The following is a 67,202-nucleotide window of genomic DNA, read 5'->3' as shown; positions in this document are numbered from 1 at the left end:
CATGTCAGTGCAGAGACTTCCTGGACATTATCGGGCGTACCGAACACACGTGAGTGAGAAATGGGGTAAAATACTGACAAGCCTGGGTGGACCTGTGTGCTAGACAGAATAACGCTCAGCCAAAGATGCTGAGAGTTACAACCCCAGAGCCCGTGATTGTGTCAAAGTAATGGTTGTCTAAGATGCTCATTAAATTAAGATTTTCTTCCAATTACCCATGAGGTAAGAAACTGCAGAACAATCAGTGTCAGGTAGCACAATGTGAGGACGATTCCACAGACCATCATCCTCCATCGATCGCTTTGTGTGTGGAAGGAGAGGAGAGGCAAAGGGATACGGGTTGTTACTAGAAGCTGGACAAAGTAAGAATACTGATTTTCCCTGGGAGTCTCCAGGAAGGACTGCAGAACTAGAGTACTTTGGTTTCAGCCCAGTGAGAGGCTTGGAGGACTTCTGACCTCTGGAACTGTAAGATAATAAATTTGTGTTGTTTTAAGCCACTGAGTTTGTGGTCCTTTGTTTTAGCAACTACAGGAATCAACTGTTTGTCAGTGCTGGGAATTGAACTCAGGGCCTCCTCATTCTGCCCTTGAGTTATGCTCCCAGGCCAAATGTGTCTTTATGGTCATGACTTTTCCCCAACTTTTCTGCTTCAAGACATCAGACTGACACCTTCTCAGACATCCCTTCCTGCTCTCAGTGTGACCACTCTTCCCCAGGAACAGATCATAGCCAGTCTTTTCCTCTCCAGCTCTGTCTGGGAACTATAAGCCCCGTGTTTTGACTCCTGTTGCCCTGTGGCTACAGAAAACAAATAGCCAAGCTGGCCCAACCTGTCTGTTAGCAGCAGAAACTTGACAGTAGCTTCAGCACGTTGGGGTTCATTTTTCTCTTGGATAAAAGATTTTAAGAGATAAATCTATGATCACTGTCTTACTCATCGTTCTAGTGCTGTGAAGAGACACTGTGACAACTCTTCTGAAAGAATGCATTTTAGTTAAGGGGCTTGCTCACAGTCTCTGGGGCTTGGTCCATTATCACTCATTACTGTCTCAGACCTGGGGGGAAAGCTGGGCCATCTTGATACCATCTCTTGAAAAGTCACAGTTTGGAGCCATGTTGTCTTTTGACCTGAATAAAGCCACATGGCTGTGGCTGTTTTTGCCTGGAGCCTGAGTTTCTTCTCCCTTGTCATCCATGTTTGAAATCATCGGTGCTAAACTGAATGTGGTGGTATATTGTCTGTAACGCCATTACTCTGAAGGCTGAGGCTGGAAGATTGGGCATTTGTGGCCAGTCTGAACTACATAACAAGACCCTGTGAAAGAGGGGAGTTGGGGAAGACAGGAACGGGGGTACTCAGAGAATAAAAAATATAGAGAGAGACCTGGAGGGACAGAATATCAACAAGGGTTCGGTGTATATCACCAGATGAGATGAGGAGCATTAGCTGGTCGCTCTAGAATCCATTAAGAACAAAGGCAGATACCAAACGCGCATGGAATTGCGGTGGGTAGGAGGCAGTTGTGAAATCTCTGGTTTCCAGGAGAGCCTGGGTTCCTGATCCAGACAGAGGAAAAACTTCAAGGGTTGCTTGAAAATGCTGCTGTCTTGGCTGTTCAGCAGAGTGAGATGGAGCCGCTGGCGTGCAAGCACAGGATGGCACCAGTCCCAGAATGTGTACATTCTGAAGATAAAGAGTATTTCACTGGACAGCGAGTAGCACGCGAGGTGGGGGAACTAATAAAGGTCCACAGGGACAGCTGGCCTGAAGACATACCTAGGGACTGAAGGGAAACACTACCCCCCTGCCTCAAATGTCAAATGAGTCTGGGGTGAATTTCCCTTAGGCCAGGGTTATTATCATAATCCTCTCCTCCTCTAAGCCCAGAAGGAGTTTGGTGTGGAAGAAAACGGGACCATCTGTTTATATTAAGAGCCTCGGGAGCTGGAGAGATGCTTCATAGGTTAAGGGCACTGACTGCTCTTACAGAGCAGCAGCGTTTGATCCCAGACACTCACATGATGGCTCACAATCTGTACCTCCACTCTCGGGGGTTCCAACACCCTCTTATGACCTCCCAGGGCACCAAGCACCGCGGTGTACAAATACACGTGCAGGCAAAACACCCACACAGAAAATAATGAAATAAAATAACAATATTAAAAGTAAATAAATGAAAAGAGCTCCTAACAAACTAGAAAGAAGGTAAGAGTAGAGAGGAGGAAGCAGCACTAATGACGAATCAGCGGCTGCCTCTGGACGGCGGGCGAGTCACGTGGGAGAGTCGTCACATGGGTAACTTACTACACAGGGGTCCAGGAAGCTGTAAAAACCTCTAACTCCAAAACGGAAGTCCTCCAACTTGAAAGACAAATGCCTGCTTTCGTGGTTACTGAACACAGAGAAAAGAGGCAATCCCAGGGAAAGCCCTTGGGATTAGTAAAAGGCTTGAAGCCTGGCAAAAAGTATCAGGAAACATTGTAGAAAGGTCCTCCTGCACATCACCCCAAGCCTGCAGCAGTTATTCAAAATGCCCTCATTCTCTTCTCTTTGAATGTTCCCTTCTCCGTGACTGCTAGCAGTGTTCACATTATACACGGAGTTTGTTGAACGGCTGGTACTGCCTCTGTCTTGGGTTTTGTTTTGCTTCTTGTTTTTAATTTCAGGACAGGGTCTCATGTAGCCCAGGCTGGCCACAAACTCACTATATAGTTAAGATGACCTTGACCTTAAACTCTTCTTGGCCCTTATCCTTTTGCCTTCCAAGTGCTAGGATCACAGGTGTGCACCATTGTACCTGACAGGTACTGTTGTTTTGTTTTTGTTTTTTGTTTTTTGTTTTTTTTTTTGTCTGTCTGTCTGTCTGTTTGTTTTTGTTTTGTTGTTTTGTTTTTAGAATGATCTAAATATTTAGAAAAATGAATAAGTCTAGAAAGTTATGTCTAGCACCAGCAAATCACAGTGTCTGGGATTCCTATTAAGTGAATTTATTTTGGCTGCTGTTGCTAAAAAAGAATAGATAGATAGATAGATAGATAGATAGATAGATAGATAGATAGATAGACAGACAGACAGACAAATTTACACCTGGATGAAATACTGTTTAAGAGGTAGAACTTGTAAGAGGTACTTAGGGCTGGGCTGGCTGTGGCAGTACACACTTTTAATCCCAACACTCTGGGGCAGAAGTGGGTGGATCTCTGTGAGTTCAAGGCCAGCTTGGTCTAGATTGTAAGCTCTAGGCCTGCACAAACAGGTAAACCAGTTCTCAGTGAGCACATGAGTGCTGTTACCTTGGAAGTAAGCCAGGTTCCTGCCAAACTGGTGAGTTGGCCTAATCTCTCTCCCCTCCCGCCCCCACTCCACCCTCCCTGTTCATTCGTACACACATGCAAGCACAGACATACTCCCTTATCTGAGCTCTCATCTCCCACTTCGGGATGACTGAGTAAGAAAGCCCTCCCCAGGTATGGGCCCTTTGACTCAGGACTCTTCAGGCTCCAGAACTGTAGGAAATAAATCTCAATCCTTTTAATCGCCCAGTCCCCAGTATTATGTTACCGTAGCACAAAACAGATTAAGACAGCCTTATGTTCATTTGATTCATTCTAATGCCCATTTTACTAGCGATATTCATCCTATAGTGTCATACTGCAAACTGGGTACAGACACAACAGAATTTCTATAAAAATAAAAAGAATTTAAAGGAGACATGTAGCTGAATTTTAAAAAGATGCACACATTGTTAAAGGTGAGAATCACTCTATTTGGGCAGTCATCCCTGGCCCCCTAAAGCTTTTCTGTACTCTGAATGGTGAGTGGTCTATGAAATCCTTTGCTGTATTTATTCGTGGACACATTAACTGTTTACATTGGTGGAGACTCTAGAGTAAGATCCCAAGAAGTACAATAACAGTCTTTCTTTGCCTCAGTTTCCAATGTGAATCAGATACAACACCTCCTACTAAATTTGCAAACTATGGATATGTACCAAATAAAGTAATTGGTGTAAAATTATTTGTATATATAGGCCCTAAGTTCAATGCTTAACACTGAAAAAAAAATAGTGACAGTTGAACTTTCCAAGGCAGTTGAAAGGCCAGAAAGACATCTCTGTGTTTAGAAGATCTTGCTGCTTCCCTAGGGACAGAGTTCAGTTCCTAGCATCCATACTGAGTAGCTCATAATTGCCTGTAACTCCAGATATAGGGGATTCCATGCCCCTCTTCTGGCCTCCTTGGGCACCAACATCTCTCTCTCTCTCTCTCTCTCTCTCTCTCTCTCTCTCTCTCTCTCTCTCTCTCTCTCTCACACACACACACACACACACACACACACATACACACACACACATTTTAAAACATAACAAATGTTAAAAGTAAATTAAGGACAGGTATGTTATCGCATGCCTATGATCCCAGCATTCAGGAGGGAGGCAGATAATCATCAGAACTACAGAGGGAAGTCCCTGTCTCAGAAAAGAAAGGGAAAAAGAAAAAAAAATGAAAGAAAAATATCACCTTCGGGGTTGAGGATTTAGCTCAGTGGTAGAGCGCTTGCCTAGCAAGCGCAAGGCCCTGGGTTCGATCCTCAGCTCTGAGAAAAAAAAAGAAAGAAAAAAGAAAGATATCACCTTCAAGCATATGTATAAAATACAGATACGTATTAAACCCTCAAGGTTTACTTTTAAATACTCGGCAAGTATGGATTCTCAGTGGATTCTTCTACCGGGTTTCCCGACTGGAAACAACAGCACTCACTCTGCTCTGCTTACTCAGAAAGGCACTCATTCCAAGGCAATGGGACACACTTTATGTTTTAAGCCAGGGATTCAGGCTTGGATGGGGCCCAACCAGGAGCAATCTGTACTTTCTCCTCTCAGGGTTGTTAGGTAAAAGCTACCTACTCCACCTTCTCAGCATCCAGGACCCAGAACCTGCCCTGTAGCTGTCAGTCAGTCACAGGCAGGCCTGAAGCTCACAGTCTGCCTGGAAATGGAGTGTTGGCTTCTGAGACTTCTCACAAAGGCCATGCTGAATAGGCCAAGCCTCACCTGGCAAGTCAAACCACATCTTTTAAGATCAAACATAAATGAAACCCATACTTTCTTGATGGGAAAGCGGGACAAAGTATGACTCCCTTTCATGTCAACAGACGTGATGATCAGATGACCCTGACAAGGAGACAGAGATGAGTTTGGCCAGGAGGAGCAATTTGCTGACAGATAAGACAGAGCAGGCAGGCAGAGTTCCACAGAGAGTGTGGGGTCTGGCAGGGGTCTGGCAGGGGTCTGGCAGGGGTCTGTTACAGCCCATTAGTAGTGGCTTTCGAGTGCTGTGTGTTCGTGTACGTGCATCTTCACATGCGTGGCTGTATCTGTTGTATGGAAACAGTACACGGTCTTTTAACAGTGATTGTGTCTGTGTCTTAGAATTGTGGGTGATCTCATTTTCTTTTTTCTAAATTTAATTTAATCTTTTACTTATTCACTTTACATTTCATTCACTGCCCCTCCCTTCTGGTCATCCCCTCCCACAACCCTTCCTTCATTCCCCACCCTCTTCTCCTCTGAGTAGGGGGGAACCCTCTGGGTATCCCCCCACCCTGGTACATCAAGACTCTGCAAGGCTAGGCAGTTTCTCCTTACTAAGGCCAGACAAGGCAGCCCAGCTAGAAAAATATATCTCACAGACAGGCAGCAGCTTGTTTTGGACCCACATGAAAATCAAACTGCACATCTGCTACATATATGTCAGGGAGTGGGGGCAGGGGGCTAGGTCCAGCCTGTGTATGCTGAGTTTTAGTTTCTTTCCATAAAGAGAAAACAAAGATGGGTTCCCTGCCCTCCCACCCAGACACACACACACACACAAAGCTGGAGGTGTCAGTGTGTTTACCCATCACTCATAAGCTTTGGGTTAGAGCCTAAAGCACCACAAAATAAATAAAGATAATGACAAAACAAAAAACAAACAAAAAAACAAAACAAAAACCAAGCAAACAACTCTCTAGAAGGGTGGGTTTATTATAAAATAGGAAGAAATCTGTCGCCAGGGTTATTAGATATGATGCTGGGGTTTTCCTTTGCTCGTTGTTGTTGTTGTTTTTTATTAAGAAATAAATTCAAAATTACAGGAAGTTGGAAAAGTAAAAGCAATGCATAAAACTCCTCGCTGCTCTCCCCCCCCAAAGTCACTCAGCATTGAGATCAGTTTTACCCCACTTACTCTATACTTGTGTCACGGTCATTTAACAGTGCGTGAAAAGCGTGCACACACAGGAACTGACGATCTCTGAGCTCTCTTTAAAACACTCCATCGAGGGGCTGGAAAGAGGACTCTCCAGCAGGCAGGAGTGTTGCTGCTTCTGCAGAGGACCTAAGTGGGAAGGTAGAGGACCTTCCCACTACCCACCTGGCACGGCTGGCTCACTACTACCTATAACTCCAGCTCCAGGAGATGCACTACCCTCTTTTGGTCCCCAAGGACATTCACAGGCACATACCCACAAACATACAAAAATACATACATACATACATACATACATACATACATACATACATACATACAACTAAATACAATACGACCAGCTGAGTCTTGTGCTCGAGCCTGTGTGTGTGTGTGTGTGTGTGTGTGTGTGTACCTTGTGGGGATAGATGTGTAGTAAAAGGAAATAGCCACGGACAGTCATGGTTGTTAAAGCTCATCAAAGACAGGGCTGAAGAGATGGCTCAGAGGTTAAGAGCGCTGGCTGTTCTTCCACAGGTCCTGAGTTCAAGTCACAGCAACCACATGGTGGCTCACAACCATCTATAATAAGATTTGGTGCCCTCTTCTAGCCTGTAGGCATACATGCAGACATAACACTGTTATAACAATAAATGAATAGATCTTTAAAAAAGAAAAACTCATCCAGGATGTTTGTCTCCTTGCTTCTTCGAGGTTTAAATTCTTTTCTGTAATAAAAATTATCACAAAGCAGCCAAAGAACTTTTAAAAAATTTAACAGCTTAAAAGTCACATGGAAGAATTCCCCTGACTTGACTGGAGATTAATCACTGGAGAGATTAGTCAGTCAAATGATCTCACTGCAAAAAGAACCTGAAAGTCTGCTGTGGAGTCAACATTTTAATTAAGTAAAAATGTTCAGATGGCATTTGCAGTGTGCATAGCTTTGTAGTTGAGTGCAAAATATGCCCAAGTCCTGGGTTCAATCTCCAAAACCAAAAAGAAATTAATTATCTGAAGATCTTTACCACCAAATCCAAGGTGTCTCTGGAGCATATCAGGACATTCTTCCTGGAGCCTGATAAATCCAGTTATGACCTTTGACCCTTTTTCACCTTATCCTCATGAACCAACTATTAGATGGTTCATGAACTATTAAAAAGAAAAACTATTAGTTCTTTTTTCTTTTCCTTTTTTCTTTTTCCCTTGACTATCCTCCCACAAAATGCAAAAACAAGACAAAAAAGAAAGGAAAACAAAACAAAAAAAAAATCAATGAAAACCACAAGGTGACTCTGGTTCTTTTTACATGTCCTAGAGTAAGCTTTGCTCATGGAACACTAAATGCCCAGCCCAGAGGCAGTCCCTATTTTTTTGGAGCACGTGATATATGACGTCAAACTGAGCATGCTCAGCAGCATGTGCACCGCTGTACATGATGGAGAGTCTTTCCTGGGTATGTGTGCGTTCTCCCAATGCAAGCCACTTGCCGTCCTTGTTTGAGGGGGCACCGCTTGAAGAATTCTCTCCTTACTAGCTATCCTGAGCCCTTCTTCATTCTTTGAGATCCTGGCTTTGCCTGTGGGGTTTGTGCTCACCAAGAGGGCGAGCCTGCTGTGCTCAGATATGAAAGCTCTGAGCCTTCCTTCTTTACTACTCTCAAAAGCAAAATTGCAGGCCAGTAAGATGGTTCAGAGTGTGAAGTCGACTCACTGCCAAATTGAGGACTCAAATAGATTCCCAGGCCTCAGGCGGTGGAGGGAGAGAGCTGACGCCTATGGATTGTCTTCTGATCTCCACATGTTCCCTATGGCATGTACATGCATGTGCATGTGTGTACAAGTGATAGGATAAATGACCTAATATGGGTACACAACAAGGACACTCAGTGTACTTCCCCTGATGCAACCACTTCAATGGGAGACTCAACACATCTCAAGTGCCCAAGCTGCCCTTGCTTTCACAGACTTGGAGAATCACTATGAAAAAGACTGTACTTTGACCCAAATGTTGTCAAGTTCCTCCTCTTGACGTCAGCATCAACTTCCATCCTTGCTGGATGAGATCACTCTAGGGAAGTCTTCCACCCTTGCTACTGTGAACAAAAGTCCTCTGAATGACTTCCACATACTTGTTGAAGACCCTGAAGATGGGCTGACTAGAACTTTGTGACTGTGGGGAGATGAGCTGTTGCAGATTAAAGGCCGTAATTCTCATGAGTTGCAGTCCCTTCCTTTAACAGCCAACTATTATCACTCTCAACCCCTGAAGCTGACCTGATATCCTTGAGGCAACTTTTGGTACGTGTTGCTGAACTTAGCTAGCTCACTACCAGGTTCCACTCCAACCCTAAAACTAAGACATTTGAGATCCCGTTCTACTGTGTCCTCTTTCATGACACTCCTAATGTGTTGTTATCAAGGGAACAGCTTTGAAAATTTTGTACTATAAAATTTAATGTAAACTGTCCCACGGCAGAATGTGTCATTCAGAGTCATCTGAACCTGTGTTCCCAGGCCATAATCACTCATGTGGCTCAGAGAAAGCCATCCCCTATTCCCTTTGAAACAGGAGCTCTTTTGTGTGAACAACATATAACCATCCTCAAATGATGACCACCTTGATCTGCCCTCAGCAATGACCCCAACAACTCAGTTTAACCTTAACTTTGATATTCCTTTTTAGAAATTTTCTACTGATACCACACTCAATGATTCAAAACCTCTACTGCTCTTTGTTGGAGTTGAGTCCAACTGGCAAAGTTCCCTTGAGACTGTCCCTCTACCTATCACTGTGCCCCCAGTACATTCAATCTCCAAGATGAGACCCCTTATGTCCATAGATGTTAACCAGAGAGAAAAGACTACATAATAGTTTGGTTTGAATTTTCTGAGCCTATCATACATGTATGATGTAATGTGAACACATTCACCCCCAACCCCCACCAACTATCCCTGGAATCCCACCAACGTGTTCTCATCACAGCACCATGCCCTCTCCTTCCTCTTCCTCTTATGAAAATGTCCTGCTGGCTAGTTTTATGTCAGCTTGACACAAGCTAGAATCATTAGGAAGTATGGAGCTTCAGTTGAGAGAAATGCCTCTATTAAGATGCAGTTGTGGGCAAGATGGAGGTCATTTTCTTTACTAGCACTTGATGGGGGATTCTCTAGCCCATTATAGGTGGTGCCATGCCTGGACTGCTGGTCCTGGGTTCTATAAAGAAAGCAGATGAGAAAGCTATGAGGAACAAGGCAGTAAGCAGCGTCCCTCCATCTCCTTTGCATCAGCTCCTGCATCCAGGTTCCTGTCCTGCTTGAGTTCCTGTCCTGATTTCTTTAGCTGATGAACAGCAATGTGGAAGTGTAATCTGAACAAACCCTTTGCTCTCCAAGTTGGTCAAGGTGTTTTGTTACAGCAATAGAAACCCTAACTAAAACAGCTGTCATGCCTGAGTACTATATTTCCATGTTTTCATCCCTTCCTTCCCTCCCTACCTCCGTGTGTGTGTGTGTGTGTGTGTGTGTGTGTGTGTGTGTGTGTGTGTGTGTACATTGAAAAAAACTAATGGACTCACAGTATCTGTGGTTAACTGCATAAGACCTGCACAGAATCAAATAAATCCAGCCAAGATTCCAGCATGGATAAGGAACTTGAGACCTCACCTGTAACTAAGGAGCAATTGATAGTTGATGCCTGCTGTGGAGTGACAGTCCTTTGTCTTAGGGCATGTGGACACTTGTAGGTTGTCTATGTTCCAGTGGATGGCTCCACATTCCCACACACAGCTGCATCACTTTGTATTCGTTGTGAAAACATCTAATGGATTGAAAGGATGGAGTAGAAACTGAAGGTGCTAGTCTAGTTGGAAGTGTGCCGTGCCTTGGAGGTGTGAGTCCAGTTGGAAGTGTGCCTTGGAGGTGTGAGTCCAGTTGGAAGTGTGCCTTGGAGGTGTGAGTCCAGTTGGAAGTGTGTCTTGGAGGTGTGAGTCCGGTTGGAAGTGTGCCTTGGAGGTGTGAGTCCGGTTGGAAGTGTGCCTTGGAGGTGTGAGTCCGGTTGGAAGTGTGCCTTGGAGGTATGAGTCCAGTTGGAAGTGTGCCTTGGAGGTGTGAGTCCAGTTGGGAGTGTGCCTTGGAGGTGTGAGTCCAGTTGGGAGTGTGCCTGGAGGTGTGAGTCCAGTTGGAAGTGTGCCTTGAGGTGTGAGTCCAGTTGGAAGTGTGCCTGGAGGTGTGAGTCAAGTTGAAAGTGTGCCTTCTTACCTTGTACAAGAGCTGAGGTCTAACTCCAGGTCAGCAAAAGAGGAAAGAAAAACAAAAGCTTTATCATGAACCTTTGAAACAAGAAGGCATGAGGTGTTTACGTCAAACCTACTTTGTAAGCAGGATTATGACACGGGAAGCTTTGGGATTAATGTCAGCCCAGAGGACAATAATCCAGCACTGAGAGGACTGAAAGAGGAGGATACAACTTCGAGACCAGTGGGGGCTACAGGGTGAAGCCCTGTCTCAAAACAAGTAGACTGGGAAGATAGCTGCTCTACCAGGGGACCCTGGTTCAATTCCCAGCACCCATATGATGCTCAAAACCATCTGTAACTCCACTTCCAGAGGACCTGACTCCCTTCTAGTCTCTACAAGCCCTACACACATGGTACACAGACATACGTGCAGGCAAATACTCACACACATCAAATAAAAATAAATATATTTTAAAAATCCAACTGTCTTCAGGTGTACAGATTACTGCTATTCTTCAGATTTCTCCACCTAGATGTCTGAATGTAAAGTTATAATCCTTGCAATGCCTCTTTCACCAGGCTCTTGGACAGAGCTCAGTTCCTCACACCCTTTGCTGGATTCCAGGACAAAACAAACACCCGAGATTATCGGGTGCTGTGCAAAAGAAGTGGTTCTCACCCTTCCTAATGCTATGAACCTTTGAAACAGTCTGTCAGTCTGTCATGTGCTGACCCCCAGCCATAACAGCATTTTCATTGCTACTTCATAACCGTAGCTTTGCTGTTACAAATGGTAATGTAAGTAAATACCTGTGTTTTCTGATGATCTGAGACAACGCTTTAAACAGGTCAGTGAACCCCCAAAGGTTGAGAGAACCACTGTGTTAAAGTCCTGGTGAGAATCTCCTAATTATTGGGTGGCTTGCATAATGGCTCCCAACAATGTCTATGTCGTGGCCCACAGAGCCTGTGGACTGTTACATTAATGGCCAGGAGTAATGAGGTTGCATGTGGAATTTTAGGTTCCTAATCAGACAAGCCTGAGAAGAGTGTCCTAGATTCTTCAGGTGGGCCCAGTGTAATCTCCAGAGTCCTTTCATGTAAAAGAGGGAGGCAGGAAAGACAAAGCCAGAATTAGAGAGACTTTTTAGGTGAAAGTAGCCATAAACCAAGGAAAGCAGAAGCTGGGAGCAAGGCTGGTTTGCCTGTTTCCAGCCTGGCAGCACTGTGATGTAATCCAGCCGACCTCCAGATGTGGGAAATGATGCCTCTGGGTCATGTGAAGTCTGGGTCTCTGGGTCTGTGGTGACACAGTACAGCAACAACAGGAAACCATTACACTTACCCTTTCAGGGTCTCGGCTTCCTAATGTGTGGGAGGAGGTTCCCCGATCTGACAGTCGACGGTCACAAGTCTTCCTGAGCCATGAAAGAATTGTTCAAACCAAAAGACAGTGGGTTCAAACCACGGCCACTTCTGTAAAACCTCACATGCTGCTGGGAACTGGCAGTCATGAAACTAAACACTGCAAAGGTAAATCAGATAAAATCAAGGGGCCAACACTTTAAAGGGGCCACTGGCAGGCTTCCTTTAAGAGAGATACATACCCACATACCACACAGACCTACACAATCGCCTGTCCTCTGAGTGCTGGGTTATAGGAATGGACCACCATGCTCCTCATGTGTGTGTGTGTGTGTGTGTGTGTGTGTGTGTGTGTGTGTGTGCCTTTCTTGGGGCTGGAGAGATGGCTCAGCAATTGAGATCCATTACTGTTTCTGCAGAGGACCCATGTTTAATTCCTAGTCCCCGCATCTATAACTTTAGGCACAGGGAATCTGATTCCTTTTTCTGACCTCCTCAGGTTCCTACACGTGTGTGGTACACATCATGCACTCAGGTGCACACACACACACATAAAATAAATTATTTCTTAAAAATTACATATTAAGGCTGTGACTATTTTGTTGTGGTTGCACACTTGGCAATCATGTGATATGCCTTGGTTTAATCTCTAGCACAGCCAAAAAACATTTTTTAAAGTAAATAAAATAAAACATATTTCTAGATTACATGAATCTAAAGGGACTCAGCATCACCAAAGGTGACTTGTTGTCCTTGAATTGGAGAAATGCAAATGTGGTCTTAAAGGGTTTTTTTATTTTATTTTATTTTATTTTATTTTATATGTAGGAGTGTTTTGCCTGTATGTATGTCTGTGTGTATACAGTGCCCTCAGAGACCACAAGAAGGTTACAGATCCCCTGTTAGAGAGTTAGAGAGTCGTGAACCACCATGAGGGTGCTGGGAATTGAACTTGGGTCCTCTGGAAGAGCAACCAGTGTGCTTAATGGCTGAGCCAATACTCCAGCCCATAAACATGGTTTTCTAAGACGGTTAGGGGGTGTTGTGAATTTTCTCATGGTTTCAGAACCTGATTGCATGGAAGAATGTGCCTGTCCTTAAGAGCTGCATGGCGAACAGTTTCAGCACGAGCTGTATAAATACTGAAATATATATCACAAGTATTAATCATTGTTTGATCTGCATGGTGATTCAGAGGTCTTTGTTGTGCTGTTTGCCTGGGTGTTTGGAAATTCCACAATAAAAACTAGAGAGAAGGGAATGGAGGAGTGGCTCAGAGGCTAGGAGGTCAGAGCTTAGGAGGTCAGAGCTTAGGAGGTCAGAGGTTTGGAGGTCAGAGGTTAGGAGGTCAGAGCTCAGGAGGTCGGTGGCTCTTGCAGAGGACCAGGTTTTAGTTGCCATCATGAGTGTCTGGCAACTCACAACCACCTGTAACTCAACCTCCAGGGCAGCTGACACCCTCTCCTGGCCTTTTCAGGTACCCATGCGCGCACACACACACACACACATGCATGCGTGAGCACACACACACACACACGAAAATAAAATAAATCTTAAGAAAAAACTGTGGAATGTGAAACATATAAAATATACTTATATGAAAACTTAAAAAATTAAATTTTAAAAAAGCTAAGGGAATTTGTTTCTAAAACTATTCATAGGTACTTACCCAACTCTTATTCAAAACTTTACATTTTAGTTTAAAATTCCTTCTATAGAGTTTTCTTTCTAAAATTAATTGTATCCCCAACAGTGTAAAAAGTTAGTAAATAAAATTAATAATAGTGTTGGTAATATTGTTCACTGGCAGAGTGTTTGCCTAGTACATCTAAGCCCCAAGTTCAAATGCCAGCCCTTCCCCCACCAAAAAAAGAAAAACACTAATTGCACAGCTCAAATGTTGTCAAATGTTCTCACATGTAAAATAGCTTTAGTGCATTTCCAGTTAGAAAGCTTATGACATAGGATGATATCATTCTGTGAACCAAGGGAAACTGCTTCCCTCGAGATGAAGCCCAGTTTGGTAGAGGGGGGATTTTTGGTCTCAGCAACTCACAGATTTCATTTCTTGATTTTGCCAACAAAACAGATAAAAATGAAACTCTAAAAATAAAAATGGAAACTTAAGGACAAGCGAGAAAGGCAATCAGGACCACTACTACCTATACCTCAGCATCCCATGTACCACAGGATTCAGACGCCGCAAGAAGTTAGTCATCAACTCTAAAGGCCCAGGGCTAGGCCACTTTTTTCTTACTAACATATGTCCAGAAGAAACTATAACAGAGAATAAAAGAACAACATCCTAATTAGTCTAAGGATAAGAACCAGTTAAAACTAGAATAAAAGACAGATTTACACAAGTTTCTTTCTAAGCTTTTCCAAATATATGATTTCTATTTGTATTGCAACAACATCCAGGTGTGGTGGCACACAGGGCTGGAGAGTTGGTTCAGCATTTAAGGACATGTATTGCCCTTGAGAACACCCCAGTCCCAACACCTCATCTGTAACTCCAGTTTCAGGAATTCCAACACCCTCTTCTGAACTCTGCAGAGCTGAGTGCATATGTAGAAGGCATGTATATGTACCTACAGGCAAAACACATATACACATAAAATAATAAAATAAATACATCTAAAAAACAAGTTCAAGATCCCATGCCTGGGTTCAAATAACAATTAATAGTTTAATGTTTAAAATTTTCAAACAAAGGATGACCTTATTGGACATATGTGGGAGGAAAGGCCCTTGGGCCAGAGGGGGGTTCGATGTCCCAGTGTAGGGAAATGCCAGGATGGAAAGGCGGGAGTGGGTGGGTGGGTGGTGGAGAAGCAGGGGGAGGGGGGATGGGATAGGGTGTTCGGAGGGGAGACCTAGAAAGGGGATAACATTAAAAATGTAAAATCTTCAAACAGTGCTTTAAATTAATATACAGTTAAAATCTTCACTGTCGCCCCCTAGGAGTGGACAGACACCTTGTGTCTTTTGTGGTGTGGTGTGGTGTTCTTTTGTCAGTCAGGGGCAGAGCAGATGGCAGTCCATTGTTCATCCTAGCTGGATGGCCGGCTTGGTGGCCAAAGATGTCTAATGCCTAGGACTCATAAAAATCAAATCAAATCAAATCCAGGCAGCCCAGCGTGGGAGGAGAAAGACAGACAGAAATTCCATGCCACCGATGGACCTGCCCTTCAGCACTCAGCAAGGGGGGCCATAGACACCCACTTGTTGCTCTGCAGAGGAAGCCATCACAATGTGAGAGTGTGTGGTGGTCAGACAGGAGAGAAAGAGAAATGGAGCAGCTTGAGCATTCTGAAGAGATGGAACTGGAGACTCAAGGGTGGAGAGGAGGAGCCTGTTGTGAGTGGCCAGTCCTGCCACCTAAGACCACAGTGAGGCCCCAGCTGGGGCTGCTGCTGAGGACCGTGTCTGAGTCCATGGCCATACAGCAGCAGGGGTCTGTGTCGATGTCTGCGTGTCTATGGCTCATATTAACCACTAGAGAACATGGAGATGTTCCTAGTAGCAGCAGCTGCCAGGACACACATGGATGTCTCGGGGCTGTGCATGATTGCCCCCCTCCCGGATGTGGCACTCTGGGGAGCTTGTCTTATCTCTAACTGGTGGCAGCACTCAGGAGAGCAGACCCTGCGCTTCACCCAGGCAGCACAGTGGAGCTGTCCCTGGAAGCGTGACTGAGGGTGGGCTGAGGGCAGGAGAGTTAACCCTGCCTCCTGCCGAGGGAGGCATTCGGCGTTTAGCCTCCCGCAGGGCTGGGGAACTCGCCCTGGTGGTTCAGTAAGGGAGAGCTGGTGTGCTGACCAGCTACCGCCCAGGTCCAGATTCAGGGCTCTGAGTTGGCACACACACCCCCCCAAAATCTATATTTTCTGAGAACAGTTGGCCCACATGAAAGGCCCAGTCCTGCTGAGCCAGAGCTTCTGGATGTCCATGACCCAAGGCAACAACAGAATAACCAGGAGGAGGCAGGTGAGGGTTCAATATTGATGGTGCCACAGAAGCCACTGATCTGGAACCAGACCAATGACTCATTGCAATGAGCATGTGTGAAGGTGTGTGGACAGAGGGACAAACTGTGGGACACAGTGACATACTACAGGGTCCACCATGAGATGTTTTCTGTGCTTTGTTTTTTGTTTTAGGGTGTGTGTGTGTTTTATTTTGGGGGGATTTGCAAGGCTGAAGGGCAGATATGGGGAGATGGGGAGATGGGAAAGACTAGGGTGCATGATGTGAAACAAAGAATCAGTAAAAATGTTTGAAAAATCTGTACTGTCATTGATACAGAAATTTTAAATGGGCGGTAGAAACCATAGACAGGCGCTCTGCTGCCACCTAGTGAAACATATCTGAATTGCAGGAGAAGCCTGTGGAGAGTGGAGAAATTCCTTCCAAGTTTTCCTTTCAAAAATTTTATTTTGTATTAATACATACAAATTTTATTTTTCTTGTTAGGATGAGGATGAAGGCATAAGGAGAGGAAGGGAGTAGTAAAAATGGGAATAAAAAGAAACAAAGAACCAAAACCTAATAAAAGTACACAAAAGACATGAACAAATAATTGCCGTTCCGAGAGAGAAGAAACGTCTGTGTAGTGAGCAGGTTCCCGTCCCGATGAGCTTCAAGAAGACTCCTGTGATCACTGCTATGATTATTTTTTTCCGAGACAGTGTCTCTTTATGTAGCCCTGGCTGTCCTGGAACTTAATGTGTAGAAGAGGCTAGCCTGGAACTCAGAGATCATCCTGTCTCTGCCTCCCAAACACTGGAATTAGAGGTGTGCGCCAGCACTGCCTGACTTCACTATACTACTTTTAGCAAAAAAAGATTTAAAATGGTAGGTAGATGGTTCAGTTCAGTAGGTAAAGCGGTTTCTGCGCAAGCGTGAAGACCTGCTTTTTAATCTCCAAAACTTTCGTAAAGAGTGGGAATCTCGATGTTTCTACAGGGAGGTGGGAGCTCCTGGGGCAGCTGGATCCCCATGCTCAAAGATAAAACAACAGAGACGTGACTCAGAACAAGGTGGAACTCAAGGACTGAGTCAGGGTTTTCCTCTGACCTCCACACCCACGCTGCAGAGTCTGGGAGTGAAAAGATAATAGCTTCAAGACTTTCTGCTGTGGACTGTTTAAAAACATCCCGGTGGTGTACCTGGTAAAATTGGAACAGGTAAGAAGGTTGTAACACGTAATATGTAACAAAGTCAGACTACAGCTTTCTAAGATAAACAGCAGTTGAAACTGAGGAGAGCCCTCCTCCTCCCGCTGCATTTTTTCCAGCTTGCCCTCCTTTATATCTGGCTTCGTACAGAATAGAGTAAGCATTTGGGCTTATCTTTGAAGAGGAAAGATTCTACTTTTGGATTTTGCAATCCCTTGATAATTCAATAGCTCAGCTTGGCAAGGATATGCCATGTGCCAACTGCCACTTGACGACATGCTGTCTATCCAAGCTCTGTGGAAGATACTCCAGTGGTAAAAGCAGCCTATTAATAGATTTGGACACTAATTTATGATGACATTTCATGAAGATTGCAAGATGCTTTTTTGGACAGCTCAGAAAATGACTGAAAGGCTGTTGGTCTGCACTCGTCCACTGCTCAGAACGAAGAGAGTTTAATTGAGTTGATCTCATGTTGCCGCCAAGATCCAGGGGTGGGAAAGCATCATCTGAGATGTGGGAAATCCAGAACTGGTTTGGGGGTCCCTGGTCCTGTGACGAGGCTGGGGCCATGGGGTTCTCTGACTCTTGGACATCCAGGTGCCACTGGGAGTCACAGAAGAGCCAAGAACAGAGTCGAGGGCTTGTGGTCTGGGGACAGCATCTAGCCTGAGGCTGGGGGAAAGAGAAGCTCAGGCTTGTCCCATGGGTGATTGTCCTTAGTTTGTGCACTTCAATGGCTCTGACCCACAATGGTGTGTATGTATGTGGGTGGGTGGTGGTGGTAATTATTTGCTGAAAGCAGCCAGCAGGTCGAAAACAATCTTAAAGAAAACAAATATTTACCATAATGTTAGAAGCAACATGTAAATACAAGAGGATCACAGGTGATTTGGGGGATCGTTCTGGGTCTCTTGGGGTCAGTAACTTCCTCTCTTACAAAATTCTGTTAACGTTTTTTTCTGTAGAAAATTCTTCATTTCTTCCCCACACCACATTTTCAGTGCTGTTCAAGAAATACAAAACAAAAACCCCTCTGTTGGGGGCAGACATCATCAGACATACACACAGATGGCCACAGATGGTAGACAGACAGAAGACAGAGGGAAAGTAATAGACAGTTTAAATTTAGGCTTGCTCCTGATCTAAACAACTCTAAAAGGACGAGCTGATTTTATTTCTATTGTGGCATCAGAGCAAAATAGTTGTACTCGGAGGGATTTTCTTTGTCTGAACTTCGAGCTACATGGAGATAAGTAATTTTTTTCTAGGAAGAACCAGATAATAAATATATTAAGCTTTACAAGTCATACACTGCTCCAACTACTCAACTTGGCCCAAGAGTACAAAGGCGGTGACTGCCTATAATACATAAGCAAACTGCGCGGCTGCTTCCATGAAACTTTATTTGTGGACACTGAAATTGAAAATTTACATCTTTTTCATGTTTACTGTTCTTCTTTGGATTCCCTCCCCCCCCCCCACCATTTAAAAATGCCAAAACTGGGGACTGGAGAAACTGTTTTGTGGATAAGCTCTTGCAGAGGACCCAAGATCAACTGCCAAAACCCTACCAAGCCGCTCACAACTGCCTAACTCCATCTCCAAGGAATCCAAACGCCCTCTTCTGGACTCCTCAACATGCACTGCACACACACACACACACACACACACACACACACACACACACACAGAGAGAGAGAGAGAGAGAGAGAGAGAGAGAGAGAGAGAGAGAGAGAGAGAGAGTCAGTCCTAGGCAGCGGAGGCACATGTCTTTAATCCAAGCACTCAGGAGGCAAAAGTAGGTGGGTCTGTGAGATTGAAGCTAGCCTGGTCTACAGACTGATTGCCAGGGCAGTCAGGGTTACACAGGGAAAACTTGTCTCAAAAAATTAAATTAAATTAAAAATTAAATTAAATTAAACCATCTTTAAAATACAAAGCCTATTCTTAGCTCAAGGGGTATTATAAGAGTTGGACTAGGTTTAGCTTTTGATGCAGAAGTTAAGCCCCAGGGCTGGCAGGTCTCTAAACTGCTCCATCTTGCTGTCTCTGTGACTTAACTGCTATAGTTTTCACTGTTTAAGAACGTGGGGATTGGACTCCCTTTACTGCATCTTGTGCCTTCTTTTCCATCTCGTTTTAAAGTACTTATTAGACAAGAATTAAAAAGCCATCACATCCCATACATGGCTGCTATTATTCTTAGAGGGGGTTATCTTAGTGCCCCCCAGGGCTGTCCTCCCTCACACATCTGAGAGTCTGAATATCTCAAAGGTGTTTAGGATTGAAATTTTCCAGTGGTAAAACCCTTCTTTGTACCATTGAAGAATATGAGCTTTCTAGAAACTCTGCAGATGAGAATAACTAATTAACAGACTTCTCAGAACAACAAATTCCAGGTAAGACCTCTGGTTGACTTCCCCTCGGGTCTGTCTTTCTATGTCAGTGGTTCTCAACCTGTGGTTTGCAACTGCTCTGGGGGGTCGAGTGACCCTTTCACAGAGTCGCCTGAGGCCATCTACATATCAGATATGGACCGTAATGTAATGTGATTTGTACCAGTAGCAAAAATACAGTTATGAAGTAGCAACAAAAATAATTTTATGATGGGGGGTTCACCACAACATGAGGAAGTGTAGTGAAGGGTTGCAGCATTAGGAAAGTTGAGAACCACAGTTCTGTATGATCAATATTCACAGTACAAAAAGGATCGTGGTCCACATCTTGCTCTTCCCTCCTGTTTGCCAGAGACAGCAAGAGCCCCACCTTTCAACAGATAGCTGAGCTGCCATACAGTACAGGTGGTTAGAACAGACACAACAAGAAGATGGCGGGAACTTACACTTTCCATGACAATCGTGTGCAAAATGTCTAAATGATAGGCAGGTGGAAGCTAGCAGTGACCAGAGACCTAGCACAACTCTATGCTAAGAGGGCAGAGGGACTGCAAATGTCCCATCTTCCTGGTACATCTTTCACAGTTAAGGACCCCTCATTAGAAAAGGAGTCCTGGAGTTGTGAGCACTGACAAGATGGGGCCTTGGCGCTTCTGGCCACAATGCCTCTCCCCTGGACCCAGACAACAAAGATTCTCTGGTTTTGCTAGAACCTTTGTTCCCTCCAGCCCTCAGAGATTTTTGTACATTTGGCCATTTCCTTCCCTAAGCTGAGGGAAATATTTTCAAATTCCACTGCCATTTCAAGCAGACCCCCTGAATGTGGCTTCCTCTCCATTCTAGATTTAATCTCTCACTTTGTTAATATTTTTCTTTTAATGTGCATTGGTGTTTTATCTGCATGTATGTCTTTGTAAGGATGTTTTATCTTGGAGTTACAAGCATTTGTGATCTGCCATGTGGTGCTGGGAATTGAACCCGGGCCCTCTGGAAGAGCAGTCAGTGCTCTTAGCCATTGAGCCAGCTCTCCGGCCTCTAGATTCTTAAGTGGAATCTCTTAAGCAGAAATCAGAACATCTGTCCAACTGTCGTCTGATATACACATCCCTCTCCTCAAACAATGAGGACAAGCTGATTACAGGTGTGAAAAGAGGGAAGGCCACAGAGAAGTCAAAGGATAAAACATAGAGTTGTGAAAGAATATGTTAAGAACACTGGCAACCACAACACTAAAGACAATATGAGCCATGCAGTCATAATTTTGTGCTAGCCAGACACCAGTCCCTCAGTGTCTAGAGGGGATCAACCCCAAGCATTCCAGTCTTTGGCTGCTCAAGACATTTATATGAAATGACATAGTATTTGTATATAACTTACACACATCCTTCCGTAGACATTTTATTTTGGTTTTTCGAGACAGGGTTTCTCTGTGTAGTCCTGGCTGTCCTGGAACTCACTCTGTAGACCAGGCTGGCCTTGAACTCAGAAATCCGCCTGCCTCTGACTTCAGTAGACATTTAATCATCTCCAGATTATGTTAATATCTAATACAGTATAAATGTTATTTAAATCATCCTTATATTATTTGCAGAAACATAATTTTAAGAAGCCTCTGCATGCTCAGTACAGAGATACTTTCCCAAATATTTAATTTTATTTTTATTTATGTATATGTGAGCATGCATCAAATTCATGCAATACCCAAAGAGGCCAGAAGAGGGTGTCACATCTCCTCAATTTGCCGTGACAGATTTTTGTGTGATATCCAGTGTGGGTTCTGGAATCCAAACCCAGATCCTCTGCAAGAGCAGCAAGTACTCTTAACCACGGAGCCCTCTCTCCAGCCCCATTTCCAAAATCTTTTTGATCTAAAGTTTGTTGAATCTACATATGTAGAACCTGAAGACAGCAAGGGTCAGTGGTACTTGGATGCATAAAAAAAAAAAAAAAAAAAAAAAAGAAAAGAAAAGAAAAAAAAAGAAAGCTGGAAATCTTCCACTAGAATTTAGAAGGTATAGTTCTTTATTTATAAATATATATTTGCAATGTTTATGATATCTTTAAAATCTTTATAGTCTGAGAAATAAAATACTTGGGGGGAATTGTTGTTGCTGTTGTTTGAGTTTCAAGACATTTCATGTAGCCCAGGCTGACCTTCAATTCACTCTGTAGTGATCGTGAACTTTTGGTCCTCCTGACTATCTCCCAAGCAATGGGATTACATGTCCACCACACTTGGTTTTGTGCTGGGCTGGAGATCAGACCTATGACTTTCTGCATGCCAAGCAAGCACTCTGCCAACTGGGCCACAGCACTAGCCCTTAAACAATTGCTATTTCCTATTTTAATTTTATTTCCTGGGGGAAGGCATTCCAGTATCATGACACCAGTATAGAGCGGAGCAAGCAAGCTCTTTCACGTGCTAAACCATGGCTCGGACCCAAAAGTACTGTCATTCAAAGAGCTGACATGACTCAGCAGAGAAAGGCACTTGCAGCCAAGCCTGATGACCTTAGTGACCTGGACTCACAAGGTGGAAAGGGAGAACCAGACCGTTCAAGGTGTCCTTTTCCCTCTACACGTGTGTTAGCGTGTGCACACTTCCTTGCACATACACACAAATACACACAGATAAATAAGTATACATTTAAAAATAAATAAACCCAAAGCTAAACATAGTTGGTCAAGGTGGCTTATGCTTACAATTCCAGCCTTGGGAAGCTGAAAGAGAAGAATCATGAGTTTGAGACTAGGCTATGTAGCAAATTCAGAGTAGTCTTTGCTATATAGCCATGATTCTGTCTCAAAACAATGGGGGTTTTGAGGTGTGTCAGCAGATAAAAGCTCTTGTAGAAGACCCAGGGTTCAGTTCCCAGAACCCACCTGGAGGCTCATAACGGTAACTCCAATTCCAAGAAATCTGGTGCCCTCCTGTGGCCTCCACAGGTATCACACATGCAGGCGAAACATGTATAAAATATAAATGAAATCGTTTAAAAATAACTAAGCAAATAACTAACTAGCTGAAAGCACTGACTGAGGTTTCAATTTGTGCACTGTGTGTGCTCTATAATCTAATCAAGAGGTTCTAAAGCACAGACGAAGATTCCACACAACCACCATTAGGAACAGCAACCATGTTGGAGGTTGGAGACCATCTCAGACTGGCTGGACATCCTTGTTCATCAAATAAACCTCCATCATAATTGAATTTCCTGGCTGTCCCTTGGAAAATTAACTTATGTTGTAAGTCACTGACACATGCATTTCAGACCCAAAGGACCCAAAAGACTAACTCATAATCTATGTTTGGCTGGGTTGGGGGTGGGGGTGTTGGTTTGATGTTTGGGTTTGTTGTTTCTTTGTTTTTACTTGGTTTGTGTTGTTTAGTTTTAAGACAGGCTCTTAATACACAGCCCAGGCTAATCTCGCTGCATGCCCCAGCAGGCTGGCCTCAAACTCAAGTGCTAGCATTACAGAATGTGCCACCATGCCTAGCTCTGAATTTGTCCTGCAGGCTGTAAGCATCCTGGCTTACTGATTGTCAGTCATCTGCCTGGAACTCTGTTGTGACAACAACAGAGTTGTGATTTTTGTACCGCCTGGCTCCACCCCACACCTCCAGGCTTTGCTTCCACTCCCCACCCCGAACTCCTGGGAAAGTCAACAGATGCCCTGTTTTGCTCAGGCTTGCAGATAAGATAAAGTGGCATCACTGTGTCCACGGAGAAACACGGCAACTGATTCCCAACAGAGCCAGAAAGGGGTTATAAGAACTCTCCTGTCATTGAGGAAGCTGGCCTTCGGCAGCTTGTTAATTATCTGCGAATGTCAGCATTTTCCACTGGCCCTGGAGTTAAAGTATATTCTTCACTCCTAGATGGTTGCTCTGTGATTCAACCAAGAACTGTAACCTGGCTGAGGTTCTTTTGGACAGACCCCCCTCCTACTCTGAATCATCCCCAAATCTTCAATGGGGGCTCTAGCTAAGGTTTGGTTAACCTTAACTTAACCTCCCAGATTTTAACCACCGTGTCTTATCCCACGTCTTATCCATTCACTCAACTATTGACTGTCTGCAATATGTGAGATGGTTTCTGAACCCTGGGTACGAAATATGAACAAAACAGATGCATTCTATCTGTGGATTAGACAAAAGGAAAGCCGGGGGGGGGGGGGGGTTGGCAAAGAGCTATTCCAGTAGACTATGGAAAGAATTGCTAAATACAGGTAATCACAGGAGTTTACTTCAGAGATGGAGGAGACACAGACGGTGGAGGAAAGGGGATGTGACCTGGGGAAAGTGGCATTTCAGCCTCAATGAGAGCCGCCAGGACAAAGAGCCACAGTCCAGTGCCTAAGCCACCAAGGCGCGCCACCTGGAAGTTCTGGAATCTGAAGTCAGGGTGGCTCCTCTCTGGCGGCTTTCCTCTTAAGTTTGTCTCATCTATTTCCTGATATCTTCATGTGGTTTTCCCTTCCTTGTATATGTGAAGGTGCTGGTTATATTGGATTAGGACTCACCCTAATGACTTCACCTTAATTTAATTGCTTCTTCTCCAAATACAGCCACCTTCAGAGATTCTGGTGGTCCTTTGCAAGGACTCAATTCAGGCTATAGTGGACCAGAAAGATAAAAAGGTATTAGCCAGGTATACAGAAGTACAGGCACGGGTGTCCAACATAAGCAGGGGGTAAGAAAAAAAGGCCCCTAGGAAGCTGCACAGATGTCCATGCAGCTTTAACTGATTGCCACTCTGGATCATTAGATGAGATCGCTTCCCAGGCCAGCGCCAGCTGCTCAGCTATGGATGCACCATCTGCTCTTAGCTTGCCTGGTGCTATGTCCCCAGCAGCCAGTCACCTGTGTGACTGTGAACTCCAAGGAGAGTCACACCCTGGGTCACTCTATCACTAGGAGCTTCAGCAGAGCTCAGAATTCTCCACACCACTTCACAGGAGACATAGGGAGCCCAGTTGGTGGAGAAGCCTGCTGACAGGCCTGTCTTTCTTGAGATCAAAGTGTTTCTGGGGTGTGTCCTGAACTGGGGTGGTGTTACGTTCTTTGGGGGTTTCAGTGAGTTGCTGAAGTGGTACAGACTCAGAAATGGAGTAACCTCATAGGGAAATCAGCTGTGACAGATGGGTTAGTCTAGCATAAAATCATAACTGACCACATGAGAATCCTCAGTAAAACCCTTATGTTAGCAGCTGTACATCAGTGCCCAGAGAAGAGCCTGTTCTCACTGGGTAGTTTAGAGATGTGCCGAGTTGAGGTTTCATCAGTGTTTATTTAGTCTCCTTAAACTGGCTGCATGATGCTTTCATTTGTGAGTGATTTTATTCTTTAGAGGGCGGGGGTAAAATTTGCCAGGAGAATTGTCTTGACTACGAGTCTAGCCTAGATTGCTTAGTGACTCAGTGAGCCCCTGAGCTAAAATGAGACCTTGTTGCAAAGAAAGATGAGGATTTCATCTTAAGAGTAATGGAAGTCTATTGTAGTATGTTAGTGTGGAAAATGATATGACAAGATTTGATTTCTCTTATGTGTTTACTCCAATGATGGGGACCAAACCCTGGGCTTCATTGGCACCAGGCAAATGCTCTGTCAACAGTACTATCTTGCCAGTTCCAGAATTGCCTTTAAGAAGAAAACCTTGGCTGTTGTAAGAAGAATGCACCAAAGAGAGGAGAAAAAGAAAGGTTGAGGAGGGAGCAGGGTACCACTGTCCTTCAGGGTAGAGAGGGGGCAGAGTCAGTGTAACTGGAAAGGAGCAAAGGATGCAGGAGAGCACGCACCACCAAGGACCACGGCATGCTCCATGAGAGGAGAAGGACTGGGCACACAGAAGACAAGCAGGTCTTGCCACAGAGCGAGCAGTCACATCATCTAAGGAGCACCATCTCTAAGGACCACATCTTACAACTGGGGAAGAAAGGAAGAAAAATGTTGGGAGCTCAGCCTGCACCCGTTACATTTTACAACACACACTTCAAATATTTTAAAATCATTAAAAAGACCTCAAAAAGCACCAGGGCATCCTCCTGTCCTGACTTACTTTCTTCATTTCTCCTTGCTCTCCAGGCTTTTCAAGAAGCAGTGAGCATGCAGGATGCAAGACTGACTGCTGTTGTCTGAAGATGTCCTGAAGACAGCCAGGCCTGGTGGTGCACAAGTGATGCTAACACGAGAGGTAAATGCTGCGAGGATCAAGAGTTCAATGCCAGCCCCAGCTACATAGCAAGTCTGATGCCAACCTGGGCTACATGAGAGTCTGCCAAAGCTGTATCTGGAAATAAAAACACGCTACTTTCCATGTATGTAATGGTGTCTGTATGATTGGTAGACACCAAAATCACTACTCTACATAAAATTTCCATGAAATTCTTACACATTGTAAGGTAGTTATCATTATCTCTATTTTACAGATATAAAAATGTAGGACCACTAGATAACGATGTTTCCTAAGGGTTGCAAAGCTGCACAGACCATGAACTAAGCTATTCTTGTTTTGAACTCATGGCACTGACTACAATGCTAGCCACCCTCCAGCAAGCCTTCCCTTTGAGAACAGAAATAAAGTTAAATCCATGAAACATAAATCTTCTTACCCCTTCTCATATTTTTAACTAAAAAAATTAAGTATGCATAATTTTTAAAATCTGATAAGCTTAGGCTCCATGTTTGAAAACTATTTTGATCCCAATAATTCTATTAGAGTATCAACTTGAACCAAACCAAACCCTTGGCTTAAGTGAGACCTTGTACACAGATGTTGGAGACACAAATGTTCTTGCACCCACAGAAACCCATAGAACCAGGAATGTTAAATACACAGGGTGTCTCCTCTGTGAAGGAGACAAAATTCCTGTTATTTCTGCCCAGAAAGCTGAGAGTGGATTTTGATTAAGCTATCTGTGGAAGACCTCACCCACCTTTGCTATAGAGGCAGACCTCACCCAAATCCCCCAGAATGATTATTCCAGACTTTTCCCTCCCTAGGCCATTACCCATCCTTAGAGGAGATCACATGTACTCTATGGCCTGTTGACCTCTCTGCTGTCATTCAGAGACCACACTAGATTCTAGGCCTTTTAGCTATAGAACCCACCCTCATGGTCTTATAAGACTTTCTATGTAATCACACCTTAAACTTCATTGTGCACCTAGAATTGGACTGAGTGTTATCTGGAAACCTTTCCAAGCTTGCACTGTATTTTAAATGTGCTGACAATAAGCTGCCTGGCATTAGTCTCCCTGAAGTCTGATTCAGATTGACCAGTAAGTCTTTATCTCTTTGCAAGGTTCTTTTCCCTGCCTGGAGACCTGCAGGGACACACACACACACACACACACACACACACACACACACACACACTCCTAGCACACAGACTACCAAACTCTCAGGTAGAACAGATGACACATGACTATGATCTTAGCATTTGACATTGAGGCAGGGGGATTGTTTCAAGTTCAAGGTCAGCTTGGGCTATGTAGTGAGTACCAAGACAGATATAGCCACATAAGAAGATTCTGTTTTACACATTAACTAGTTAATGAATTAATTGGCAGCTGCATCTCTGACTAACAAGTTTTAGGAACTCCAATTCTAGCTTTTCTCAACTACAAAATGGAAAACGTGACTTAAACATGTTTGTCCAGTGTCCTTCGAGAACTCCAAATATTCACATGGGCCAACATCTTCCTTAAGACAGTGGTAGATCTGTGAACCTGCTCACATGTTTGCTAAGCAACTGTGATGTTGATAGTCTAGGAGCCTGGCTGGAGTCACAGTCCAGAATCTGCATGGAAGAGCTTACAGTCAGTTCCTAGAGAGGAGATGCGTGTAATAGACAGAAAATTACAGGGGATAAATGAGGTAATAGGTCATGCATGGTGTAAGTCAAGATCTAGGGAAACCAGAGAACATATGGGAAGTGTTGGATTAGAAAGCAAGCAGAATGGGATGTAAATTGATGAAAAAACGAAGGATGCTATCCCTGGGGAGCGGTGGAGATGCTATGGTTGGGGTGAGGTGTTGGAGGCAAAGGTGGAACCAAGAAAGAGGTGCTATGTCAGAAGCCAGGACCCTTGCCTCTTACCCTCACCCCCTACTTCTCCCCACCTGCACGATGTCTCCTGCAGCTTCATCTCCCTAGCAACCACAAGGTTCTGCTTGATAGTTACAAATAGATTTTTAGATGTAAAGCAGTGTACCGTATCTTTTGAAGTAGGCAGTTGAACCGCCATTGTTTCAGGGCACAGGCCAAGACGATTCTGTACTTTCCCATCACCTGGATCCCTCTTACCCCTCCCTTTGAAAAATGTATTATAAATAAGCACTTGGTGCCCAAATATATGACTCTTGACAAGCATTTGCTTCCTTGAGTCCATTCTCTCTCTCGCCCATTCTTCCAGGTTTCAATCCTCCTCATCCCTCACGAATAACCTAGGGCCCGCAGGTCGGGTCAGTGCTACATGCTCTGGAAGCATTTCTGAGAGATGTCTGATTCAAAATGACCCTTGAGTACTTGAACCATACTCTCAGAATTTAAAATAGATTTGATGGGTAGCAGAGGCACCCATCACATAGAGAGATATCTGTTTTTAAGTATATGAGAAAGTGTGGGGTTTAGGGGGAGTTAGATAGATGGAATGCAGCCAGGAGGGGTGATTAAGGATTAGTAAGGAGTGGCAAACCCTTTGATGAAGAAAGTGGAGACCAGTGAAGTGGAAAGACCTTGTGAAACCAGAATGAGTTTGAGCAGTGCCTGACAACACTGCCCCGGGGTATCTGTGCAACAGCTTTGAAGTTGGAAGTTTCTAGGCTTTCCACAGCAGCCTTGTGCAAGTTCTCATCCGCTGTTGCAGGGCGAGGCTAAGATTGCCCACTCTCTGTAAGGATGCAGTAAGTGTCCAAGGAGAGAGAAGTTTGAATATTATTCTCTGCCTTTCTTTCTTCACACTGCCTGGGTCAGGGCAAGGGGAAAGGACCGTTCAAGGGGTTATGATGGAAATGACACAGATACTATACTTGATCTTAGCCAAAAGGTCGGAAAGCGATTTGAAATGAACAAGAAGGTAATGACGGGCCATAGGTTATGGAGATACATTGAGTAGATTGGCTCTTTAAATGATTTTATTTTTAATTGACACTTCACACTGCACACATTTATGGAAACAGATTGGCCTCTGGATGACAATGTGGCAATCCTTACATCCAATTTACACCCAGTTGATGACAGGCTTCTACCTGTGTTGGCACAGAGTCCTCAGTTGGAACTGGTCCCCTGGCACTGGGCTAGGACTGACACTGGAAGGACTAGTTCATTACATGAACCCAGAACTGACCTATGACCTCTTGGTATGACTGGCAAGCACTCCAACATCTGCTATAGCTCATCCCTTAGGCCACTTTCCTGTGTTTTCTCTTTTTAGGAACTGTGTCTATCTAGTAATAGACCATTCCTGGTTTCTCCATTTTCGCACACACACACACACACACACACACACACACACACACCTACCACCATAGGCTTAGGATACCAAACTGTGAGTTGTTGTACTTCAAAGAGTAATGCACCTAAGAATCACAAGCACACCTGTTAGAAATACACACTCTGAAGAGAGTAACATAGCAGCTCAGGAGTCTGCCTTGGACAGCATCTCAGCTCACTCTGATGCACATGGCTCTCACCCAGGAACTTATTGATCCATATGAAAGCCAAACTCATGAATTAACATCTATCAAGAAGCCTTTGGGATGCTGAGATCGCTCAATGGGTATAGGGTATTTCTCCAAAGCCTGAGGAGCTGAGTTCAATCCCTGGAAACCACACACTGTAAGGAGAGAACTGACTTCTACAGCTGTCCTGTGACCTCCACATGCATGTGGTGGCACACATGCACACACATATACAAAATAAAATACTTTAAAAATATTTTTAAAGAAGGCTTTTGAGAGTGTTCTTTCTATATTTGTGTATAAATCTTTAGGCCCATTTTCCCCAAGGTATAAACTGACATGGGTATTTTGGGAAGCACCTACATCTGGAAGATTTACAATCTTCTTCCAGTGATAGATCCAGCCATGTGGGTTGCACAACTCCACTCCACCCTGGCATTTCCAATCAGTCATAAAAACTAGCTGAGTCGACTTAGTATTCCAGGGCACTTGATGAATATCCATCATGGATTAGCTCACTTCCTTTCCTCATCTACTGGCAAAAACACAACTCAACCCATCGATCAGGCTGCTGAGCCAAAGTCTGAATGATCCCTGGCTCACAGAAGCTTCTGTGGATTATTTGGATGCCCCAGAAATCAGTGGGATTATTGGAAATACTGGCTCTATTGTCCCATGGAAAAGGAGAAAGAAACTAATTTATATTGTACTCACATCGACCTAAATTACCAACAGGGAGATTATCCAAAGATAGCTAAGAGTGGAGTATGGCAACGAACAGACTAAGCCATAGCATAAACCACAGGCATTCAAGGTGGAGGCAGGAGGGAGGTTTGTAAGAGACTGTGTAGCCAGGATTGCATGAGTTGTTTTGAGATGTTAATTCTTGGCTGTGAGAATCAATGACATGGATGGTGTCAGTTTGTCTTACTTAGGGTTTCTATTGCTGCAATGAAACAGCATGGCCAAAAAAAGCAAGTTGGGGAGGAAAGGGTTTATTCAGCCTACACTTCCACAGCACTGTCCATCACTGAAGGAAGTCAGGGCAGGAACTGAAACAAGGGCAGGATCCTGAAGGCAGGAGCTGATACAGAGGCCATGGAGGGGTGCTGTTACTGGCTTGCTTCCCCTTGCTTATTCAGCCTGCTTTCTTATAGAACCCAGGACCACCAGCCTAGAGATGACCCCCACTCACAATGACCCTCCCCCATCAATCACCAACTAGGGAAATTCCTTACAGCCAGACTTATGGAGGCATGTTCTCAGTTGAGGTTTCCTCCTTTCAGATAACTCTAGTTTGTGTGTCAGGTTGACATAAGACCACCCAGCACACAGTCCAAGGGTCAGAAGGCAGTTAATAGACAGTCCTTATAGAAGGCAGCTTTGTGGCAGCCTCTGTACAAGGCTATGGTTCTAGCACGGTTTTATAAGCTTAGAGTTCTACATCCAGTGCCTCCCAGCTTCTATTACTTATTTATCTGTTTAGGTTTTCACCAAAGTGACTCCAGTTTGATTTTTACCACTTTTGCACTCTGAATCAATAAAGGCTATGGGTTGCTGAGAATTTGATGATTGAAAAGATCTGAGATGATGAGATGACTAACCTGCCACCAAGCCAGTGGACCCAAGTTCAATCCCTGAATCTACATAGTGGAAAGAAAGAACAGACTCCCAGGAATTATCTATCCTCTGACCTACACACACAGATAAACACACTGACACACACACACACACACACACACACACACACACTGACACACGCACACTGTGGCTCACGAACAACAAATTCATGTAAAACATGTATTTAAAAAACAAAATGCTTGACACCATAATGTAAATGTTGCACCTGCAGACAGAGTCACAGACTTGTTGGCTTTGTTGGCCTCATCTACAAGCACCTCAGGTATGGTCGCCAGTTCAGAGCCCAGCACACTCCTAGTCCCTTCTTGCCTTGTTGCTAACCCTGGCAAACTCTGAACCTCTTTGGATTTTTGTTTGTCTTATTTAAGAATTATTTATTTTATTATATATAAGTCAACTGTCACTGTCTTCAGACACAACAAAAGAGGGCATCAGATCCCATTGCAGATGGTTGTGAGCCACCATGTGGTTGCTGGGAATTGAACTAAGGACCTCTGGAAAGCAGTCAGTGTTCTTAACCTCTGAGCCATCTCTCCAGCCCAACCTTGAGGTTTGTTAACTTAGCCTTCTATGGAGTTCCTTTGAGCCTCACCTCTCATCCGTTACAGATGATGAGTTTCAAGAAAAAGCCAGAACCCTCTATAGGAGATTGTTCCTCATGTTAGCTAGAATCTTTGTTACTTCTTCCAATATAAAAGTTTTTCTTGCAGTTTCAAAAAATTTTGATGGCCAAAGAAGTCAGGAAAAAAAATTTTTTTCAAGGAAATTTCAAGTGCTCAAAATACCATGATTCTTATTATTGAGCTATAACTTCCATCTGTTCTCTATATTGGGGGGGGGGGCTGTCTTCTGTAAATATCAGTCTCTAAACTGTGCATACTCTAGAGACAATTTAATATAAATACTTGTAATAATTAGATGCATCTTTTAGGGGTTCAACTCTTCTGCAGAATTAATTAACCCAACCCTGTTTTCTCCGTGTTATAAATCTTCCTTCTTTCCTGTACAGCAAGTCATCATCCTCGCCAACTTCAGGCCTTGGGAATGGGTAGTGGTGGGTGCCTGGAAGACACGTAGGGAGACTGACACTTGACAAGTGTTTTAATCAAGGAAATATTGCCTCTGCGTGCGAAAAGACGAGGCGATTGCCTAAGTCCTGAGTCACCGATGCCTAAGGCTCAGTTATGGATCACACAGGGCACCGCCAGCTTTCTGCATCCCTCAGCACCTACTTCAGCCACGCCACACAAATCTCGTAGGGTTTGTTTCCCACCTGAACCTGATGTTGAGGGTCTGTGGCGGATTCTCCCCTCCACCCCAGTTTAGCAGCTGAGATGGAAAAGCAGGTGCACACAAACACCCCCACGGAAGTGGGGAAATCAAACCTCGTGGCTTTGTCCTGGCAGCCCCAAAATCTACCCTGGCGAGAAGTCCAGGCTTACAGCTTTGTCTGGAGCCAGTGGAGGGTCTCCTTCCACCTGCCTTATGCCAGATCACTCTGGATCTAGAGACTTCCTGGAAAGTTTTTTTCTTTTTCTCTTCTTGGAGTCCTCAGGTCCTGGAAGGTGAATAGGGAGGAGAGTACGGCCCATGTCACTGACCCACCAATCTGTTCTCACGGAAAGCGTTGATGAAACACAGTGTAAAAGAAAGGGTGCATTTCTGTGATTCTTTCCTTTTCAGTGAGCGTCAGCTCTCTGTAAAGAAAGATTAAAGAAAAATGCTACACTCTTCTCTGCATCACACCATATACACATGAAAATCAAATCAGCTGAGCTATACATTTAATGTAAAAGCTTAAGTCCAGAAAGCAAGTACAAGAAACCGTTCCTGAAACTTATGGAAGGCAACGATTTTTAAAACATGACATAGACAATAACCATGAAGGTCCAGAAATGGACTTCATTAGGATTAGAAATCCCTGCTCACCCGAAGCACCCATTCCAAGAGTAGGAAGGTAAGCTGTGACCAGAAGGGACATATTGATCACACACACTGGTACTCAGCTTTTAATCACTGTGTCAAAGTACCTGAGATAATCAAGTCAAAGGGAGGAGAAGCTTATTTGAACACACAATCACTTGATCCTGGTGTTTTGGGTCAGTGCTTGCTTTGGGTCAGTGATCAAAGCAGGAGTAGTTAGTTCCTGGATGCCAAGAAGGAGAACCATGGATGTTTACACTCAACTTTCTCTCACTTGGCACCAGCGCCTATGTTTCCACCACTCCCAATAGTGCCACAAACTGGGCCAGGCATTTAACAAGTGGCCTCTGGGGGACATTCAAAATCACACTGTTGGGGGGTGGGGTAGAATGAGAAAGGGAATATTCAAAATATAAAAACAGAGAGAAAGAGAGACAAAAACACACAGAGAGACAGAAAGAGCTCATATCCAGAGTTTTCCATTAGTACAACTGGCCCTTCAGGTCAGCATGGGACAGCTTCTAGGACCTCCACAGTGCACACATTTAGACAATGGCACAGTATCCGCATATAAGCTAAGTGATCCTCTAAGCACTCCTAGAGTACTCACAACACCTTGTACATTGCAAACACTGTAAAAAGTTGTACTGTATTTACAGAATAAAAATAAAACTCTTCCAAAGAAAAGAAGCTGTTATGGAGCATATGAGCAACTTGTTGTGTGTATGTGTGTGTGTGTTGGGGGGTGGGCGGGATTAAAAACTTTTAGCTTCTGTCTGTCCCCTTTACTATTATTGTGTTTTCCTTAGCAAAGATGTAGAGACACTAGAAGTCCCAGACCTTGATGAGAAAGTAAAGTCGGTAGGACCATTGGAAATAAGGCTTAGGTAACTGAGACTGTAAACACGTAGGGATTGATAAGAACAATGTGCAATTCTGTGTGTATACGAAAGTGGCACAATGCAACGCGTTATTCCATACGATAACTCAAAAGACTAGAGTAAGTACCACAAGCACTTACAGCAGTAATATTTTTATAGTTAAAACGTGAAAACAACTTTCATGTTCCTTGGCAGGTCAACAAACCGAGGCATAAAGTATTACAAGGCTAAAGAATGAGGTGTTACTACATGAAACAACATGAATAAACCTCAGAACAGATCAAGTAAGAGATGGCTCCCTTCATCGGAGAATACACATGAGAGTCTGTTTGTGTGAGATAGACAGAATGACACAGTGATTGCTGGTTGATTGGGGACTGGGACTGAGGAGACTCATGAAGGGTATATGAGGGCCAGCAAGATGGCTCAGTCCACTGACCAATAAAACCAGACAACTCATGTTTGGTCTTGGATCCCAGAGTGGAAGTAGAGAATCGGCTCTCCAGTTGGGTCTGACCCCTTTCCCATACACAATAATAATAAACAGATACGTTTAAAGCAGCCAATGTAGATACCTTTAGCAACCTGTAGTATGTACGAGCATATATCAAAATGTCAAAGTTACCAAGATGAACATTTTCTTGTAAGTCAATTCCAGCTCAATAAAACAGCTATTCTTTTTTTTTTTTTTTTTAAATCAAGTTGACATTTAGAAGTGAAAACTAAGTGGCTGGCCTCCAAGGCTCAGCTCAGCCATCTCTTCCTGAGGAGGTTTTTTTCCCCCTAAGCCATTCCTCCAGCTGGGATGGTGAGCACCTTCCATGCCTTCATCTTCCTCTCTGAACTGTGAGGTCTACCTGGACATGAAAGGCAAAGGAAGAAGTGATGTGTTTACTGCCTGGTGTCCTTTCCCTGTGCAAGACCGATGTTTGTGACATCAGTGGTTTTGCTGGAATGCTGTAGCTGTCTCCAGAATTTCTGAGGGAAGTGTCAAGTTCAGTATAAACCTGGAAGCAAACCTTGCTCACCGACTCAGAACACCTTGGTTTTAGGCTGCCTCACAGTGAACAGAGAGAGCTGAATTTTCCTCACTGTCAACCATCCTCTGAAGAGGCTGGAGAAGATGGTATGGGATGAGGACTCACAGGGTCAGCTGATCCTGTACTCTCTCAGTTGTGCCATTGGCTGCCTGTGTCCTTGAGCAAGATACTGTCTCTCTAGGCCTCAGTGTCTTTCTCAATGTGCACAACGATGGGCTCTGTCTGAGTCATTAGCTTTGCTTTAAAAGAACTAGAGGAGAAGCAGACCCTCAGCTAATTTTTAAAAGGCACTTCAGTTCATAAGGCCAGTAAGAGCCTCCACCTGAAGTGATTCAGGGAGCAGAGTCCATCTTTGCCTGTTCTTCAGCACCATCTTCCTTCCCAAGCAGGGGTAGAGACAGCTCAGTTCCTGCTTCCCACATAGGATGGGAGTTCTGTTGGACAGACCTAGAGCCCATTCCAGATGGAGAGCTTGAGTGCACATCAGTAGTCAGTAGGTACTTACTGAGCATTTCTGTAGCCTGTAGCCATGGCCATTGTGCCAGGCACAGGACAGCAATGAGAAAGGTACAGCCAGGGTCACTCCTCCAAGTACTATCTGATGGAGTGATGGAGAATGGTAAGACAATGATTTATTCATTCAGCAGACACTTATTGTCTGCCAAGTATTGCTCCTGACTCTGGGACCTGCGAAGATAACAGTTACTCCAAAAGCAACATTGACTACAAAAGCAACGAAAATAAACACAGCCTGTTATTCATGCTCTTAAGAAAGGTGATATTGCCTGATGGTGGTACACTCCTTTAATCCCAGCACTCAGGAGACAGATGCAGGCAGATCTCTGTGAGTTCAAGGCCAGCCTGGTCTACAGAGTGAGTTCTAGGATAGTCAATGTTACACAGAGAAACCCTGTCTCAAAAGAAGAAGAAAAAAAGAAAAAGAAGAGGAAGAGGAGGAAGAGCATAAGAGTGTTACCATAGGAACCACTGGGAGGTGGGAGGAGTCTTCAGTTCTGCTGAGATGATGAATAAGAACCCAAGATGAAGGATCTCTGTCTTACAGTGTCAAGTGTGCAGAGTTGGGATGGAGAAGAGCCTGATGTGTTTTGTTACAATTGATGGTGGCCTCATCCAGAATTTTCTAGATTTCTAGAATTTCTAGGTTACAAATTGACATTAAAACCAATCTAAATCGTGAGTCAGTTAACATTCAAGGGGATGCTAAGGCTACAGCTATGATCAAAGTTAAAAAAAAAAAAAAAAAAAAAAACACTTCAGAACCAAACTGAACCAAGGCCACAGCTTCTAGCCCAGATTTTATTGCCCTCAAAACCAAGTCACATGTTTTGTGACTGCAAAATCTGACCTCTTGCCTTATCCCACTGTGGTCTGTCTGTCTGTCTGTCTGTCTCTCTCTTTCTCTATTTCTTTCTATCTCTCTTTCTCTGTCTCTCTCAAAGTAATATTGAATATATATATATATATTCCTCCAACTCTCCCTGCCCACACTCCCACTATATTTCCCCAGTTTTCTCATCCTACTTTGTTGTCCTTTCCAATTAACACTGACCACAACTGCAGTGAGTTCTTGTGTACGGTGGCCTTGTCAGTGAGTTCTTGTGTATGTGGCCTTGTCACTCCCAGGAGACAGTGTGACATAGACCCCCTTCTCATTCCCCATTGATTTTCATACTCAGTATTTCATTATTCTCAACCACCTCCTCTTTCTCTTCCATTCTCTGAAAGAGTCATACCTTGGTTCTTCTTGTTGTCATTATTGGATAACAAACTACATAGAACTAAATGTTGACATTCAGATTTATCAGCCAGGTATTTTGGTGCTCACTTTAATCACAGCACTTGAGAGGCACAGGTATGTGGACCTCTGAGTTCAAGGACAGCCTGATCTACATGGTGAGTTCCATGCCAGCCAGAGATTCTCAGAGAAACCTGTCTCCAAAAAAAATTTTTTTTAAAAAATAATGGTGTGTCAAAGAAGTATATTTCAAACTTTTGACTTGATACAAAATGAAGCATTACAATGAATGCTATGTAGGGTCTTGCAAGAGGGTTAAGACTCATCCTCTTTTTTTCTAAGGTTCACACTCCTATGACGACAGCACACACACACACAAAAGTGGAACAGGTTTATTTAATCAAAATTTTAAATGACACAGGACACTTTGGAAATAGAGTCCCAAATACTGAAGTACAGCAGCTGCCCGTTTTTAAAGATTTTATTTTACCCAAAATGGACAGCTAGTGTGACTAGACAGGTAGGTTTATGGCCTACTGGTGCCAAGACTGGGTAGGAGAACCAGCAAGGTTGGTCTGCTTAGATTCTTGGTCTGTCTGGGAGGAGGTCCATCTCTATGTACTGAGCAGAACCCATCCTAGAATGAAGATTTTAGGACTTACTACCAGGCAATGTAGTATAAACAACCTGTTCAGGGTCGAGACCTACATGAAAGGGCAGGGAAGTTTTGAACAAGGTTTCTAGGTTTCATGGCCGTCTTTAATGGAACAGTTCTATGATCTGCCTTGGGAAAGAATATTTTTTCTTGTTCATACAAGGGCTTGACCTAGTACCTTGAGGAAGCTTCACAAAGAGCTCTAACACTGAGCTACCTCCCCAGTGTGTCATTTACTGAGTCTCAACATCAGCAAAGAAAGTTACAAGAACAAGCCACTTAAAGTTGGCAGATGTTAGCAGTGGACACAGAAGCACATGCAGAGAATCCCAGAGTCTGAGAGACAGATTCACAAGTTCAAGGTCAAGATGGACTACATGAGGAGTTCAAGGAAAACCTGCGTGCACTACGTAATGGGAAAGTTTTGTCTCCAGTGAAATCAGTTATTAGAACTCTGGTTGACCATTATTATGAATAATCCTGTCAACTTGCGAGGATTTGGTTGGAAAGAATTTGGATATAAACCTCTGTACCTCAATGAAAAGTGTTCAACAATGGCCTCTCAAGCCAAGTACCCTCTCCTTCTTTTTAGAAGGCCATATTTCTTTTCTGTAAGTCAAACCTCACAGAAATCTACAAAACTGACAGAATGAGACTGTGTCAGTTGATGTACAGGATTAAAAGAAAAAGCCTAAGGTTCTGATGTTATATAAAAATTACCAGACTCTCTGGATTCTATATATCTAAAGAAAGTTGTTTTAGCAGAGTTGTTTTTTGTTTGTCTGATTGTTTGCTTTTTAAAAAGACAGAATCTCATTCTCCTAGTATGAAAGATTTGGCTGTTTTTAGATATGTGTATTTCCCATTTATCTTGATTTCTAGAATTGTTTCAAATACAGGAGAACACAATAAAATAACAGACATCTATGTCTCTGTCACTAAGAATCAAACAAGTCTACCCTCTTTCTCTCTGGTGGAATCATCCCAGCTTGCAGGGATGGGTGAGCAGCAAGCCTCTGTCCCTTTGCTGTGCCCTATTCCCTGTTATCCCTAGCACTTTCCTCTTGACACCCAGCAATTCTTCTAATGAGGAGCTTTACCTTTTACATGGTTGGGTTATTACCTGATATGTTACCTACTAACTGTAAACCCATCACTTGGGAAACAGAGGCAGAAGGATCAGACATTCAAGGCCAAACCCATAATCCAAGCACTCTATAGGTAGAAAGGAAGAAAAGTCAGAAGTTCAAGGTTCATAGTGAGTTTGAGGACAGCCTGGGCTACATGAAATCCCTTAAAAAAAAAGTGGAATCAATGGCCATGATGGTACATGTCTTATATCCCAGAACTTGGGAAGCAGAAGCAGGCAGATATTAGTGAGTTCAAGGCCAGCCTGTTGAGTTTCAAGCCAGAGAAATCATGTTGAGAGAGAGAAAGAGAAAGAGCGAGACAGAGATAGACAGAGAGAGGCAGAGAAAGAGACAGAAAGATACACAGAGAAGCAACAACAGTAGAAGACATAAAGGTGTTTGTGATTTTATTCTTCATGTTTGGAGATAAACATTTTAGAAATTGCAAGTAAAAATTCACCGTAGACAGTTTTATAGTCTTTATAAAGTTGGATGGATACTAAGCAACCAGCCTTGATATTATTGAGTATTCTCTTTAAATAACTCTTCAAATTTAACATATTTAGAAACTCTGGTTATGCATGTCCTTCCTTAAATGACACAACAGGATGACACTTTCAGCACAGAGATTGCAGGGAGGAACCATGCTCACCACACCTGAGTCCTGGGCACACATGCTTGCTCACTTCCCCCAACCCATTTCCCCCCAACTCCACTCAGCATTTCCTCTCAGGGATGAAGTAAGACTTGCCTGAGGCCACACTCAATTCCCCAGTTCCTCTGATACTGCGGAGATAGTACATTAGAGGAGGAGTTTACAGATCCCTTTAAAACCCCGACTCTTAGTGCTTGCTGGATCAATTCTTCTCAGCACCCTGCCTAGCAATGAATCCAGACAACGTAAAAATAAAAGGAGGCTTGTCGGAGGCCAGACCTGCCACACCAGAAATTCAGGAGATTGCTGACAAGGTGAGTCAATGCATCTCAGAAAAAAACTTGATTCAAAAACAACTTTCATAATTTGATTCATAATTTGGCACAGCATTGTAGAAAATCACAGAAATCAGAAGTATATCGACTTAGTTCAGATTTTAAACAGTTAGAAGGGAAACATTAAGGCTTTCAGAGAAATGTCAACACCCCAAGAGTAAAATCCGCCAAGACACACACTTTACTGCAGCCTCAGTTTCCCCAGTAGCTGAAGGTGAATTCATGCTGGATCATCTCTACACTTCATGTCTGATCCCAGGAGCGCTAATTACTGATGGAATTTTTCAATCCTACTCATTGAAGCTGAGATATGGAGGCTCCTAAAGTTGTTAAGGAACCCTGAGCTGTTTCCAGGATGCTATGCCCACCAAACCATCACAGTCAAAATAGAACTCACTGTTTCTAGAAAGTTAATACATGTTGCTTAACTATCATCCATATAAAAAGGTTTATCATGTTTCCTGTTTTACAAAGGAGAGGTAAGGAGGTAAGTTTGCATCTGTGACTTTATTTCTTACATCACATTGTTTTCCTCTCTGAAGCCGAATCATCCTGGAGGACAAGCTCAGTTTGGTTTGTTATTTGCTTATTTGTTTGTGTGTTTGTTTGAGAGTTGGTCTCACTAGATGGTCTATCCTGCAGGTAACTCAGGCTAGCCTCAAACTCAAGGCACTCCTGCTGCCTCAACTTCTCAAGTGCTGGGATTACAGGCATGGGCCGCCATGCTAGGCACCATCAGCTTCTTTATGATTAGAAAAGATGGAACCTTCATGCCTAGGGCACCGAACGTTCTAGAGTGGGTCACAGGCCTGAAATTCAGTGACCAAATATTTAAGGCTAAATAGTTCTCACCCATTGGATTATTTCAATAAATATTTTGGAATAATATTTTGAAGAATATTAAATCTTTAAATTTTCATTAGAATCCTCACATCAAGTTGGTGTTCTCAAACTCAAGTGTGCACAAGAGTCACCCGCTCCTCTAGACAGAATGCAGATCTGACTGAAGAGGGCTAAACTGGCCTGCTAGTCTACATTTCTTCCAAGGTCTCTGGGAGAGTGGGCACTCCTACCCATGACTTCACTTTCCTGTAGGACCTAATATATCCTGTATCCTAGAAGACATGGGGCCTTAAAATAAGATATCATAAAAAAATCCTCCATCTCACCTGTAAGGAGAAAGAGCTAAAAGGACTAAAATAACTTCCACTAAAAAATCATTTCAAAAACAAATATACACAGGTGAATCATAGTTGGTATTTACGTTGACTGAAATAAAAAGCCCCCCTGAGATGCCTCAGGAACCAGCAGTGTGGGACGATAGACAGGGAATAGTTATTTGAAATAAAGCTACTGCAGATTTTCATTTGTAATCTTGATCATTTGGTTATCTAGAATAACTGTTCTTTTGAAACAGAGGTCTTGCTATTATTTACAAGTGGTCAAAACCTCACAGGTTGAAGTAATCCTCTTGCCTCCAGCCTCCCAAGTACCTCGGTCTACAGGAGTGTGTCATCCTGCCTGGCTAGGGTCATTTTGAACATGATATTCTCATTAGTTCTTTGAGGATTTCATACATACATAAAATGTACTTTGATCATATAATGTTTACGTTAAGAAGCTAATAGAAGGGCTTATCTTGATAATGACACTATCTGTGGACCACATCTTCAATAATAAAATAAATTTAGAAATGTGTTCTTATAGCTCCAGAGGAGCAGAATGAGACAGAGATATTAACAAAGCACCACACCCTGGGAAGGAGCTTTTCTGTTTTAAAATCCTTGATTTCAGTCCCACTTCTCAGTTGATCTTCAAAGTCCGCAGGCAGGCAAGGATGCATTCCATCCTATTTTTAGAGGATGAAACCAAGACTCAAAATGCTTAAGAGTCACCCAGATGAGACATTGACCTGGTCTTTCCCATTGCACAGCCTCAGCACACTGGGGAGCTCTGCAGGAATGAGGGGAGGGAATGCAGCAATCTTGCCTCCTCTGTGGAAGCCAGGGACTCAGACTTAAGTCACCATGGGAGATGCATAGCCATGAACCAGTTCACAGGGGGCATTTCCTGAGTCACTCTTAGGTGTTCAGCATCTGGCTACAAACTGTGGAAGCTACATAAAGTACTGAAACAAATGGCCTCTTCTTCCTCAAATTTAACAGTGCAGAGGAAATCATGATATCTAGGTAAAATTATAAAATAAATCTTAATTAAGCACTTTTTCATGATAACAAGTTTAAGACCAAAAGGATATTAGGTGCTGCTGCCAACCGCTTTACTGTCAGGTGAACAGGTACAGGGTGGGGTCTCCACTCCCAGATGTTACTCATCTGTCCTGTCTTGGAGGAGACAGCTTGAAGGGACAACTCCCACTAAAGTGTTGAGAGGTAGAGAAGCAGGCTGTAAACAGTATTTGTTGGAAGCGTTTTCTCAGTCACAGCAATTCCCCCTACAGAGAATACCATGGTGTAGATATTACAGCAAGCCCTTGTGAAGTCAGGAGATTCAGTCTACTCCTCCAAGATTCTGGTCTACTGGGTCCCCACACAGTGTCAGGCCAGAGGGGGTTATTGTATCCCTAGAATGATCTGAGGGGGCCCAGAGAAAACCTCCATAATGTGCCATTTACTTTGTATTTATTGATCAAACATAAATGTACCTATTTGGACCCTTCATTGGAAATCATGACTATTTTTTATTGCTTTGTTTTCCTATTTGTATGTGGGTACGTGTTGTGTGTTTCTGTCTGTGTGTTTGTGAGTGTTTGTGTCTGTGTATATCTCTGTGTGTGTTTGTATATATGTGCCTGTATATATGTGTGTGTGTGTGTGTGTGTGTGTGTGTCTGTGTGTCTGTGTGCCTGTGTCTCTTTGTGTTTTGATTTTTTAGGCAGAATTCAATTGGTAGCCCCAATAGCCTGGAGCTTTCTACATAACCCAAGCTGCTCTTGAGTGACAATCTCCTGTCTCAGTCTTCCAAGTTCTGAGATTAGAGGCTAGAGGCTTGGGCTGCCAGCTCAGGTTCATCAGCATCTCTGAGGACTCTCAGAAGGTTTGTGACTCAGGTAAACTGAGTCAACACAACCCTAACATCATTACTTTCTTCTACTCAGGTCAGACCACTGCTTGAAGAGAAAACCAATGAGAAATATGAAAAATTCAAAGCTGTTGAGTATAAATCTCAAGTCGTCGCTGGACAAAATTTGTTCATTAAGGTTGGACTCAGACCTCCCTCAAGCCCTGCTGTGATTGTTTCCTGTTGTCCCAACTCTAACTTCATCTCCACCACTGGTCTTTAATGAAGACACTTGCAGGTGGAAGACCCCCCAGTCCATTGGATGATAGGATAGTTACCTTGTTTTACCTTGTGAATGCAGACCTACACTAAGAAGTCAGTGTGATCACACTCACACACACACAAGCACACATACGTGCATGCACGTATATACACTTTGTATGATGCCCATCACAGTACCATATAGAATGGTATACTTTGGTTAGTAGCACTTGAAGTTTAAGGTACGAAGTGATACCAGGCGCAATGTCTTCTGTAGAACATAAAACTTTTATTGTTGTCATAAAGAACAAAGTGGCAATTCTTGTCCTGATTGTCTAGGTCCTGTCCATGTTCAGGCTGAAAAGTACCATTGGGTGTGTTATCCCAATGGTTCCTAAGATGATTTATTTTTATTTTACAAAGGAGGCAGCCTGGTAGGCATTCACAATGTAGGTTGTAACACAGGGATACGGGGACCATACTGTCCATATTTTTTTTTTAAAGCAAATCTGAGTTTCTTTTCCCTTATCAAAGTATATGACAATTTTATCTCAACTTAGAAGTCAGAAAACAGAATTACCAAAACCACAGGCTTCCCTCTGGTCCTCTCCAGGCATCATGAAAATAAAATTTAACTCTGGAATGTAACCTGCACCAAGATTTTAATGAAAAGTGCAATACATAAAATCCAGTTGGACAAATGGCTTAGTAGGTAGGAGTTCTGACTGTTCTTGCAGGGTTTGGGTCTCAGCACCCACATGGCAGCTCACAACCATCTCTGACTCCAGTTTGAGGGGGTTTAACACCCTTTTCTGACATCTTCAGGAATTGCATTTTACATGATGTGCTGAAATACAAATAATTTGAATAATTATTTTTCTAAAAGGTATTAAAATATATCTAAGATATGTTTTCTGCCATATTGTTAGCTGTTCTTTCTCTTAAGTTGAGGCTTGATGTGAGTTCAGTTCATGGGTGCTGTGTTGGGCCAGAAGTGTCGTATTAGGAGAGCTTGACACATCAAGTCTTAATAAAAAAGAAGATCTGTAATACCATAAAAATTCATGTGAATAATTTGCTTGCCTTTCTTTCTTTCTTTCTTTCTTTCTTTCTTTCTTTCTTTCTTTCTTTCTTTCTTTCTCTTTCTCTCTTTCTCCCTCCCTCTTTCTTTCTTTCTTTCTTTCTTTCTTTCTTTCTTTCTTTCTATTTTTCTTTCATTCTATTTTCTTTCTATCTTTTTTCTTTCTTCTTTTCTTCTTTTATATTTTTCAGATGGATGTAGGGCATGGTTGTTTCCTTCACATAAAAGTCTTCAGAGGCCTTTCTGGAGAAGATGATTTGAAACTTCAGGGTTATCAGACTAATAAAACCAAGGATGATGAGCTGACCTACATCATCTAAAGCAAATTCTAAAGTGCAAATTCTAAGCAGCAAATTCTAAAGTGACCTGATTCCTCTCATTGTAAAGAGATGCAGCCATCAATAAAGAAACATTCTTGAAATAACTGTTTTCCTCCCTCATTGCTCAGTATTGTGTTGACCTTTACTTCCCAGACAATTATTATTAAATATGGAATGTGTCATGAATTTGTGTGTCATCCTTGGGCAAGGGCCATGGTTATCTCTGTATCATTCCAATTTTTAATATACATATTGCCAAAAAGAGTACAATGTTCACAGTTCAGAGTAGAAACTCCACAATGAACAGTTCCAACTGGAAACCTTATATAACCTATGGCTCAGTTGCAATTGTGTACAGGATCTTATCACCCCTTCCTCACTGCAGGTGCATTGCTGGCTGTCAGGGAAGCACACTCCTTGATGCCTTCGTTTTCCCATAACCAAACATGTCTTCTCTGTTTTCTTATTTCAAAATTGAATATGATGTTTTATGTCATGTTTTGAAACAACCATAACTTATTTAAAAGAGAAAAAAGCTGCCCTCCACCCTCCCCCATGCTTTCCCTGAACTTCAAGGTCAATTGCAGTGATTTTCCATCACAAAGAAATGTTTTCTGGTGCTCACTAGGGCAAATAGCAATGTGTACTTCCCACAAGGCTATTCTCATACAAAACCAAAACCCAACAATAAGACCAGGAAATGAACACTGATGGCACAGTGACACCTTCTCCCTAGATACCACTCAAGCTTCTCTTGTTGTTGCAATAATGTCATTTATTATACAGATCCAGTCCAGATCTATGTATTCCATGTAATTTCTGTCTTCTTTTAAAGTACTCATTTTATTTATTTGTGTGTGTGTGTGTGTGTGTGTGTGTGTGTGTGTGTGTGTGTGTGTATGCGTGCACACATGCCACAGCCCCCTTGTGGTCAAGAAAATATCTTGAAGAAATTGGTTCTCTTTCCATCACATGGATCCAAGGCCCAAACTGAGGTAGTTAGGCTTGGTGACAAATGCCCTTATGCATTGAGCCCCCATTTGACTCATTGAATACTTTTATTGAATAACTTATATGCTGTAAATACCATACAGTTTAGATATTTTAAGTGTTCTTTTCAGGGGCTTTTAGTATCGTATAGTGAGTGTGTGCAAACCTCACCATGTCATTTCACAATATTTTCCTTTCCACACACAAGGAAGAGCTGTCCGTCCTCTACCTTCCTCCCTCTCCTCTCACCCCTCACTGCTAAGCAGCCACTACATCCTTTTGTCTGAATTTACCTGTTCTAGACTCTACATATGTATATATATATGGATATGCACATGTGGAATCATTTCTCTAACCATTTGTAATTGTCTTTTTTCTATAAAAATTTTAAATATTCATTAATATGACATCATTTTATACCTTCTAATACTTAGTAGGTATTAGTAGACTTTTTTTTCAATATCACCCAAGTTTAGCTTGGTGAACTAATGGGTTTATTGTGATTACTTCAGAAACCTGGGGTTATTTACAGGAGCAGGGGCTTCCACATACACTTGTGCCCACCTGTATACACATACATAAACATGTACATACATCTCCACATACCACTATTTCATATTTATTTTGTTGCAAACTACTTTATAGTACCATATTGAATGTTTTTTAAACCCAAGGTACCTTACCTTATAAAGCCTTGATATGATCACTGTATGTGTGTGAATGTGTGTATCTGTGTGTGTAGGAGTGGCTGGAGATGGAACTCAGCTTGCTGCTTGTTAGGAAATATGATACCCAGCTGTGTCCTATGCTGGCTGAGCCAGTAGGGGACTTTTTGTGTCATAATTTTTTGTCTTAAATTTATTTCTTTATTATTTTTTGTTTCTCTTTTGTACTTTTTTATTGGATATTTTATTTACATTTTCGATGCCATCCCCTTTCCCCATTTTCCTTCCCTAGAAAACCCGTATCCCATGCCCCCTTCTCCTTTTTGCTTTTGTACAATTTTTTAATGTTAATCAAAGGCTTTATAAGTTTGGTAATGCTCAGTATCAATCGGAAGTGTAACCCAATACCCATCCTAGATATATCAACTACCTTTGACTGGCAAAGACATGTGAACATCTGCCTCCATGTTCCCCCCTTTCTCTCTCTCATCACCTAGCTCCTCCTCTCCTTCTCCTCTTCCTCTCTTTACTCCTCTTTTTCTCTGTACTCCTCCCAACTTAGTTCGTCCTACCTATCACCCTTCCTGATAAAATAAAACTTTTCTTTCAAAATACAGTTAGAGCATAACTATACCAATTTGTGTCAGTAAGCTACAAGATAGACCTAATACCCAGTCCATCATTTTGTTGACTAAACAGAACCTCTGTCATCTCTCCTAACTAAAACGCTTATTTCTGAACCGGGCTTTTTTCTTGGCTTTAGAATGAATGTCAGCTGAAAACCATCCTCTCAACTCTTTTCTCTCAAAGTAAGTAGCCAGGATTGGCTACGAGACTATGAGTTTTCAACCCCATCAGAAATCCAGAATGACTGAGTTAACTGAAATTATGGGAAGCATAAAGCATAGCTTCTAAAACATAGCCAATTTATAGAGACCACTGAACACCTGGACAGTCCTTATACTACAGAACGTTGGAGCATCCGATCTTCAGCCTTTTGGCCCAGGATCATCTGACAGACCTAGTGATGCAAAATTATTAAGGGCTGATTACTCTGTATTGGCAGATATAATCAGTCCACTATTCCACAAGTGTGTCCTTTTCTGGACAGCAATTTGTCTGTAGATGGAAAGAGGCAATTCTTACCTAGTGGCTATCTCACCACAACTGGGGTAACTCCAAAGATGCTCAATTTCTTCTTAGGATCCAAGACAGGAAGCTGTCAGGAGCAGACAGGTCTCTAATCAAAATGAACATTAATACAAAAATATGTGTAACATCAGTTCTGTGGATTTCTGATGTTTTGAAAACCAACTATCCATGTAAGGTAATCTGGACTGTTGTCTGTTAAAACTCCTCTCAGCTATTTCTAAATATAATATAGGAAACACCCTAACAATAAACTCAAAGACATGAATTTGCTATAGGCCCTCAACTCACAGGCTAACCATCTCAAATCAGTTAAAAAATTTAAAGAAGGACTAGGTCTAAGCCTCGTATTCCTAGATGTGTTATATAGGCACAATGCCTATGGGAGTAACAATATTCATCTCACTTTTATATCAATAAGAAGCTCATACCAATTAAAACCTTAAATTTGAAATCAAAGCAAATTTTATACCATTTAAGAAATTATAACTTCATCTTAATAACAATTATACATATTTCTACCAATAGGTTATGGCTATGCAATAAATCCTAGCTAATCCTCCCTATTCCACCAAAACTACTACTTTTCCCTAGAAAGACTGTCCAATATTAACCACCTCAGTTCCCAAGCCCAGGGAATAGGGGCACTGACTCTTCATTAACTTCTTCAAGTTGATTACAGGCATTGAGATATTAGAAGAGGGGTGGGGGAAGAGTAAGTTGATACACCTCTGACGTCTGTGTCTTCACTGCATCCAGCTGGAATTCCAGGACATCAGAGGTTCGAGCAGGTCTGCTCAACTTGCTTCATGAGTAGATACACCAAGGCTGTGTATTCTGCAATATACAATTCTCAAAACAAACTTTAGTATCAAGATAATTTTTGTTTGAATTCTGGAATCTAGTCTTCTGGTGGCCTGCCTCTGTCATGTTTAATCAATATAATTCTGGGAGTTTCTATGAGGGTGTGCTCCCACCATCCTCCCATTCCCACCTTCCTGCTCTTGAAATTCTCCAACACTAGTGAATCCAAACTTTCAGGTACCAAGGCCATCCACTTCCACTGATGCCTGGCAAGGCCACCCTCAACAACCTATACATGTAAAGCCGTAAGTCCTTCCCTTTGTGTTCTTGGGCTGGAAATTTTAGAATGGCTACTCCAGCTTGTTTCTTAGGACCATTTGCCTGAAAAATTGTTTTCCAGCCTTTTACTCTAAGGTAGAGTCTGTCTTTGTCACTGAGGTGGGTTTCCTGTATGTAGCAAAATGCTGGGTCCTGTTTATGTATCCAGTCCATTAGTCTATGTCTTTTAATTGGGGAATTGAGTCCATTGATGTTAAGAGATATAAAGAACAGTGATTGCTGCTTCCCATTATTTTTGTTATTAGAGGTGGAATTATCTTTGTGTGACTATCTTCTTTTGGATTTGTTGGAACAGGATTGCTTTCTTGCTCTTTCTAGGGTATAATTTCCCTCTGTGTATTGGAGCTTTCCTGCTATTATCCTTTGTAATGCTGGGTTTGTGGAAAGATATTGTGTAAATTTGGTTTTGTCGTGGAATATCTTGGTTTCTCCATCTATGGTAACTGAGAGTTTTGCTGGGTATAGTAGCCTGGGATGGCATTTGTGTTCTCTTAGGGTCTGTATGACATCTGTCCAGCATCTTCTAGCTTTTATAATATCTGGTGAGAAGTCTAGTGTAATTCTGATAGGTCTGCCTTTATATGTTACTTGGCCTTTTTCCCTTACTGCATTTAATATTCTTTCTTTGTTTTGTGCATTTTGTGCTTTGATTATTATGTGATGGGAGGTATTTCTTTTCTGGTCTAGTCCATTTGGCATTCTATAGCCTTCTTGTATGTTTATGGGCATCTCCTTCTTTAGGGAAGTTTTCTTCTATAATTTTGTTGAAGATATTTATTGGCCCTTTAATTTGAGAATCTTCACTCTCATCTATACCTATTATCCTTAGGTTTGGTCTTCTCATTGTGTCCTAGATTTCCTGGATATTTTGTGTTAAGAACTTTTTGCATTTTGTGTTTTCTTTGACTGTTGTGTCAATATTTTCTATGGTTATCTTCTGCACCTGAGATTCTCTCTTCTATCTCTTGTATTCTGTTGGTGATGATTGCGTCTATGACTCCTGATTTCTTTCCTAGGTTTTCTATCTCCAGGGTAGTCTTCCTTTGTGATTTCTTTATCGTTTCTACTTCAATTTTTATGTTCTGGATAGTTTTGTTAATTCCTTCACCTGTTTGGTTGTGTTCTCTTGTAATTCTTTAAGGGATTTTTGTGTTTCCTCTTTAAGGGCTTTCACCTGTTTACCTGTGTTCTCCTCAAATTCTTTGAGAGTATTATTTATGTCCTTCTTAAAGTCCTCTATCATCATCATTAGAAGTGATTTGAAATCTGAATCTTGCTTTCCTAGTAATGTTGGGCATTCAGGACTTTCTGTATTTGGATCTCCTCAGTGTTACCTGTCTTTTCTCTGACTGGAGCCTATTATCTTGGTTGTATCAGAACTGCATGCAGTGAGTGTTACTACTGAGCTAAGAGCTGGGGCCCAAAATCTGCTCAGTGTTCAGACACAGACTGGAAGGAACCAGTGCTCCAGGCCAGGAGTGATTTCCTAGGTCCTTGTGGGTCCCAGTTACTCCCTGTTTGGGGCAGGCGTTGATGTCTGCTTACCTAAGATACTGCCTGGGTTAGAGTTCTTGGGAGGTTTGCTTCCTCTAGTTTCTTAGAGATTGGGGGCAGAGCTGCCACCTGGAATCTGCTCAGTGCTCGGGCCCAGACCCATTTTTATTTATTTTATAAATAAAAATGTAATTAATATATTTGTATAATATATTTGGTTCATTGTATGTTTGTTTGAGACAGGCAGCTGCTATGTGTAGCCCAGATTGATCTTCAATTCAATATGTAGCCCCAGTTGGCCTCTAACTGATCCTGATCCTCCTGCCTCAGTCCCCTGAGCACAAGATTACAGACATGTATAACTTCTCTTGGCCCACCTTTTTAAAATCTTACTATATTTGCAAATTATAACTATATATATTTATTATCACAGTAGTATGTATCATGAGATCCTACTTGAGGTTTTATAAAGACATGGAGAAATCTGTATAGTTTAAGACTGATGGCCTTTGGCTTGACATTCTCTCAGCTAGCCTAACTCGACTACTCCATCATTGTGTCGATCCATGTGGTTCTCACTGCTTACATTCCACCTCTGTTCTATCTCCTTCTATCTTCCTTCTGTGTTTCTCTAGTACTCTCTACATCTGTCTGCATCTCTCCTGCCCAGACATTTTGTCCATTCTCCTGTCCCACCTCCAAGACATCAGCCCTCTATTCCACAAAAAGTGATACTCTTTACACCACCAGTTGGCTTTAGGGGCTATGTGACCTTCCCCAGGGCAGCTTGCCTTTCTTTTTTGGAGCAAGAGACAAGGTAACAAACATTTACATATCCTGCTAGCTAGGCATTGGTTCAATTAACAATTGAAAGCACTCTTTTATAGCTGATAAATATAGTATCTGTAGGTGATCACAATCTCTCTCCATTTTAGTTCAAGAAATGGCTTTGTCTATAAAAACAGTAAACTATATATAATAAGAACAACTATGAAAACTATCAAGGTAAGGATTATTTGCACAATGTTTAATGCATTTGTATTTGGCAACTTTGGAGAAAATATTTCAGTATGCATCTGAAATATTTCATTCCTTTTATATACCTTTAATCATTTCTTTATCACCATTTAAGCATTGCAACCTCTAACCTTTACAACTTGTATGTACCAACCTTAAAACATCTTAGACCCTAAAACACTTCCTTGGATCCCTTACAACTTAAGTTTTTATGTCTTTTAATCTTTATGAACTTTATACCTAATTTATGAGTTTATTTTTTTTAGAATAGTGTAAAAAGGAAAACTGAAAAGCTATCAATATCTAGTCTTCAATCCAGTCAGAGACCTGAGAAGTATAAATCTTACACGAGTAAACAGGAAGTGCAGAGCAAGCACTTCCATATATGTAAAAATGACAGAGACTTACTGGCTACCTGGACAGGAACCTACAGCTCTTCTATGTTGATGGGGTCTCCATCTTCAGCCACCAGGCCTAGAAGATCTGACACACTTTTTTTTGAAGCAGGAACTTGGGTGGATTGTATTATCTTGCTGAGCTAGCATGTTTTTAATTCAGTTTGCACCAGTACTGTCTTTATGGCTATAGATATTATATAATTTAAATGGTTATCCCACTCTTTAAGGTTGAGTTACCTTGTAAGGTCCAAAATAAAATACCTTGAGTAGTCAATCCAATTATGGGTTGTAGGCAACTAATACTGACTAGCAATTTTTGAAAGTCATTAATTTGTAGTTGATGTCTTCTGATCTTTACATTCTGTGGCTGGGTTTTATCTTATATACTAGATAGTTAATATAATCTCTGTTTATTTTATCAAGAACATTTTTTAATACTCACAGATGCAAAATCATCTTCAACAAATATTTTTTAAGGTATTAGTAATAGAATCAATCACCTATTAAGATATCAACCATATAGTTATAAATTATAGATTGAAGAAACTGTTTAGTAATTATTTGTAATGGCTGTCGTACAAAGTAATGACACAAAGTAGAGCTGTTTAACATTCCATGTTGCAAGATCTTCCACCTGTAACTTTTTTCTTTAATATTTATTGATATTATTTGTATGAGTACACTATAACTGTCTTCAGACACACAAGACAATTGACATTGAATTTCATCTCATTGTTATTTCAACTTTGGTCTCTAATTATTTATAGGACTTTGCCAAAATATGTGCTTCCTATACCTTTAAAATCTCTTATTTTATTTATCAGGGTAGTTAAATGTAAAATACATGGTCTGTCATATCACATACTAATTTTTCAAGTTGCTCCCTAGAACAAGATCTTTTTTGCTGACTTTGAACAAAGGTGGGGCCTGAGCAAAGCCTCTTAGGCAGTAATTAATGGTTGTAAGGGATTGCCTTGTATATCCGTGTGTGATCTAATCCCTGTGTCTGCACTTTCCATATCTTCTCATATCTCAGGGAGTATTCTCCCTGGGTTACAATCAGAGAAAATATTAATCATAAGGATTGTTTGTCTATACTCCATTAAGAAATAACCTGCTCTTCCATAAACACTGCATTGGACATTCTGAGCTCTCATACTTTTGGTAATTGCATGTTTCATCATAGCGGCATTGATTGATTGCATTAGACCCAATATCCACAGTAGTGTTAATGCATTCATAAATAGGTGTGGATCTGGCCTTTGAAGGTCTGGTAGCCTTTTTCCACTCAGCATTGGTGTTCTTAAAAGCTAAAGATTCAATTAATGCTTCTCTTGCATCTGGAACTGGTATTGCTCTATTTACAGTTAAAGTTATCTTGGTAAATGATTCAGATTGTCTTTGTTGTAGTTCATCCTTCTCCCAAGGCTTTAAACCTACTACTCTATGTCATTGCTCTAAGACGACATCATCAGACAGAATCTGCATTTGTAACTCAGCATATTCATTTTCACCTAGCAAATGATCCTTGACAATATTAACCCTTCCAGTCTTACTATATGGCTCCATAGCCAAAGCCTCCTCTGTCTACCATGCCAGCCACTGTATTTGAGGGCCAGCTTCTAAGATAGCTGTTGTTAAATCTTTCCAAACTTTAGGAACTACATGATTTCTCATGGCTTATTTAGAACTTGTTTCATAAACAGTGAGTACATACTATAGGCTATAATTGCCTCTTTTTTGTTGTTAATGACTCAATAATGTTTTATTTTTAAATTTATAGAGACACATTTTACTATTAAGTTGTGACAGTTGAGTAGTTTTGGTGACAGCTTCACTATAACTTGTTGATAATCATCTTTAGCTACCCCAGGTTGGGTATAGTGACCCATAGGTTTTTTGGGGGGGCAGGGGGTTGTATTTTTTATTGGATATATTCTTTATTTACATTTCAACTGTTTTCCCCTTTCCAGGTCTCCCCTTCAGAAACTCCCTATCCCATCCCCCTCCCTCTGCCTCTATGAGGGTGCTCATCCACCCACTCTAGTCTTCCTGCCCTGGCATTACCCTACAATGGGGCATGCAACACCCTCAGGCTCAAGGGCCGCTTCTCCCACTAACATCCAAGGACATCCTCAGCCACATATGCAGCCAGAGCCGAGGGGCCTTCTCTGTGGACTCTTTGGTTGGTGGCCCAGTCCCCAGGAGCTCCAGGGCTTCTGGCCTGTTGACACTGTTGCTTCTCCCATGCAAAACCCCTCAGTTCCTTCAGTCCCTTCTTCATCTCCTCCCTCAGAACCTCATGTTCAGTCTGATGGTGGGCTTCAAGCATCAGCCTCTGTATTTGTCAGGCTCTGGCAGAGCCTCTTAGGAGACAGCCAAATCAGGCTCCTGTCAGCAAGCACTTCCCAGCATCCACAATAGTGTCTGGGTTTGGTGACTGTACATAGGATAGCTATGCAGGTGAGGCTTGAATGGCTTTCCTTCAGTCTCTGCTCCACACGTTGTCTCCACATTTCCTCCTGTGAGTATTTGTTCCCCCATCTAAGAAGCACTGAAGCATCCACACCTTGGTCTTCCTTCTTCTTGGGCTTCATATGGTCTATGAATTGAATCTTGGGTATTCTGAACTTTTGGGCTAATATCCACTTATCAATGAGTGCATACCATGTGTGTTCTTTTGTGACTGAGTTACCTCACTCAGGATGATAGTTTCTAGTTCCATCTATTTGCCTAAGAATTTCATGAACTCATTGTTTTTAATAGCTGAGTAGTATTCCATTTTGTAAATGTACTACATTTTCTGTATTCATTTTTCTGTTGAAGGACATCTGGGTGGTTTCTAGCTTATGGATATTATAAATATGATTGCTATGAACCACCAGAGTGGTTGTATCAGCTTACAACCCCACCAACAATGGAGGACTGTTTCTCTTTCTCCACATCCTTGCCAGCATCTGCTGTCATCTGAGTTTTTAATCTTAGCCATTCTGACTGCTGTGAGGTGGAATCACAGGGTTGTTTTTTTTGTTGTTGTTGTGGTTTTTATGTTCTTTTTTTTTTTTTTTTTTTTTTATCAATCTGTGATTTTTACTTTTAACATGGGTTATAAACACAGAAACCAGGATGTGGGGAAGGGGATGACACAGAAGTATAGGTGTTCAGGGTAAGTACAGATATCTTCCAGAACAGAGTATCTGCTGGGTGGATGTTCAGGGAACATGTTACTATGACTCCATCTATGAATCACTTGTTTCTTATCTAAGCTGGTACTCTCCACCAAGGTTACCTATCCACAAGGTCTGTGGCTATTAGTTCTTATCCAGGTTGGTAAATTTCCACCAAGGCTGCCTGTTTACAATATCTTATAGCTATCTGTTTCAGTGTTTTTCCACAGAGACCAGTGCTTTGTGTTAGCAGGTTGACTTAGGCCTATGGCTAATTTTAGGCCTTCAGTGTATAAGCAAAGCTGCCCCTGACATCTCCTCCCTTCTCCAAGTATAGAAGGACCCTGGATATTCCAATCTTGCAAAGGTGGGGATATAGGCCTGACTTCCAGTAATTAAAGGGGACCTTGTAATGGCTCTGGTCCTCCTGTTGTTGTTCAGTGAGGCATGAGGGCCATACCCATCCTGATGTCTTTTTTCCTGGAGAGGGGATACTTTTGACATCAACCCCTATACAGTCAGGTTTGTCACAGGGTTGTTTGCATTTCCCTAATGACTAAAGATGTTGGACATTTCCTTAGGTGCTTCTCAGCCATTCAATATTCCTCAGATGAAAATTTTTGTTGAGCTCTGTACCCCATTTTTAATAGGGTTATTTGATTCTCTGAAGTCTAATTTCTTGAGTTCTTTGTATATGTTGAATATTAGCCCTCTATCGGATGTAGGATTGGTAAAGATCTTTTCCCAATCTGTTGGTTGCCGTTTTGTCCTATTGACAGTGTCCTTTGCCTTACAGAAGCTTTGCAATTTTATGAGGTTCCATTTGTTGATTCTTGATCTTAGAGCATAAGCCATTGGTGTTCTCTTCAGAAAAATTTCCCCTATGCCTATGTGTTCCAGGTTTTCCCCCACTTTTTCTTCTATTACATTCAGTGTGTCTGGTTTTATATAGAGGTCCTTGATCCACTTGGACTTGAGCTATGTATAGGGAGATAAGAATGGATCAATTTGCATTCTTCTACATGTTGACCGCCAGTTGAACCAGCCCTATTTGTTGACAATGTTGCCTTTTTTCCACTGGATGGTTTTAGCTCCTTTGTCAAAGATCAAGTGACCATAAGTGTGTGGGTTTATTTCTGGGTCTTCAATTCTATTTTATTGATCTTCCTACCTGTCTCTGTACCAATACCATGCATTTTTTATCACTATTGGTCTGTAGTATAACTTGAGGTCAGGAATGGTGATTCCCCCAGAAGTTCTTTTATTATTGACTTTTTGCTATTCTGGGATTTTTGTTATTCCAAATGAATTTGAGAATTGCTCTTTCTAATTCTACAAAGAATTGAGTCGGAATTTTGATGGAGATTGCATTGAATCTGTAGATTGTTTTCTGCAAGACGGCCATTTTTACTATATTATTCCTGCCAATCCATGAGCATGGGAGATCTTTCCTTTTTCTAAGATCTTAGATTTCTTTCTTCAGAGATTTGAAATTCTTGTCATACAGATCTGTCACTTGCTTGGTTAGATTCATACCAAAGTATTTTATATTATTTGTGACTATTGTGAATAATGTCATTTCCCTAATTTCTTTCTCAGCCTGTTTATCCTTTGAGTAGAGGAAGGCCACCAATTTGTTTGAGCTAATTTTATATCTTTAAAGTTGTTTATCAGGTTTAGGAATTCTCTGGTGGAAGTTTTGGGGTCATTTAAGTATACTATCATATCATCTGCAAATAGTGATATATTGGCTTCTTCCTTTCCAACTTGTATTTCTTTAACCTCCTTTTGCTGTCAAATTGTTCTAGCTAGAACTTCAAGTTCTATATTGAGTAGATAGGGAGAGAGGGAGCAGCCTTGTTTATTTCCTGATTTCAGTAGGATTACTTCAAATTTCTCTCCATTTAGTTTGATGTTGGCTACTGGCTTACTGTATATTGCTTTTACTATGTTTAGGTATGCGCCTTGAATTTCAGTTCTTTCCAAGATTTTTGCCATGATGAAGGGATGTTGAATTTTGTCAAATGCTTTCTCAGCATCTAGTGAGATAATCATGTGGTTTTTTTCTTTTAGTTTGTTTATATAGTGAATTTCATTGATGGATTTCCAAATATTGACCCATCCTTGCATTCCTGGGACAAAGCCTACTTGATTATGATAGATGATTGTTTTGATGTGTTTTTGGTTTCAATTCGTGAGAATTTTATTGAGTATTTTTGCATTGATACTCATAAGGAAGATTGGTCTGAAGTTCTCTTTCTTTGTTGGGTCTTTGTATGGTTTAGGTATGAGTGTAATTGTGGCTTCAGAAAATGAATTGGGTAGTGTTCCTTTTGTTTCGATTTTGTGGAATAGTTTATAGAGAATTGGTATTAGTTCTTCTTGGAAGGTCTGATAGAATTCTGCACTGAAACCATCTGGTTCTGGGTGTTTGTTTGTTTGTTTGGTGGAAAGACTTTTAATGACTGCTTCTATTTCTTTAGGGGTTATGGGAATGTATAGATGGTTTATTTGATCTTGATTTAACTTTAGTACCTGGTATTTGTTTAGGAAATTGTCCATTTCATCCAGATTTTCCAGTATGTTGAGTATAGGCTTTTGTAGTAGAATCTGATAAATTTTTTTTAATTTCCTCAGCTTCTGTTGTTATGTCTCCCTTTTCAGTCCTGATTTTATTAATTTGGATACTGTCTCTGTGCCCTATGGTTAGTCTCGATAAGGGTTTATCTATCTTGTTGATTTTCTCAAAGAACCAAAGCCTGGTTTTGTTGATTCTTTGTATAGTTCTTTTTGGTACTCGGTTGATTTCAGCCCTGAGTTTGATTATTTCCTGCCATCTACTCCTCTTGGGTGCATTTGCTTCCTTTTGTTCTAGAGCTTTCAGGTGTGCTGTCAAGCTGCTAGTGTGTGCTCTCTCCACTTTCTTTTTGTTGGCACTTAGAGTTCTGAGTTTTCCTCTTAGCATTGCTTTCATTGTGTCCCACAAGTTTTGGTATGATGTGTCCTCATTTTCATTAAATTCTAAAAGGTCTTTAATTTTTTCTTTATTTCTTCCCTGACCAAGTTATTGTTGAGTAGGGCATTGTTCAGTTTCCAAGAGTATGTGGGCTTTCCATTGATTTTATCATCATTGAAGACCAGCATTATTCCATGGTGATCTGATAGGATGCATGGGATTATTTCAATTTTCTTGTATCATTTGGGGCCTGCTTTGTGACAAATTATATGGTCAGTTTTGGAGAAGGTACCATGAGGTGTTGAGAAGAAGGTATATCCTTTTGTTTTTGGATGAAATGTTCTATAAATATCTGCTAAATGCATTTGGTTTATAATTTCTGTTAGTTTCACTGTGTCACTGTTTAGTTTGTGTTTTCATGATCTGTCCATTGAGGAAACTGGAGTGTTGAAGTCTCCCACTATTATTGTGTGAGGTGCAATGTGTGCTTTGAGCTTTAGTAAAGTTTCTTTTATAGATGTGGGTGCCCTTGCATTTGGAGCATAGATGTTCAGAATTGAGAGTTGTTCTTGGTAGATTTTTCCTTTGATGAGTATGAAGTGTGCTTTTTTATCCTTTTTGATAACTTCTGGTTGAAAGTCAATTTTATTTGATATTAGAATGGCTACTCCAGCTTGTTTCTTGGGACCATTTGCTTGGAAAATTGTTTTCCAGGCCTTCACTCTGAGGTTCTGTCTGTCTTTGTCACTGAGGTGTATGCAGTAACAAAGTGTATTTCTTGTATGCAGCAAAATGCTGGGTCCTGTTTATATATTTAGTCTGTTAGTATTGGGGAATTGAATCCATTGATGTTAAGAGATATTAAGGAAAAGTGATTGTTGCTTCCTGTTATTTTTGTTATTAGAGGTGTAGTATGTTTCTGTGGCTATCTTCTTTTGAGTTTGTTGGAAGATAACTTTCTTGCTTTTTCTAGGGTGTAGTTTCCCTCCTTGTGTTGGTGGTTTCTCTCTATTATCCTTTATAGGGCTGAATTTGTAGAAACATATTGTGTAAATTTGGTTTTGTCATGGAATATCTTTGTTTTTCCATCTATGGGAATTGAGAGTTTTGCTGAGTATAGTAGTCTGGGCTGGCATTTGTGTTCTCTTTAAGGTGTGTATGACATCTTCCCAGGATCTTCTAGTTTTCATAGTCTCTGGTGAGAAGTCTGGTATAATTCTGATAAATCTGCCTTTATATGCTACTCGACCTTTTTTCTTTTCTGCTTTTAATATTCTTTCTTTGTTTTGTGTATTTGGTGCTTTGACTATTATGTGACAGTAGGTATTTCTTTTCTGGTCCAATAGATTTGGAGTTCTGTAGGCCTCTTGTATGTTTATGGGCATCTCTTTCTTTGGGTTACAGAAGTTTCCTTCCATAATTTTGTTGAAGATATTTACTGGCTCTTTAAGTTGGGAATCTTCACTTTCTTTTATACCTACTATTATTAGGTTTTGTCTTCTCATTGTGTCCTGAATTTCCTGGATATTTTGGGTTAGGAGCTTTTTGCATTTTGCATTTACTTTGACTGTTGATTCAATGTTTTCTATGGTATCTTCTGCACCTGAGATTCTTTCTTCTATCTCTTGTATTCTGTTGGTGATGCTTGCATTGTGACTCCTAATCTCTTTCCTAGGTTTTCTATCTCCAGGGTTGTCTCTCTTTGTGATTTCTTTATTGTTTCTATTTTCATTTTTAGATCCTGGATGTTTTTGATAAATTCTTTCACTTGTTTGTTTGTGTTTTCCTGTAATTCTTAAGGAATTTTTGTATTTTCTCTTTGAAGTCTTCTAACTGTGTACCTGTGTTCTCCTGTATTTCTTTAAGGTAGTTATTTATGTCCTTATTAAAGCCCTCTATCATCATCATGAAATGTAATTTTAAATCAGAGTCTTGCTTTTCTGGTGTGTTGGGGTATGCATGGCTTGCTCTGGTAGGAGAACTGGGTTCTGATGATGCCAAGTAGCCTTCACTTCTGTTCCTTATGATCTTGCCCTTGCCTCTCACCATTTGACTATCTCTGGTGTTAGCTGGTCTTGCTGTCTCTGCTTGTGGCTTTTCCTTCCTGCAGGGCTGTGTGTCAGTACTCCTGGGAGACCAGTTCTCTCTAGGATGAATTTGGGTGTGGAGAGCTGTGGCACAGTTTCAGCTTCAGGTACAGGAGGAAACTGGAAGGATCCCGTCCCTGGCTGTGCCTTGGTTCCTGTGTCTTGATGGCTCTGGGCTGGTCCCTCTTGAGCAAGGAATTTGAGCAGAAGTGGTGATCTTACCTGTGCTCACAGGTTTGTCAGCATTTATGGGAGACTAGCTCTCTCCTGGTAGTATTTGGGTATGGAGGGCTGTGGCACAGGATCAGCTCTGGTTGCAGATGGAAACCAGAAGCTACAATTGCTTCTTTAAATCCCCATAGATAAGAGTTGCCCGCTCCCCCTTCCCTAAGGTGTGGCTGAGCTGAAGCAGGCAGGAGACTCTGAAGGATCTGCAACCCTGAGCATTGGAGCAGTTAACTCTTCAAATCTCCGATTAAATTTTAAAAAATGGCCTCCAATAAAACTAAATTGCAAAAAAAAAAAAAAAGAGAGAAAGAAGCAGAATGGAAAGAGTGAAAAAAGTTGAAGAGGCAGAGCCTGAAGAATTTGTGGTAGAAAAAGTTCTGGACCATAGTGTAGTGAATGGGAAGGTGGAGTATTTCCTGAAGTGGAAGGGGTTCACAGATAATACTTGGGAACCAGAAGAAAATTTAGATTGCCCAGAATTAATTGAAGCATTTCTTAATTCTCAAAAAGCTGGTAAAGAAAAAGATGGGTCAAAAAGGAAACCTTATCTGACAGTGAATCTGATGATAGCAAATCGAAGAAGAGAGATGCTGCTGACGAGCCAAGGGGCTTTGTCAGAGGTCTTGATCCTGAACAAATAATTGGTGCCACAGACTGCAGTGGAGAATTAATGTTTCTCAAGAAATGGAAGGACTCAGATGAGGCTGACTTGGTGCTGGCAAAGGAGGCAAATATGAAGTGTCCTCAGATTGTCATTGCCTTCTGTGAGGAGAGGCTGACTTGGCATTCTTGTCCCACAGATGAAGCACAATAATTGTTTGCATACACACACACACACATATGCATATATATACATACACACATATGTATATATACATATATGTGTATATATATGTGTGTGTATATATATACACATATATATGTATATATATACATATGTGTGTATGTATATATATGTATATGAGCAAGTAAGAGCTTTCTTTAGTTACTTCCTTTATCAATAGAATATTTGATGCCATGTTGTAATTGCTCAGCTTTGAAGAACAGCTTTTCTTAAATGCTGGGGAGATTTTTACAGTCATTACTAAGTCTGAACTTATTTTTAACTGGGACACAGAAGGGCCATTCTGGGTTTTTTTGTCTGTATGCAGTGTATGCATAAAACACTTACATAACTTGTTTGTTTTGTCTTGTTTTTCATACTCAAAGAACTGAAGATGAAAACACAACTTGAGATTCCCTCATTATGAACATTTTCCTGAAAACATAACCTTTCTGATTAAGCAGATTCTGTAATTTATTGGATAGTTTAAAAGCAACCACATCAGAATTGATATATTATCACGTAAATACAGTAGTTTATTTACAAAGTGTTGTCCATACCAACTCCCCCTTCAGAAAATGGAATCAGACAAAGTAATAGTCTGATTTAATAACAAGACTTGGGCCAAGTGTGTTGGTGCACGCCTTTAATCCCAGCACTCTAGAGGCAGGTCCAGGTCAGCCAGTTTTGTAAAGGTTTCTTTGTTGAAACATTCATTGGTAAAAAGTTAAAAAATCTGTACTAAAAGGTTATGATTCATAGAATCTCTTTGATGTTGAAATAGAATCATGGTTGGAGCTAATGTTGGCAATTTAAGACCTGGTGATTAAGTGAGTAAACAAAATTTGCTAATACCAATTAATGACTTGCATGCTTTTTCTTTACCCTGACTCATTCCATCCTGGTAGGATCAGTCTTTTCAGTATTTGTGTTCTGGTTCAAAGCCAGAAAAGTAACTTTGTAGTATCAGAATGTCATCCAACTACATATTTACTTTACTGTACATAATGGTGAACAGTGGTCAATAAATAGGTTTACATTTCTTTCATTTTATTTATATTTATTTATTTATTTATTTATTTATTTATTTATTGGTTTTTTGAGACAGGGTTTCTCTGTATAGCCTGGCTGTCCTGGAACCCACTCTGTAGACCAGGCTGGCCTCGAACTCAGAAATCAGCCTGCCTCTGCCTCCCAAGCACTGGAATTAAAGGCATGCACCACCAATGCTCAGTGATAGTCTTTTTAAATAAGTAAATAAATAAATAAATAAATAAATCCCCATAGAACTATTCTCTCTATGAATTGCCATCTAAATTCATCATAACCTGTGGGCTACTCTTCTGGAGGGAATTGCTTTATGGTATCTGGAAAAATTATTGTAGTTTTTCTAACAGTTCTGTATAATGGTACTTTTTTAAAGTGTCTAGTTTTTCTCTGTAGAGGGAGGTGATGATACTAAAGTCTGGTTCCCTAATGGTTCTTGATTTGGTCAATAGAGGAGTCCAGAAGCCAATTGCTGGGCACTTAGGACAGATGGGACACTCGAGTCCCAGGGGGAAAAAAGGAAATACAGGGAAAGAGAAGGGGCTTTTGCTGCCATGCATTGGTCTGAGAAGGAAGCAGCAGTCATGTAAGGCCTCAGGGCAGCTCGGGCCTCTGCCAAAAAGCTGATGTCAGAGCTAAGCCAGGAGGGGCCAGAGTGTGGGCCGCGAGGTCACAGACAAAGGTGGCAGGTTCTGAATACAGTGTGGGATAATTAAATCGAACAAGTTAATCCATCCATCATTTCAGATATTCAATATTTTTAATGAGATGATGAATATGATCCAAGAAAGAGGGTTTCTGACTTGCAGTGTCAAGTGCAATCAGTGTAAATGGAGAAGAGCTTGGCGTGTCTTCATAGAATAAAATGAGACCTGCATCTAGCATGCATCAACTGAAAAACTACATTGAGATGAGGTTAGGCAAACCTGAGAACAGCTAGGTGGCTGGCAGTGCCCTACCAGACAAGAAAAGACTTCAGTGAGGAAAGCATATCAGTCAGAGTTCTCAAGCAGGAAAAAACCAGTAGGATGCAAATATCCATAGGAAAGACTTCAATGAGTCAGCTTTCTTAAAACTGCAGCATCAGCTGAATCACACCTGAGAGGCTGAAAGGCCAGAGGCTGCCTGGTTCTTGAGGATGACTGCATAGGCAGTCAGAATATTCCCACGGCAGCTGGAACCCCTTGCTGGAGAGACAGCAAACCAGTCCACAAGGCTGAGTGCCTCACCCGGGAGCTCTGGCTGCTGTGGAACTCACTATGGAGATCAGGCTATCCTTGAACTCACTATGGAGATCAGGCTCTCATTGGACTCACAAAGCTCCACTAGCCTCAGACTCTCAAGCCCTGAGATTAGAGGTTAGCGCCATCACATCTGCCTGACAACCTTTGAATGTCAATATCTAGTTCTCTGTGGCTGGCCATACAATAAAGACAACGGGTACAGGAAGAGCCAGTCCCTCTCTGGCACCAAACACCTGGAAGGTTCCTGGGGACCTTCTTGTCTTTAGTTCCTAGTGGAAGCCTGGAAATATTGGCTCTGATTTCAACAGAGTAAATCAACTTGGAGACAGAGGGAAGGTGAAGAGATCAGAAGCAAGCTATCTTCCTTCTGCCAATCTCTTTATCCAGACCCCTGCAAAAAGCTGCTGCCAACAGTTGGGGTGGTGGCTATGACCTCTGCAGTTAAGGCAACAGGTACAGTTCTTTAGGGAATACTCTCAACTAACCTGATTCCAATTGTTATCAATCAAGAATTTCTGCATTTCTAGAATTACTACATTCCAAATTGATATTAAAACCAGTTGAAATAGTGAGTCAGTTAACATTCGAGGAGATGCAAAGGCTAAAGCTATGGCCAATCACCAAAAAATACTTCATGATCAAAACCACAGCTTCTTCTAGCCCAGATTGTAATGGCCTGAATCAATCTTTCTCTCTCTCTGTCTCTTTCTCTCTCTCTCCACCTTCCCTCCCTCCATCCTCCCTCTTTGTCTTTCCCCCTCTGTGTGTGTGTTTGTGTCTGTATGTTTGTCTGTTTGTCTGTGTGTCTGTGTTTCTGTGTTTGTATATTGTTCTTTCTGTCTCTCTCTATATAAAAACCAAGGTGATTATGTATATTCCACCAACTCTCCCCTTCCACTCTTCTGCTATATCTTCAAAACATTCTCTTCCTACTGTGATGGCCTTTCCAATTAGCGCTGGCAGCAGGAAGACTGACTGATCCTGTTGGCTTGGTCTTGTATAGATGACCCCAGCTGCAGTGAGCTCTTCTACATGGAGGCATAGTCACACTCAGAAGGCAGTGTGGCATAGCCCTCCTCATTCCCCATTGATTTTCATATTCAGTATTTCATTGCTCTCAAACACCTTCCTGTCCTCTGCCGATCTCAGGAGTAACCATGCTTTGGCCTTACTGAACTTGTTTTTACTGTATGGACAACTACAGAGAAATAAATGTTGATATTCAGATTTGTCAGCCAGGAATAGGTCCTTGCCTTTAATCTCAGTGCATGTAGGCCAAGACACAGGGAGGTTTGTGAGTTCAAGGCTAACCTGATGCACATAGTGAGTTCCACACTAGCCAGAGCATCTCAGTGAAACACTGTTTAAAAAAAAAAGAAAGAGAGAGAGAGAAAGAAAAAAAGAAAAAAAGAAAAAATGATTATTATTATTATCATTATTATTATTATTATTATTATTTTGGTTTTTTGAGACAGGGTTTCTCTGTGTAGCCTGGGCTATCCTAGAACTCTCTCTGTAGACCAGGATGGCCTCAAACTCAGAAATCCACCTGCCTCTGCCTCCCAAGTGCTGGGATTAAAGGCGTGCGACACCATTGCCCGGCAAGAATTATTTTTTAAAGAAAGGTGTGTCAAAGAAACATATTTCAAAGTTTTGACTCAGTGCAAAATGAATCATTATAATGAATGTTATGTAGGGGCACACAAACGGGTAAGACTCATCCTCTTCTTTCTAAGGTTCACACTCCTATGACAACAGACAGCACAAAAAATGTATAACAGGTTTATGTAATTAAAGTTTTAAATGACACAGGAAACTTTAGAAATAAAGACCCAGATACCCAAACCTGCTGCCCATTTTTTATATTTTTACTTAACCAAAAGTGGACAGCTTACTGCAGATGTGACTGGACAGGGAGCTTTATGGCTACTGGTGCAAGACTAGGTAGGAGAACCAGCAAGGTTAGCCTCTTCAGACTCTAGGTCTATCTGCGAGGAGGTCCATCTCTGTGGTACTGGGCAGAATCCCTCCTAGAATGATGACTGTATGCTTACTACAGGCAAGGCTGGCTAAACAACCTGCTCAAAGTCGTCTCCTACATGGAAGGCAGGGAAGTTTTAAACAGGGTTTCTAGGTTTTATGGCTGTCTTCAAGGGATTAGGTAGGGTTCTATTATCCACTGTGGCAAAGAATACTTTTTCTTGGTCAAACTAGGGATTGACACTAGTACCTTGACCAAGTTTTGCAAAGAACTCTACAACTGAGCTACATCCCCAACATAGAACTGTCATTTACTGAGTTTGAACATGAGCAAAGAAATTTACAAAAACAAACTGTTTAAAATTGGCAGATGTAAGCACTGGGCACAGAGGCACATGCTTGTAATTTCAGAATTTGAGAGGCAGATTCAAGAAGATTATGAGTTCAAGGTCAAGATGCAGTACATGCAAATATTAAGCTACATAATAGCAAAGCTCTGTCTCTAATGAAATCAATTATTAGAACTCTGGTTAGCTGTCATGATGGGTAATCTTACCCACTTAATGGCATTTCCTTACAAAGACCTTGGATACAAACCTCACTGAAGAATATTTAATTTTGGGTCTATTGAGATGCTAAGATCCATTTTATATATAGGTGACACTACAGCATTGTCCTAGATTAAACAGAAAGTGGGGTGAGAGCCAGCGCTTGTCCTCTGCCTCCTGACACCAGACACATAAAATGAGTTGCCTGTAACCTACTGCCATGCCTTCCCCACCATGACTGACTTTCCCTGGAAATCAAGAAACTAAGTTCCAATTGTTACTGAAGTCCTAATCTGTCAGTGCTTGAAGGTCGGCGTTTATAAGATGACAGCTAGTAGGAGGAATCCAGAGTTTACCCATGGAGCACTTCGTGGGTACATGACAGCAGAGGGGCCTCATCCACAAAGTTCCATCTTGGTCAACTCACTGGGTACAAAGAGGTTGTATAGGGGAAAGCACAGGGCAGAAAAGGAAGCCTGCAGTGTGTCTGCATCATTCGTGGTGCATAGCTATGTTTCCTTCTTCTCCAAAGCATCAGAACATGTCAACAGACAGTGGATCCTCAAGCCAAGTTCCCTTTGCTTCTTTTTAGACAGCTATATTTTTCTGTAAGTCAAACCTCACAGGAACTTACAAAACTGACCCAATGGAGCTGTATCAGTTGAGGCAGAGGATTAAAAAATGCCTAAGATTCTGATGTTATATAAAGATTACCAGAAATTCTGGGTTCTGCGCTTCTAAAGAAAGGGGATTTAGCAGATTTTTTTTTTCTCACAGAGTCTTAGTCCAAAGGTCTTTGGTTGTTTTTAGATATGAGTATTTCAGATTTATCTTAAAATTTAAAATTGTTTAAATAAAAACTGCAATAAAATAACAGACATCTGTGTCTCTGACACTCAGAAATTAACATGTCTACCCTCTTTCTCTCTGTTGAAGTCACACCAGTGGGCTTTGATGGGTGAGCAGCAAGCCTCTGTCCCTTTACTGTGCCCTATTCCCTGTTACCCATAGCACTTCCCTCTTGACACCCAGCAATTCTTCTACACAGTAGTTTTACCTTTTACATGGTTGAGTTATTGCCTGATAAGTTACCTACTGACTATAATCCCATCACTTGGGAAGCAGAGGCAGAAGGATCAGATATTTAAGACCATGCCTGTAATCCCAGTGCTCTATGGGAAGAGTCAGAAGAATAAGAATCTCAAGTTTCATAGTGAGCTTGAGGGACGCCTCGGCTACAGTGTGAGTTCCATTCTAGCCTGGTTAACATGCAAGCCCATCTACAAAAGGAAAATCACAAGATGTCAGGGGCAGCCCTGCTTATACACTGAAAGCCTGGGGTCAGCTATAGGTCTGACATACAGGCATGTTAACAGGAAGTCTTGGGTCTCTGTGGAAAAACACTGAAACAGATGGCTAGAAGCTATTGTGAACAAGCAGCTTTGGTGGAAATTTGCCAGCCTGGATCTTCATAGACCTTGTAGATATGTAGCCTTGGTGGACAGTACCAACTTAGATAAGACAAGTGAATCATAGGCAGAGTCATAGTGACCTGTCCCCTGAACATTCATTCAGCTGATACTCTATTCTGGAAAATATCTGTACTCCCCCTGAACACTTACATTCCAGCATCATCCCTTTCCCCCACATCCTGCATTTTTGTGTATATAACCCCTGTGTGAAAAAGTAAAAATTGCAATTTGATCAGACTATAGACAGATCGCCATTCTTTGCATCTTTGCCTGTTCCCCTATCCCTCTTTCAGGTGACCTCCACGGACCCCTGTTTAATGCCCTGCTGGCCAGGACAACAAGACATTGTGGGGTATGTCTTTTATCCCAGTACTTGGGAGGCAGAGGGAGGGGGATCTCTATATGCCTTTGAGGCCAGCCTAATCACAGTGTGAGTCTGAGGATATCCGGGGCTACCCAGACAATCCTTGTCTCAAAAATCAAGACCAAACAACTAAACAAAACCAAAAAGCAAGAGAATCAAAAGCAGCAGAAGAAATGAGGGTATTTGCCATGTTATTCTTTACATTTGGTGACAAATATTTTAAAAACTGCAAGTAAAATCCACTGTAGACATTTTTATTATCTTTATGAAGTTGGGTAGATTCTGAGCAACCAGCCTTGACAGTACTAAGTACTCTCTTTAAATAACTCTTCAAGTTCTAACATATTTAAAATCACATTATGCATGCCCTTCCTCATGTGACACAAAGGATGACATTATTGGCACAGAGAGCACAGGGAGGAACCATGCTCACCACACCTGAGTCCAGGACACACATGCTTGCTCACTTCCCTCAACCCATTCCCCCCCCCCCAACTCCACTCAGCATTTCCTCTAAGCAGTGAGGTAAGACTTGCCTGAGGCCACACTCAATTCCCCAGTTCCTCTGATGCTATTGAGATAATACATTATAGGGGAGGAGTTTACAGATCCCTTTAAAATCCTGAGTCTCTGTGT

At 41.9% G+C, this 67,202-nt stretch overlaps 2 protein-coding genes, 1 non-coding gene and 1 pseudogene across 3 annotated transcripts in view; 3 read left to right on the top strand and 1 right to left on the bottom strand.

Moving 5' to 3' along the window:
* The first annotated feature begins 38,930 nt into the window (after window positions 1–38,930).
* LOC117717994 (stefin-3) lies at window positions 38,931–43,980 on the top strand. Its single transcript, XM_034515496.2, has 3 exons — window positions 38,931–39,093; window positions 42,230–42,331; window positions 43,666–43,980. The coding sequence occupies exons 1-3, from the start codon at window positions 39,010–39,012 to the stop codon at window positions 43,792–43,794; spliced, it is 315 nt and encodes a 104-aa protein (XP_034371387.1). The 5' UTR covers window positions 38,931–39,009; the 3' UTR covers window positions 43,795–43,980.
* On the bottom strand, window positions 43,958–44,062 carry LOC117718367 (U6 spliceosomal RNA). The gene has a single exon (XR_004608052.1). It is a non-coding gene; the product is annotated as a U6 spliceosomal RNA (small nuclear RNA).
* A 15,287-nt stretch (window positions 44,063–59,349) lies between these two features.
* Window positions 59,350–59,902, top strand: LOC117718136 (chromobox protein homolog 3 pseudogene; annotated as a pseudogene).
* A 7,264-nt stretch (window positions 59,903–67,166) lies between these two features.
* The window catches only part of LOC117717911 (stefin-1-like), a 6,439-nt gene continuing 6,403 nt past the window's right edge, over window positions 67,167–67,202 (top strand). Inside the window, exon 1 of the mRNA XM_034515404.2 lies at window positions 67,167–67,202. This exon is cut by the window's right edge and continues 120 nt beyond it. The gene's annotated coding sequence lies outside the window, so the exon portion shown is untranslated.

The sequence above is a fragment of the Arvicanthis niloticus genome, chromosome 12 (assembly GCF_011762505.2).
Source record: "Arvicanthis niloticus isolate mArvNil1 chromosome 12, mArvNil1.pat.X, whole genome shotgun sequence".
Lineage (NCBI taxonomy): Eukaryota > Metazoa > Chordata > Mammalia > Rodentia > Muridae > Arvicanthis > Arvicanthis niloticus.
Note: the sequence above shows the minus strand (reverse complement) of the source record. Positions and strands in the feature narration are given on the sequence as shown.

What these genes read in the sequence shown, in the direction of transcription:
- LOC117717994 (XM_034515496.2), top strand. Translation starts at nt 39,010, where the DNA reads ATGAATCCAGACAACGTAAAAATAAAAGGAGGCTTGTCGGAGGCCAGA. An exon ending in TTCAGGAGATTGCTGACAAG is followed by an intron (nt 39,094 to 42,229) that starts GTGAGTCAATGC and finishes TCTTCTACTCAG; the next exon opens with GTCAGACCACTGCTTGAAGA. An exon ending in GACAAAATTTGTTCATTAAG is followed by an intron (nt 42,332 to 43,665) that starts GTTGGACTCAGA and finishes TATATTTTTCAG; the next exon opens with ATGGATGTAGGGCATGGTTG.